Source organism: Alosa alosa, chromosome 10 (genome assembly GCF_017589495.1).
Source record: "Alosa alosa isolate M-15738 ecotype Scorff River chromosome 10, AALO_Geno_1.1, whole genome shotgun sequence".
Lineage (NCBI taxonomy): Eukaryota > Metazoa > Chordata > Actinopteri > Clupeiformes > Clupeidae > Alosa > Alosa alosa.
Window position 1 is genome coordinate 30683462 of NC_063198.1, and position 66435 is coordinate 30749896.

Here is a 66435-nt window from a genome sequence, read left to right on the forward strand (position 1 = left end):
GTATTTTTTTTTTTTATGTCCTGCAGTCCCTGTGAAGGAAATTCTGCAGGTAAAAAAACAAGACACATCTCAACTTGAAGTGATCTGCAATGAAGACACATTAGGAATAAGAAACTTTGGTGCATCCTAACAAGATGGCGAGGTTGCATTTCTTGTTGGATTCTTGTGTTTTTTTGTTGTGATTTCTTTTATTCACAGATTGAGAAATCCCTGTTGGGGAGTGACCAGAGAGGTGTTATGTCCCGCTGCCAGGGAAGTGGTTATTAATGTTAGTTAATTATCTTTTTGAACTTGAAAACATAAGAAGTAATGCAGCATTCAAGCTTTGTAAAAACCTTAATTTAGTTGTTTTAATGTTTATTTGCTGTAGGGGATCTGTTATTTTCTACAGGGATGCCCATTCTGTTGCACACAACATACATTGTGTACATCATACTGTAAGTGGATCAAATGGGCTCCGAATGAGGTGCCCGCACAGGTAAGTGTGTGAGTATAGGAAACATCAGAGCCTTAGAGAAGGCAGGCATTAAACACTGAGTCATATTTGAGTTTGGTAACTGCTGATTCATCGTTTCATCGGTTCGTTTGGGGGGGACTGCCCCCTTCAACCCCCTATTTGAAGCAAGTATACAAATGAGGGCTCTAGGTAGGTTTCATTCAGCCGTCGTCTGATTCATTCAGGTACAGCTGGGATGGGACATGCAGAGAAGCGTCTCTTGCAAAATGAGCAAGAGTGTGGGGCGGGGGATGGGGTGGGCGGTCGTAACTCAAAAGTCAACGATAATGTTGAATAGCTACAGTATTAGCTCTGGACGGACATTAGTGTACTAATGGATGTCTTTACCAGACACGGCTCCTGTATAATTCCATAAACAGTCAGAAAAAATTATTTACCGGTAATTCAGGAACTTTCACTGGCCTGCCCCCCACTTTGTGAATTGAAACATGCTGTAGGTTCACTTCTATACTCATCAGATAACAGGAACAGGAACTTCCAGTAATGCAGAATTGGCATTCCTCTGGCGTCACACTGTGGTTTTGTTTCACCATTAAACATCATTTCCTTTTGTAACTTTTACTCAAATCTATCTGTCTGTGACTCAAAAACATTTCAAATTCCACAGGAATTCCTTGTTGTAATTTCCACCTTAAAGACATTCTCATTCCCCAATATGCTTGCATTCTGAAGTAGACTTCATGCAAATTGCATGTTCAGAAAGTGTTGACAGTGCTGTCTTTATGAACATTGCAAGTCCAGCTCCTTTGGTCAATTTTCTGTTAAAAGATGTCCTTAAGCAGGGATGCGCTCAGCCAACAAGACTTTGCGAAACGTCTGTTTCAACAGAAACTGTGGTGCACTGAACCCTCTTTTGTTTCTCTGTTTCAGCTGAGAAGGCCGTTCTGTATACACATAGTGTCCGACACCTCTGGCTCGTCCATCAAACACCTCAAAGCAGATAAAAAGGAAACACTGGCGCACGTGGACGTTTAATTAAAAAGGTGCACTAGATGAAGATGTTATCGAACATCGAAACCTTGTCTTTATTCACCTTTTTAAATAAAGAATTTGTGCGCTTCAGTGTTTTTCTTTTCTTATACTGTACATGTCCAGTCCTGAGAAGCACCGGCTATTTCCCAGAGACACGGAGGAACCACTATCATAACCGATAGATAGATAGATAGATAGATACTTTATTGATCCCCAGGGGAAATTCAAGCCTCAAAGCCGTTTTGACCAAACTGGTCGTTCAACCCAGAAACTGTAGCAAAACGATGCAAAACATTTTGAGATTAAATGTACTCTAGGAAACTGAGTCTCAAGCCCCCATTGGCCTGTGGAGGGTTTTCCACAATTTCCATTGGCTAGAGGCAGGGTCTTACGCTGTTCCCATTGGCTAAAGGCAGGGTCTTGCACTGTCCCCATAGAGCTAGAGGTAGGATCCTGCACTCTTCCCATTGGTCAGTGGTAGAGTCATACAAGGTCACCTTTAGTTTTGGTATTATTATAGCCTTAAAGTTTCATAGGGCCAATGCTTAGGCCAGTATTGTGTGGTGGCTGAGAGTTGTAGACTGCCCGTGTAGGCGACACCAGTCCATCACAGGTAACCCAAAGGCCAAGTTGGCTTTGGTATCAGGGACCCATAAAAACACAACTCTTAAGGCCTTTGCACACCGAACCTGTGTTTTTTGTCCAAAATTATCACACAATTGAAACGTACTGACCTCACGCAGTATTAATCACATTTTTTTACACTGACTCAAAAATGAAGTCCAGTTTACATGCTGGTTGTTGGTGTTCCACACTTACTTTGAATAGGGAAAACGAACGCACACTGATAGTTGAGGTTTTCTTGAGGTGCTGGGGCCCGTTGCACAAAACTAGGATAAGGGATTAAGCCTGGATATCTTGGTTATCCTGGCTCAATATATCCGTGATCCAGCTGCACAAAAGCGGGATAGGGGGCAGCAGGATATGTTATGGTTTAAGTCACCATGGCGATTTATTCTGTGGAGTTAGCCTGCTCCAGACCAGGCTATGTTCCAGGATCTATTTAATCTCATCCCTTATCTCAGTCAGCAGTCACCACTAACGGAAACCAATAGTTATTCCACTGCCCACTACACATTGTTATCATATATAACTAGACCCACTGTCATTTTTTAAACATTTGTGATCATTAATTAACTTTTACATATCGCCATTACCGACCTGTCATGCGACAATGTGACATCACGGGAGCACCGTAACCATTTCGCCCATGGTGGTCGCGACACTCGTTGCAATATTCTCCTAAACGGAGGTGTTGAAGGTTGGGAAAAGGCTAACGCTACCTACTTTACACCGTAGAAGAAGCAATGATGCCGCTCTAGTTGCCATGGTGAATCTGTGATCGGTGTCGGGGTCTATTTGAGGGAGCCGTGAGCGCACACTTATCCAGGATAGGTTTCGCCTGGCTTGATGAATCCGTCTGCTCATCCTGGCTTGCTCGTTGTGAAACCAATTAAGCCTGTACGCTCTTGTTTTGGATTCATTGAGCGCAGCTCAGTAACTTATCCCGGATGTCTGAATTCTGCTTTTGTGCAATAGGCCCCAGGTTTCAAAATACTGGCTATTGTTGACATTACAAAAACTGCATAGACGTTCATGTTTCAGTTTTACAGGTATTTGCATGCAAAACATGCTCTATCCTCAGTTTTTTATTTAAATTTCTTGGTTGGGAACTGTGTGTCCACATGTAATGTTCACATTCAAAAGCATTCCAGAAAAAAGCAAATCAGTTTTTTCCCCCTTTACTGTTTACTACAGGAGGTACAGTAGAAATACTGCTTACAGTATGATAGAACAGAAAAAGTTTTACAGTATTGCTTACAGTGAACAAAATATCCATGAAACACACAAGAGCATTCTGAACAAAAAACAACAGCAAAAAGCCCAGATAAAAAGGGGGGGGGGACTAAAAAAAGCACAAAATTACTGTATCTAATCTCTGCGATCTTCAGAGTTAGGCCACATGTTTTCATCAACATCGCATCTGATATTATCCAAGGCGATGCACCTGAGATAAAACCATTTGGTAGCAGAAGCAGAGGTTTTGATAGTGTATCTAAGGATTGGAATATTGTGTTTGCTATTGTGGGATGTTGTGTGTTAACATTCGTAAATACCACAAAAGCAATCCATAGTTTTGTTGGGAGGTGTAGCTTGTCTGTAAAGAAAATGTAAGCATTGCGGAAATGTGTTCACTGACTGCATATTGTGTGAAAATGTGACACTGAAAATGTGACAACTGGTTAGACAAACGCTTGTTAGCAACTGAAAAAAACTGTAAACTATGGCATATGAGCAGCTAGAGTGTGTGGTCTCCTTCTGTTCATGACGTTACACACTTACTTAACATATATGGCTGTTGCTCATACCTGTGTTCAATGGCAGGGAGCATGCAAGCAGTCTGGCAGACAAGCAAGATGGTAGGCAGGCAGGAGGTCAGGAAGGGCAGGAAGGCAGGCAAGCAGGTGGCACGCAGTGATGTAAATTCAGTGTTGGTAATCCAAAGGGAAAAGGGGTTTACAGGTATTCTAAAGGGGTTTTAAATCAAATGTTCTGAATGTTGAAAGGTGGTAAAAAAGCGGTTTAAAACTATTTGTTTGTTGACCATTGTTTTAATAAGACTGCGTATACCCCGGCAGGCCTTGATGCACGGTTCCATTGTTGGCTATGTCACGTAAATGACAAAACGTAAAAGATTGTGGGCATTTTCAACAAAAATGACAGGGAACATCCGATCTACCCATCTAAATTGCAGTTGAATTGGCACATATCCAATTCATATCTGAATTATTTCTACATATGAATGAGGCCTGAAACCGATCTGGAAATAAGTGTAGAAAAAAATAAATCCGAGGCACTTTTCTTCAAAATTATTTTAAAAGCCTTAATCTGGAAATATCAGAATCCATGCGCTTTTTTCCTGTTTACGCAACCATGCTGCACATCAGAATTGGGCCACATATGACCAAAAGAAATCGGAATTGTGTCACATTTAACTGACAGTGTAAACGTAGCCCGAGACTGCCAAAACCCAAGGGGGCAGTTTCAGTTCTACTGAAACAGCGCAACAATGTTCTTTGTATTATTTAAAGGAGAAATTTGCTGATTTTTCACAGTGCTCCATTTCTCGAGGTCCATGAGCCCTATGTTCATGCCCTAGTGTAGCGCTGTAACTGCCTAGCTACTTTATCTGTTGGAACTAGCAACTCGAGTTGGGTAAAACTGATTGTTCCTGTTTTTTTCCCGCCCTACCGACAGTACTCGGCGACCTTGAGAAACGGAGATCTATGTGAAAAATGGTCGGATTTCTCCTCAATTCAATTCCTTTGCCATTTACTCAGTTAAATCACTGTGGATGTGATTGATTGTTTTCATGGAAGCACCACAACAGGGAGATGGAGGACTGTAGAATCCACCGGTTGCGTAAGTGGGGCTTGTGGTGTCTCTGCGTCGCCTCGGCTCTCTTCTGATCCAGCACCTGTCTTCTGTAGTGTCACAAGATGATGCGTCAGGTTAGTCAGGAAATCGCTTATCTGACAATAACTTCATTTCACTTCAGGGGCAGCCGTGGGCCACTGGTTAGCACTCTGGACTTGTAACCGGAGGGTTGCCGGTTCGAGCCCCGACCAGTGGGCCGCGGCTGAAGTGCCCTTGAGCAAGGCACCTAACCCCTCACTGCTCCCCGCGAAAAGCCGTTGAAGCAGGCAGCTCACTGCGCGGGATTAGTGTGTGCTTCACCTCACTGTGTTCACTGTGTGCTGAGTGTGTTTCACTAATTCACCGATTGGGTTAAATGCAGAGACCAAATTTCCCTCACGGGATCAAAAAAGTATATATACTTATACTTATACTTATTTCATCTGATGAAAAATTATTTCCAGAGAACACAGTGGTGTCTCTGTTGTGTCTCCCTCTACACTTACTTACATTGTTAGATCTCAAGCTTGGCTGCAGCTTTGTTTAAAACACTTGCCACATCGCCACTTCAATGGGGATAAACATACAAAGCTTGATGAAGTAATTTATATTTTGATCAATCTATGTTCATGTAATGTGCATTGTATGTTCATGAACCTAGCTGTGTGTCACCTCTCTTTACTCTTATCATTGTACTCAGGTATTTTTGTGAAATATTTTTATGTCATTCTATATCTACATATATATAAAAAATATTTTCCTCTGCATCAGTTAAATAAATCAAAATAGAACTTTACCTGTTTTCGGTAGGCATTTACCGCAGTGTGCGTGTGCATGTGCATGCGTCTGCATCCTTGCAAGAAAGGGTATTTCAAAAAATAGGTCTCTCACTAGAATAAGTTCTAGAGACCTCACCAGCCTAGTCAAAAGAAAGTCAAACACATGGCCCCATTTCTTCAAAAATCCCATGCCAGCGTAGCCCATGGACTGGAGTTTACAAACTGTACAGGCTCTCCATAGGCACGTGTCAGAGTGCGAGTCCAAATTGACTACTACGTTTCCTCAGTTCCGCTGAGTAATCAGGGCATCCTCCTGTTCGGTTCACCAAAATCCCAGGAACCCACAACTGCTTATCCAGCATGGGGCGGGCTAAACTCTGACTCGATTTTGTACACAACCAATGAGTACGCTGATAGCGTCACTATTACACAACTTGGACGTGAAGTTCTTTTGAAATTGAGTGAACAACTGCATTTAAAAACCTTAAAATGTTTTTTAACTGTATTTCTGAAAGGATTCGGTTGGTGTTTAATGCACCATCCGAAGTTAAATTTGACTGCTGTTTACGGTCCTTGGAAATTGAGTATGAGCTGCCAATTCTCAGTTGCAAATTGCTTTGGTGACAGTTATGCATTATGTTCAAAATATTTTATAAAAAGACCAGATGACGCTGACAGCAGTGGTTTCTTGTGGGTTCTTAGATTGTCTGCAGGCCTTGAGCAGTGCAATACAGAGGTCAGTGCTGCGTGGTCATGCAGTCAAACGATGTTGCATCAACAGATAGGAAGCGGCGCACGGTTCAGAGGAAACCGAGACGAGAGTGTGGCCACCTCAGTGGTGCAATCCCTCGGACAGGAGGAAGATGTGGGTAATGGGGGTGGGCTGGGTGCGTGGGTATCTTTAGTGAAAAAAAAAGTGCAGAGGTCAGTACTGCACAGGGGTGTCTAGGGGGAGGCCCTGCCCCCCCTGAGAAATTATCTGCAACGGGCGAAAAAATGCAAAATGCACACCCATTCTTCGCTGTTGGATTGCTCGCAAAGTCAGAGCCGGACAGTAACGGAGTACATTTACTTGAGTACAGCACTTGAGTACAGTTTTGAGGGATCTGTACTTTAGTCTAGGTCAATTTTTAAAAGAAATTAACCCTGAAGGCAAATCATGTTAATTTTTGGCATACAACATTTTTACGGGTTTTGAAGGGTGCTGAATTCAAATCTTCTGTATGCCAGGCTCAAAAATGTCCCATAATGCCTCAAAATGGAGAAATCCAATATGGTCGCCGCCGCCAGGTCAAAATCTAATTAATCACTTATCTTTTGGAATGTAAAGACCTGAATGTAATGTGCTTTTATAGGTTTTCACATATAGGGAATTCAATGACATGCTCAGATTTAAAATAAAGGACAAGACTAAAGGAAATGCTTGAAAGTAATGTACATGGTTAAAATTGCTGTCTCGGATAATGAATAATTCATGAAAAAAGAGGACCATAAAACAGGTTGATGGCTTTCTGAAGAATTTACTTGAAACATGTTTAGAAACAAAGTTGATTACCATATTTTAACTATCTATTTATATTATTTATCTGTATTTATCTATTTGTCTGTATTTTAACTATTTATTTAATAATGCATCTTTTCCTATTTATTTAGTAATTAATCCATTCTATTCTATTCAATTCTTGAAACTTCTTGGTATGAAGAGGTAGGCTACACACTTAGGCTATCCTAATCATCCTCATCCTCCTCCTCTCCAGCAGTGTTCTGACAGGTGCTGCTGCAGCTGCATGACTCCATGACTAACATGCCACTTTTCCTGCAACTGCAGCACAGGTTTAGACATCCCTTGAAGCAACCACAGGAGGTGATCTCCTTACAAGCTTTTGGAATTGGTGAGAGATAGTAGCTGTGGCACTAACTGATCATCCACATTTGGATGGCCATGATAAGTGTGTGTTGTGTTTGGGCCACCAACCCCCCCCCAGTCGTGCATGAATTGTTTTATTATGCCTATATACCCTTTCAACAATAAACAAATAAAAACAAAAACAATGCTTGAACGTTCTATTTGGGCCCCAATCTACTTCCTCTGCATTAAGATAACATATGGAATGTTAAAAAGGAAGTCTTGTGGGGCCAACTATGATGCTGATAATGGAACTCTCTTGAAAGGGTCCATATACACAAGGGAAGCCCGCTGTCGTTTTTTCTCTGGTAAACGTGTGGGTTCTCCTGTTTCCGAGGGGCCGTCAAGAAAGATGGCAAGAGTAGCCAGGGGGCTTGGGGAGTCCTCAGCAGCCTCACTGTTTTCTCTTAGCACAAGGCCTGCAGTTCCCCACCTGCTCCTCCTACCAGTCCGCGTGAGCTGGAGGAGGAAGATGAGGAGGCCATAGTGGACATTGAGACTGTTCTCTCGTCTGAGGGAGAGGAGTTACCTTGTGCACAGCCCTGTGCAGCCAGCCCAGTGGGAGGCGAGCTGGCCCGTCTGTTTGAGGAGGTCGTTGGCAGGGCATCCAGGGCTTTTGATATTCCCCTTCCAGAGAAGCCCATTGCCTCTGCGTCTAGGTTCCACACAGACATGACTGAGCGCCCAGTGGCGGCGCTCATTCCCCTCCTACCAGACTTTAGTGACTTGGTCTGTCGCCAGACTTCCTCCCCAACTACTTTTCGTAGCTGGTCTGGCCAGACTAAGGTGCTTTCCAACATGTACGGCGAAGGACTGATTGGTTGTGGCTCGCTCCTCCCAGTGGATCCAGCTTTGGAGCCCCTCTTCTCCTCCCCCAACTCCCTCTTTGGTGGTCCCTCCTGCCTCAGTGCCAATGGCAGGATTATGGAGGCTCTGCTGGGTAAGCTGCATAGGCCCCTTGCGATGCAAGTCCGCCTGGCTAACACAGCGGCCATTCTGTCCCTGTATGTTCAACACCTCTCTGGTCTCTTGCAAAGCAGTGCCGGTGATCCCGCTCTTTTGAGAGAGCTCCAGCCAGCCTCTGTGTGCCTCGCTGCAGTGTCTAAGGAGCAGGTAGTGGCATCAGGCCGCTCCTTGGCTCAGTTCTGGGTAGCTAGACGCCATCTCTGGCTGTCTCAATCTCAGCCCCAGCAGGCAGTCAGAGAGCGAGCGTCTTTTGAGAGTGCCGGTGGAGCCTGGGTCCATGTTCGGCCCACAGGCAACCACCCTGTTGCAGCAGGCGCGTGACAGCTGCCGCTGTGCAGAAGAGGTGTCAGTGTCTCTTGGCAGGCGTGCCAGGGGTGCTAGGCGCTCTAGGGCATTCACGCCTCAGCCAACACTTACCTTGGGACATCCGTCTTGGGGGCCGACTGATCTCAGGCAGCGGCTTCAGGCACCCCAGGGGCAGGGTACCTGCCCCCGGGGGGCCAGCGTGCTAGTGGCCGTGGCCCCTCCAGGCGCCCTCATCGTTCCTGACAATCTCCGGGCCAGCCAGCCTCGCCTCTCAGCTCGATGCAGGAAGGCTTGGCTGGCCTTAGGAGCGGATCCATGGGTGCTCTCCACCATGACCCATGGGTACCACCCACAGTTCCGGAGCAGGATGCTTAATTTCAGATACCCATCTGGCCGGGGCATTGGCGGTTCCTAAGGTTTACGTTCGAGGGTCAGGTCTTCGAGTTCCAAGTCCTCCAATTTGGAATCTCTCTGGCCCCACGAACCTTCACCAGGTGCATGGATGCAGTTCTTGCACCCATGAGGCAGCGGGGGCTCAGAATATTAAACTATCTAGACGACTGGCTCATCTGTGCAACCTCAGAAGTGCAATGCCGACTACACGTGGCCTTGCTGTTGAAGCACACTCAGGACTTGGACTTGCACCCCAAGAAAAGCAGGCTCCAGCCTTCCCAGGTCACCACCTTCTTGGGCATGGTCCTGGACTCCAGGAGGGCATCCGTGACTCTCTCACCGGTGAGACAGCAGTCTGTCGCTTCATGTTGCACACCCAGGTGGAGTGGAAACTCTGCCTTCGCCTCTTGGGCCTTATGGTAGCAATGGTGCAGGTAGTCCCCCTTGCCCTCCTTCACATGCGCCCAGTCCAGAGGTGCCTATTAACCCTTAGAACCCGATTGACGCAAAGTGCGTCAAAAAACACACCCTTTCTTCTCTGTTACATTGCTCCGCGACTGTTCATCGCAACGAGATAAAACCTTTATTGCATGACAGAGAAGAAGTGGGGCTTTCCAAAGAGACTACGCACTTGTCTGTACGATCAAGTATGAAAATAAAAAAAAATCATGAAATTAAATCAAATTGCATCATATTTACAGTCTATACTTCTCTGCGTTCACCTGCGCACCCATTACTCTCGTTTGAATTACTCGCGAACCCGTGATAGATATGGTAAGCATATCAGATGAAAGAGGAGAATCAGGGCTATCCATTGGTACCATGGATATCGATCTTTCTGGCTTATAAAAACAGACGAAGTGACTGCAAAATATTAACGTCATGTACACAAACCAACGCTGCACACCCATTACTCTCGGAGTAATTACTCGCGGACCCGTGATCGGATATATATGCCACGCATGTTAGATGAAAGAGGAGACACAGAGCTATCATTTGATACCAAATACATCCTTCTGGGTTATAAAACAGACGAAGTGACAGCAAAATAATAACTTCATATTGCTGGACTTACCCCACGTTTTTGTCTGTTTTTGTGGCAAAGCATGCTTTATAATCCAACGCTATCGTGTGTTAGTCTCTATGGCAAAACATGTTCATAATCCGGTTTTGAGATCCTAGCAAATTCCTGCATGGCATCCAATTCAAGGCTCACACTGCATCCCAATTTGTTCAACAAAGAAACACCTTTTTTGCCTTTACTTTGTTCATGGCAATGCAGTAAAAAGTTGAGAATCATCATGAGTGCATACACCATAGTCACACATGCTAACAGGCAAACTGGGGTCAAGTCAGTTCGTGTCACAGATATGGAGTGCAGAATGGTCATTTTTCATCGCTAAATAAAAAATGGCATTTATTTCCGTAAATCACACACCACATATTTCTGTAAATTGCTCAGCCCCAGAGTATCCCTCCAACATGGCAATTATATTGCCCGTTTCAGGACAGTCAGCCCTACACACACATGAAATGCATGTAGAGCTATGAGCTTGCTGTGGTGAGATACAGGTCAAAATATAAGAATTTTTATAATATGATTTTTATATTTTAATTCTTTAAAAATCAAAATAAAATCAATGCTAGTACTAATACATGAAATGATCTGGATAATGATCTCGCCAGACAATTTCAATAGTCTGGCGAGACTATTTCAAGTTTATGATAGTTTTCGCTTCAAGTGTTTCAATTACAAAATAGTGTTTTGTATTTGAAATACGTATTTTAAATACATGTATTAGAAATACTGCCCATTCCTGGCAACATGGTAAAAAGATGAAAATTAACCTGATTTTACTTTCAATTCCCTTTACATTCTCCAAGGTATTAACATTAACATTTTTCATAACTCCATGTAGGACGTTTCTGTACATAAATGTAAGCACTGTGGCAGTAATGCAATATTTACTCTTGTACTCTTGATACTCAAGTACTTTTAAAAACAAGTACTTCAGTACTTTTACTTAAGTAGACATCTGACTATTGTACTTTTACTTGTACTTGAGTAAAATTTACTTTATTTATAATCTGTACTTTTACTCAAGTAATGAAGCTGTGTACTCTGTCCACCTCTGGTCCTAATCACACTGATATCACATGCCACCTGACAGAGCATGATCTGAGCTTCCCGATGGTATTAGATACTAGTTGCTTTGATAAACGGTTCGCAAGAACATCAGTGTGAATTTACTCTACATGAAATGTAATCATATTTACATTCCATCTCTTCATCTCTTACTCTCGGTGGAATAGGCCTATCTCACAAGCTCAGTCTTCACTGAACACATGGCAAACCATACATCAAAATAAACGGCAGACCTTACGGAATACTTAAGCAATATAGCACGAGTGAGAGTGGGGTTGGTCGGCCTCCGGCCTCCGGCCTCGTGGCTACGGCCGAACAACACCCGTGGGAATATCCATGACCAATCCCACGATCACGAGTGCTATATTGCTTTTATACAACAATTCTACCACAAATTAAATAATCTGAAAACACCCCATTATTGTAAAAAAATGTTAATTTCGACATCGTTCTTACGCATCAAAAAATAGTTCCCTTTTCAATAGACAGCGTCTTGGTTGCTAGGTAACCAACATTCCAGACCCCTCGTTACGGGTCTTTGTGGTTTACATGTCTTCTTGAAAGAAATGTGGAAATCACATTCATATCTAGGTGTGCTGCATGCATGTTACAAGGACACTGGGCCATGTCATGTAAGGGACATGGTACTGCAAAAAAACGGAAACATAATCTACATTGCAGAACCACTCAACTTTATTAATGTATAGTGAATAAATGTTACACTACTGTGCACAGCCTGACGTGACGATGCTAAGCACGTTAGCAGCGGTTAGCTAATTATGCTAACGTTATCTACAAGTCTCCTCCAAGTGACAATCATATTATACACAATGCTGGCAATGCTGAGAACAATTAACATCCTCGTTTATCTTACTTACATTGAGTTGACTGTGTGGCTTAATCCACAGATGTGGTGAAGCACTGTTTCGTTATGGTTTGCTAAGGAGTAACCCATTGCTTGAAATAGTGGAGAGCTGGGTGTCAAATCTTCACATTGTGTCACGGAGTGATTTATTATTAGCTGTGCTGAGTCTGAGTTGAAATGTCCAGGGATATTCCAACTCATGGAACGTCTCTCGGCCAATCAGAAACAAATAAATAGTTCCATAGAACCCAATTGTTGTATAAAAGCATATAAGCATTAATTTGTAGACTACAATAAGCCATGCCCGAGTAATCCAGTTTTAAATTGCAGCACAATTCTACTTGGTCTCCAACTTTGGGCTGTGATTCTAATGTAATAGCACCCCAAAATAATGAACTACTGCTTAAATATTATGTTCTTCCACTTGTTTGGTTTTCGAACATTTATTTAAACTAATTACATAAATCAATGAAATGCATCCACATATTCACATGCATTATGCCTATTTCCCACTAGCCTAAAACCATGACTGAAGCCTTATTACTCTCAAGTTCTTAAAGTGAAAGGCACTCAATTTGACCTACACACTATAGCATACAGTGTACTGACATTAAAGATAAATGTAAGTCAATGACAATCGTGTAAAATGTAAGTCAATATGATCAAAAATGAATATGAAATACTGATTACTATGTATTTAGCTGATAATTACGCAGCTCATAAATAATATGAACTTAGGCTAATATGAATTTCAAAATGTATGAAATACAAACATATGATATGAAGCCACCTTTTTACTGAGTGTGTAATGTGTATGATCTCCACTGGTGTGGTGGGGGGCTCCCAAATCAAATCCCAAACATTCTTGACTTATTGTATTATCAATATCAAAACAATTGTGGCAAACTAAATTTAGATAGATAGATAGATAGATAGATAGATAGATAGATAGCCTACAGAACGTCTATGATTCTGTAAATAACTATTATTGTATTGGATTTGAGTTGTATCGCATCACTACAAATGGCACTGGGAAACCCATACTGTATACCCATATTTTTTTCACCTGGTTTAACAACTACCATATGTTTATATAGCCTATAGTCTAGGGCCTAGGTTATGGGCCCTGTGTGTCTGCCAAGGGACCTGCGCTAAAGAATTGTGCTGATACCTTTTGCGCCCATTTTTGTTGCCCCCCCAAAGATGACATCCTGGTAGCCCCTCTGGTACTGAATGGCCATACAGTCGAACGATGCTGCATCATTAATTTCTGACGTGTTAAGAGCAGAGAAAATGACAGGAAGCGGTGGACAGTTCAGAGGTAGACTGGAACTGCTCCGTCAACCCCAGACGTTTGGTTATCTTGCAAAGTGAAGCCTGTGCGAGGGTGTGGGCCTCCTCAGTGGTGCAATCCCTCGGACAGGAGGAAGATGTGGTGGTGGGGGCGGGCTGGGTGTGTGGGTATCTTTAGTGAATGGAAAAAAAAAACGTTTCATTGTTTTTTTCTTTCTTTTGCTCGCTTGTCATGTACTGTTTTGTGCGCGGAAACAAGTTCAACCCACCATCAACCACATGTGCATCCTAATTCTGCTTTGGCGTTTGATGTGGGGGGCGTCGAGGATGACACTTCACCGGGGCTCTGATTTCTCCTCAACGCACACGGCTATCTAGAACTTTTAGCCCCACCGTTTTGTCTTTGATAAATTTCATTCTGCTGACGTTTGCTTCACCAGTTCGTATAGTGGGAAAACAAACAGCATGAATGATTTATTCTGCACCACACACAGTTTACAGCATACTAAGTAATATCAGGAGCATATAGCACATGAATGAGTTAGTATTCTACGCTGTGGTGGTAATTGCTCTAGTGACACATTTTGTGCACACACATATTATCAGTCAGTAGGCCTAGGCACCTTATGATGCCTTATAAACAGCCTGAATGAGCATTTCCTTGACAACGTGTCAATTGTGTTCATTTTGCAGACATTTTTTATCCAAAGTGACTTACAGAAGAGAATAACATTGAAGCTACAGTGCAGAGGAGACCTTAGGTTGGAATTGCTACTGCATCAGTCAATACTATTACTAGAGGAAAAGAATGTCTACATTAGAAGTACTGGTCAAGTGTGATTGGAGGAGAAAGTGGTAGAAGGAAGAGGGAAGTGCATGGCAGTGTGTGTTATTACATTACATTACATTACATTTGGCTGACGCTTTTTTAACCAAAGCGACTGTTATGCATGGTAGTGTGTGTTATGCATGGTAGTGTGTGTTATGCATGGCAAGTGTGTGTTAGGCATGGCAAGTGTGTGTTATGCATGGTAGTGTGTGTTATGCATGGCGAGTGTGTGTTAGGCATTGTAGTGTGTGTTAGGCATGGTACTGTAAGTGTGTAAGGCATGGTAATAGGCATGGTGTTTGTTGTTATGCATGGTAAGTGTGTGTTAGGCATGGCAAGTGTTTGTTAGGCATGGTAAGTGTGTGTTAGCCATGGTAAATGTTTGTTATGCGTGGTAATTGTGAGTTAGGCATGGTAAGTGTGTTGGCTTTCAGCTTTAGTTAGCTAGTCGAGTACAAGATAAGGAGCTGCTGATTAACCCTTCCTGCCAGTCAATGCAACACGTTCTGCAGCTTGAAATATGCCATCTCGTCTGCAGGGCCAGTGGCGGAGTGAGAAAGCCCAACTTGTCCACAAAGCATGTTGTATTGTGACAGTAACCAGAAAAACAAACTGCAGCTGTGGTTTCTTTTGCTAAGTACAATATTGCCTGGGTGTGGTTGTCTTTACTGTAAATTGGAGAGGATTGATGTGCTGGTAAGTGCTCTATTTAGGTCAGTTTGAGGCCTGCATAGTCAGCATTTGCCAATCTTTTGTGAGATTGCATCACACCAGCTTGAACAACCCAAACAAAAAACAAATGTAGTACAAAAATAATTTATTATAAAACAACATTTATTTAACTTAACTTATTTTTCTTAAATTAAATTTCAATAAATTAGAACTTTTACTCACAATAGATAATAGCATGTCACAGTGTGACAAAAAGACTTTCAAGTAATGGATTGATACAACCCGGCCATGATAAGTTCAATACTAGTTGGCTTACAATACAGAACACCCTTAAATAAATAAACAAACACATTCAATAAAAGTCCAGAGAAAGGAAATCTCATAGTGTGGGGGGTTTGGAAAGAAGAGTAGATCCATGAGGGTGAGGGTCTGAGACGAGTCCTCAGGGAATAGGAAAGTGTAGATGTAGGCAACTCCTTCACAGTAGCCTAGCCTCAGTTGGTAGATCCTTCAAGACACTCCCGCCATTCAAAGTTACTTCAGGTCATCAACATCAATTGAGATGGCCATCAAGGTTTCCTTCTCTTTGACACCAGATAATCTTCAATGTAGTTGAACAGCACATCAAGCTCTCCCATAGCTTTGTACATGCCTCTCTTTTCCATCTGGAGAGAACAGTTTCATTAATTAACTCCTGATGCCATAATTGATACTTCAATCAATTCAATCTACTGTGATCAATTCAATGTTTGGATGTTTTTTTTCTTTGTGGTGTTACCTACCCCATTGTAAGATGTCACAATGTCTTTGATGTCAAATCGCTTCTTGCATGAGAAGTAGTTTTTCTGTTGAAGATTTAAAAAAAAAATTGATCTAGGCTACTTTCTGACAGATCGTTGGAGTTGAGCATCAGTTGCACAGTGGAGCATCAGCATCAGCAGCACAGTGGATTACACATAAGAATTTGACGTCTAACATGTAGCTCAGCTCATAGACTAACTAGGCTACCCTTCAATGACTCAATGTTGGAATATTCTCCAACACGTATGGACACAAAGAATGGCAAGAAGTTTAGGCTACTTCGTTTTTCTAGGCTATGGTTTGATTAGGAGTGGCTGACTGATGACACAAACAGAACACTTTTGACTGCAATAGCCTACATAGGCTAATTAGTAGCCTACTGTATATATAGCCCATTTTCAATGGTTATAGTACAAATAGGAACAATTACAACATTTAGCCTAATTGTATCCATGGTATGTGTAGCCTATGATAAAATGATCCATGAACTTAAAACAAACTACTTACGCAAGTGAGAATTTCTCGTATTAGACCTCTGAATGTCTGTCCAATATTGTCGATGGATGATTTGAACTGCTCGTGTTTCGTGTCATTCATCGCTGCTGGCAGGACGGTGTCCTGGTAGAATCGCAGGACATCGTTGACAGCGTGGCATCCGTAAACGCTCTGCAGAGAGAGTGAGAAAATGATGAGTGTGTAGGCTACAATCAGCAGGTGCCCGAAAGTTCACCCGAGCCCACACACGTCTTCAATTTCAGAACTGGAAATGAAGCATTACGGAGGCGATGAGAGCCTCCTCTGTTCAACGTCGAGAACACAGCGTAGCCTATCTTCAATGACAGGCGAAAATCGAGACGGGAAACTTGAGACAGGACTGGTTTATCGAGGCTACAACTCACCTTGAAGTTATGTTCTACTTCGTCATCCAGTAGCACGGAATTCAGATCATCATTGTCTTCCTGAAAAGAACATGAAAACGATGGTTGGTTTTTGCATATTGCCACCGAAACATTCGCGATTTGCTTTTCAGAAATGTCTTCGCAACAAATGCAAATGACCGGCAATATTTCGCACTCTTGCGCCTCTCGGAAGTACTTACATAATATGATTTGATCCCTTGAAATGATGCTCGAAGGCTCTTTAATTTAACCGGAACGTTCTCCACAAAAAGACAGCATCTGTCCGTGCAGTCCGCCCTCCTACTAACCGTAGAACCACAGAGCACGAGCAGCAGAAGAGAGCCAAGGGCTAGGTTTGTGCTCAACATTGTAGAAGTTTGTCTTGTCTTCAGGTGCGTTGTTGAAGATCTCTTAATTCTGCTTGATAAGCTAATTATGATCTGTTGATTGAAAGTCTCAGGACACTGACTTTTCATGGGGCAGTGGGACTTGTTTTTATAGCCTGGCTAGTCGAAAGAAACGGGGTGGGGTGTTCCTGGCATTCTTGGGGTTCATGATGATGAAAGTGGAATTTTCTTGAATAGATAAATATAGCCAAATAAACACAACGACATACATCCATATACTTTTAATCAATATCAGCCAATTTCCCAAGTGATTTCAGCCATATTTTAAATCAATATTCAGCCAATTTCTCAAGTGATTTCAGCCATATTTTAAATCAATATCAGTCATTTCTCAAGTAATTTTGCAGTTAGTTTAGGCCTACAGTTCAGCGACACCACTCATGTTACAAATGCTCCAAGGACAAATCAGAACTATTGACAGAAATTCACCATTCTGTATTTTCATATTTGAGTGGCATTTCACTTTTTTTTAATACTGATGGGGAGTTATAGCAGTACATGTCACAGCCTCACACACAATTGTCATTGTAGTTGAGGACATTGTGGCATTATTTTATGTATTTATTTATTTTTACCAAAAAAGCCCTGTACAAATCCTATAATTCCTTTGGCAAGTAGACGTGATAATTATCTTCATGTTATGAGGCTGACAAAGTATTGGTTACCAAAGGACTTTAGGTAGGCCTAGGTCTGTTTTTATTCAGTGGATATATGCTCTGCCTTTAGAATGTCAAATCAGCACTCTGGCCTCACAGACAGACATTCTTAGGGTCTCTTTGGTGAATGAGGACCCTATGTGGTGTGTGTGCACGTGTATGTCTGTTTGTTTCCGGTGTGTTTTCTTGCCAAGAGATTGCTTCAGGGAAGGAGCCCTCTGGTGTCAGAGGTGTTTGAGGGAGTTTTATCTCGAACACAATCTAATGTTTGCACGCTGAGGTTAGAACAGCAACTCCACACTCAGTTAATTCAGCTGTTCACACTCAGCTTCTCATAAACTCGCCGCAGGGCCTGACAGGACGACTCCGGCTCCACCTGCTCTCTGTGATGTGGAGACAGCACTTGTGGCGGGGTGGCAGACACTTGTCATACCACTTGAGAGAGCTGCACTTCGCTAATTGCATGTGCTATGCTACAGGTAGTATAGACCAAACTCTGGCAGATTCCTCAGGTTTATTTACCGAGAGGAGGGCAGGTTTACAGGCACATATCAGCCAATTTCCCAAGTGATTTCAGCCATATTTTAAATCAATATTCAGCCAATTTCTCAAGTGATTTCAGCCATATTTTAAATCAATATCAGTCATTTCTCAAGTAATTTTGCAGTTAGTTTAGGCCTACAGTTCAGCGACACCACTCATGTTACAAATGCTCCAAGGACAAATCAGAACTATTGACAGAAATTCACCATTCTGTATTTTCATATTTGAGTGGCATTTCACTTTTTTTTAATACTGATGGGGAGTTATAGCAGTACATGTCACAGCCTCACACACAATTGTCATTGTAGTTGAGGACATTGTGGCATTATTTTATGTATTTATTTATTTTTACCAAAAAAGCCCTGTACAAATCCTATAATTCCTTTGGCAAGTAGACGTGATAATTATCTTCATGTTATGAGGCTGACAAAGTATTGGTTACCAAAGGACTTTAGGTAGGCCTAGGTCTGTTTTTATTCAGTGGATATATGCTCTGCCTTTAGAATGTCAAATCAGCACTCTGGCCTCACAGACAGACATTCTTAGGGTCTCTTTGGTGAATGAGGACCCTATGTGGTGTGTGTGCACGTGTATGTCTGTCTGTGTGTGTGTGTGCATGCATTCAGAAAGCAGGTATGTATACCAGTCTGTTTCATCACCAGCAAAGCATCCTCAGTTCAGTCAGAGATGCAGTCACCAGTCGGCCGGCGCCTCAGCGCCGTGCTGTGCAATATCGATAATGAAACATGTGGTTTAGACGCACAGGCCCCCGGTGACACTCAACTCATGTGGGAACTTCTGCCTCTTTCCCCTCTTTGGGTATTTATTGTAAAACTTGTTTGTTTGTATTCAACACACAACACATGTGTCTGCCAACCTCAAAAATGGACAACATTTTGCATCATTTGGGCCTCGTGATCATCCCTGAGTCAGCTCTTGTGCGTGTTCCAGTTGTTGTATTTGGAAAGTTGAATGACTGACATCACTATTAGTGTGATCAGTACAGGCTAATGGTTACTTTGACACAGAACCATGTGGGTGAAACTGTGGTTATGTGAACACTGCACAGCAGTTTCCAAGAAATAGTTATATAATTAGTTTTAGTGTAATTTAGAGGATTTCATCAGCTTTTCTGCTAGGCTATGTTTGTTATGCTTTTAATAGCTTTGTTCAAGTTTATCTTATTTCTGAACAGTTTGTTGTAGTTTATGTGGCCAAAATTGCAACACAATAGCAGTTGAACCATTAATTTATGCAATATCAACATGGAAATTCTATGATATGCAGATGGTTTGAATGCTTATTCTGCAGTGTTTCAAATAGACTTTTCCTTTTCTGGACCTAATGGAAATTCCATGCAGTAATTAATATTTTATTTTACAGTGTAGAAGCCGTGCCATTGAAAAGCAAGCGCAGAGAGGTTTGTTGTGTGTTGCCATTGCACTGAGGCCCAAGGGATTGTGGGTGTTTTAGGACTCGGACTTGGCAGGATCTCTCCTGCCCGTGGTCTGCAGGTAAGCTCTCCGACATCTTTTCTTATACACTTGATTTGGCAAATATGCCGTCACATGGGAACGGGAGAATTGGGTTTAGAGAGATTTAACATGTTATCTGATTGGCCCTGGTTTTGGTTGTGACTGGATATTATTCTATTTTTGTACCATGACTCGGAGGATGAATCAATCCTCACTTCAAATTCATTGAATTATATCTAATAATTCGCTGATTCTTCACATTCTGTGTAAAAATACGTCACATGAGTATCTGTCAGTTAATCATCTTTGAGGTGGCTTAATATGGACTAAGAGTAGGTGGTGGAAATTGGGGTTGGGAGGCGACCACTTCCTCTTAACTGTCATGCCACTTTACGTAACTGGAACGTCTCCTAAGGGATCCAGACCAGAGCTGAGTCAGAAACACACGTATGTCACATACTCACCTGTTCAACATCACATACTCATCTGATAAATGCCACATCCACACCTGTTCAACATCACATGCTCACCTGTTCAACATCACATACTCATCTGATATCTGCCACATACTCACCTGTTCATCATCACATACTCACCTGTTCAACATCACATACTCATCTGATATATGCCACATCCACACCTGTTCAACATCACATGCTCACCTGTTCAACATCACATACTCATCTGATATCTGCCACATACTCACCTGTTCATCATCACATACTCACCTGTTCAACATCACATACTCATCTGATATATGCCACATCCACACCTGTTCAACATCACAAACTCACCTGTTCTAAATCACAATCATATCCACACCTGGTCGATATCACATCCATACCTGATGTACATCACACCTGTACCTGATCTATGCCACATCCACCCCTGACCTGCACCAGATGAGGCCCATGGTCCAGACTGACGTGTAGAGGTCGCTTTCCCCCAACACAAGTGGACCCCATGCTCAGTGTGAGCGGCATTCAACTCTGTCCTTTCAGGGCAAAGCTCTGAGCCCCTGCGCTTCTGTGAATTGGTTTTCAGTCGAAAGTGCCTGGCTCAATACAGAGTAAAACACATTCTCCTCCGCAGTTTCAGGCCTCACCTCACCACGTCTTGGCCAGTGTTGCCTAGTCATGTGTGAGACGAGATGAGTAGAGCTGTTTTGAAGCTGATTTACCTTTATACAGTCCTGCCAGTCACTCCGAAATCTAGCTTTGATTGTCGCTAGGCCCGAGTGCCCGTCGGTAGTTTTTCCCTTTTGTGGCATATTGGTTTTGGCACACTGCTTGTTCACACACTAGCGCAGAGCATTGTGTGTTAACACACTGAGCCAGACAGGTCTCCGACCTCATTTCTCATCAGAGACGTTGCAAGGGTTTCGCAGCTCATTGTGGTGCAAACACACAGTAGCTAGAAACAGTTTACACTGCCACATGTGTGAGCGCAGACTTTCATTTGCTCTGGCTGAGCTTTGCTGATGTAGGCTGCAATATCAGTAAGATCTCTCTATCTCTATCTCTCTTTCTTTCCTGATTCATTCATTCTTTCATTCATTCATTGTTTTTTGTTTGTTTCCGGTGTGTTTTCTTGCCAAGAGATTGCTTCAGGGAAGGAGCCCTCTGGTGTCAGAGGTGTTTGAGGGAGTTTTATCTCGAAAACAATCTAATGTTTGCACGCTGAGGTTAGAACAGCAACTCCACACTCAGTTAATTCAGCTGTTCACACTCAGCTTCTCATAAACTCGCCGCAGGGCCTGACAGGACGACTCCGGCTCCACCTGCTCTCTGTGATGTGGAGACAGCACTTGTGGCGGGGTGGCAGACACTTGTCATACCACTTGAGAGAGCTGCACTTCGCTAATTGCATGTGCTATGCTACAGGTAGTATAGACCAAACTCTGGCAGATTCCTCAGGTTTATTTACCGAGAGGAGGGCAGGTTTACAGGCACATAACTGATGCACTTCCACTATAAAATGGAAATGCTGCACCAGATGTAAAAGTGCCGCGTATATTTGGGGGACAAAAACAGACCAGTCATCTAAAATAGTTTTACGGTCCACTGAAGCCTCACACGCAGCCATACAAAGAGTTGCGACCACGCGATCAAAAGTTCCAAAACACCTGTGCTGGATGGCTGAATTTCTGGATGCTGGAGAGCGTAATCTAGTAACTCATTGACTACTGACCAAGTGATTGGCTGTGTTCAGTTTCAAAACTCCCATAACCCGGAAACTGGCATGGAAAATCTTTATCTGTTATGGGAGTGTCACCACTCTGTTTGCTTTACCGTTCTGGCCTCACAGGATACAAGTACCACCGTCGAGGCCCAACCACATCTTCAGCAGCTGCCAACATTAAGCTAAAGGCTACTTCAAAGTGCTCTCTAACATGCAGTGCAACAGGAAAGCTCAGACCCTTTCACGTTTTCCACACTGGAATGTTGAATGGATGTTTCAGACGCATCTTAAAATGGATTCATTCAATTCATTTTTTCCCCCTCATCAACCTATGCACAATAGTGTTGAGTGTTTTGTAAATTTATGAAAAATGACTGAAATCACATTTGCAAGTATTCAAACCCTTTGCTACTGTATTTGCTGCCCTTGTAATTGAGCCCTGGTGCATCCTACTTCTATCAATGGTCCTTCAGATGCTTCTACAACTTCATTGGAGTCCCCTGTGCCTAAATTAATTCATTGGACATTATTGGGAGAGGCACACATCTGTCTATTAAAGGTCTCACAGTTGATGGTGTATGTCAGAGTGAAAACTAAGCCACGAGGTCGAGAGAATTGTCCGTAGACCTGCGAGACATCACAAAATATGGAAAATTTGAAAGGATATGAAAACTTTCTGGTTACAATCTACATGCATTGCCATAACTTTATTTGTTTATTATTTATGTATTTATTTTCATTTAATGTGTGGCAAATTTATGGTAAAGTCATAATAAACCTTTGGAAAAAGTTTGTTTGATCACCCACCAATATCTTCATTCATAAAATCTATACTGTGTCGGTTGGCTTGCAACTTGCAAATCTTACCTGTAGCCTATAACTTCAAGACGCGATCTTCTCAGTTTTTCAATTGGAAAAGTTGGCAATGGAGAAGATGCACTTTGATGAACTCTACATCCTTTTCTCAAATGCCCGTATTAATCACATATTAGCACAGTTGGGGAAACCCGGGCATCCTCTTTAGTTTAGGCTATCTATCAGAAGCACTAGACACATACTAACGCTAGTCAGCAGTTTCATCAGTGCAGCCAGAAGGTGAACTTCTCTTAACTATTGAAAAACTTGGTCATTTTGTGGTTAAGCAGCCAAACCCACTCAAAGCAGTATTGGGTAAAGTGTGTCTGTGTGTGTGTGCATGTGTGCATGCGATTTTTATCGCAGTCATCCAGTAATCAAGGATATGGGGTCTGTGAGGGAAACACATACACACACATTTTGCTTTTGCTGTCTGGAAGGAAGAGCTCCTCTGACCCACTTTCACACAAACTCTCTTATCTTTATTGACACCTGAGCCAGGCTATTCCTGTCAGTGGAGAAATGCTTGTTTTTCATTTCATTGGAGTAGGCAATTCCGCTTATATTCACTCGCACAGTCTGATTGACTGCTGTACTGTATATGGGCATCTGCATTGAATAACAGGAGACATTTTTATAGCTTCAGGTGTTTCTGTGATGATTTAAACGGGAAACTGAGTAAACTACAATTTACTGACTTAAGAAAGACAGGAAGGAAGGAAGCACTTATAAAATCAGAGTATTGCACTATAATTTCTGAAGCTGAAGTCTCAAATGTGTCTGCCAAAGGTTTCGGTTGTGCAACCTGTTGAGTTTTGATGGGAGGTACGTTTCATCCATCTTGTGGTCAATGAGTGGCGCAATGTGACAAGACACTTATAGGTCAACCACTTTCTGTCTCTCAAATCTCAAATGATCATTTTTGGCTGAAATCCAGTATTGTCAGTGATCCGAGATAAACAGTAGATTTGATAACTAAACTAACCCAACTTTGTTTACAGTGAAGGTCATGAGTTCAACTGCCATGTAGCGCTTGTGTGTGTGTGTGTGCAATGCATGCATGTCCATGTTCATATGTGAGTGCTTTCATGTGTGACTTCATGTGTGACACACTAATCCTGGTGCAGTGAGCTGCCTGCAACAACAGCGGCGCTCGGGGAGCAGTCAGGGGTTAGGTGCCTTGCTCAAGGGCACTTCAGCCGTGGTCAGGGTTCGAACTGGCAACCCTCCGGTTACAAGTCCGAAGCGCTAACCAGTAGGCCACGGCTGCCCTTTTTTTTTTATATATATATACTATAGTATAGTATATACATCAAAACACATACCTCCCATACCCTTTTGACCCCGTGAGGAATGTGAGTGTGTGCAGACTCTCACTTTGACACACACCACACACCAGCACCAGTGGGAATTCCAGGCTTGCCCAGGGACAGGACACGTCCTTTTTGCAGGGACTGAACGAACGGACAACCGAGACGTCCACCCTAGGAAGCGGAAACACTGTGCACTCCTTTTTTCCGCGAATGTGAAAGTGATCTGGTTTTGTGAATGTATTGCCTAAGAGGGGACATATTCGAAGTCAACGCTGCACATCAAGTTCAGCTCTCTCTTTAACCTAATGTAGCCCACAGCTGAGCGGTCTCATGTGGCTGTACAGCGGTGTTGCAGAGCATACAGTACAGTATAGACACGATCTCTAAGACTAACATGCTCAAGCCATTACATGCATTGACAATTAGGCACCAAGTTTCTTTTACTTGCTCCAAATGTTTGAAGTCATTCTCATGAAGTCATTTTTTTTATCTTAGCAAAGCTTCATATATTGTTTGTTACTACATGCATTTCCTTATTTCCTTGAAAATCGCCTGATTTTCATGGAAACAAGCAGCTCAGTCTGAGGATGTGGATGAAACAACATCCCTCTAAGGGATGTTGTTTCATCCACATCCTCAGACTGAGCTGCTTGTTTCCATGTTTATATTTCCACTGTATTGTGTGGTAGGAGCATACTGAAAAAGGCGCTACGCCGAAACATGTCTGTGCAATAAAAACTTTTGTATGCAAGGTGTGGCATTTTTTCTCGTTTATATTTCTACCGTGGTGCTTTAAAGCAGTGCTATGCAAGTTTTTTTACCTTAATATACCATTTTGATGGTAAACACACTTGTAATAGAGAATCATTCACCTAGCATAGCCATAGCGCATAGCTGGTAGCGTTCACTACAAAGTCATAGAGCATAGGTGGAATCGTTCACTTAGCATAGCTATAGAGCATAGCTGGAATCGTTCACCTAGCATAGTCATATGGAGCATAGCTGGAATCGTTCACCTAGCATAGCCATAGCGCATAGCTGGAATCGTTCACCTAGCATAGCCATAGAGCATAGCTGGTAGCGTTGACTTTGCATAGTCATACATGTAGAGCATAGCTGGAATCGTTCACCTAGCATAGCCATAGAGCATAGCTGGTAGCGTTTACCTAGCATAGCCATATAGCATAGCTGGTAGCGTTCACCTAGCATAGCCATAGAGCATAGCTGTAGCGTTCTCTTAGCATAGCCATAGAGCATAGCTGGTAGCGTTCACCTAGCATAGCCATAGAGCATAGCTGGTAGCGTTCACCTAGCTTAGCCATAGAGCATAGCTGGTAGCGTTCACCTAGCATGACCATAAAGCATAGCTGGTAGCGTTCACCTAGCATAGAGTCGCCAAAGTACCCGAAACTACAATGGATACCTTTAAAGCAGGGGTGGGCAAACTGCGGCCCGCGGGCCGGATCCGGCCCGCCAAGCACTTTCATCCGGCCCGCCGAGCATTTCATTTAGTTATCAGGCTGCTCGCTATTTTTTTCCTGCGATAGAGACGACATTGGTTTAGGTTAGCTTTACTGCAAACTGCTTTTCACTCTCCTTAGATAACGTTTACAATGTCAATGTCAAAACATCATGTTAAACTAAGTTAACTCTTAGTTATCTCCTTTGCAGCAGATCTAACGTGAACATTATGTAATCCATTGTCTGCACTCATAAGAGGGAGAGAGAGCCGCAGGTTCCAGCTGGCTTGTGATTGTTGATAATTGATATCTCCTTCAGAAAGTTTTAAAAGGAAATCATGAAATCATGAACAGTAGTTCCCACTAGTTTATGATTCTCTCAGCAACATATCAAAAATATAGAAAATGACATGTCATAAGACTGGCAGCCCTAACCCTCTTACCCCCCACAAGCACGCCATATGGCAACTGTGGCAAGGAAAAACTCCCATATTCCAGGAAGAAACCTTGAGCAGAACCTGACTTAATAGGGGGAGCCCATCTGCTTCTGGCTGGCTGCGCCCTCCAATAGCAGCAGATGTAGAATAATCTGAAAAAGTAGTCTACAGGATAAGAGGAGTTAACTAAAAGCTTTCCTGTACAGATATGTTTTCAGATCTTTGGTCATTGTCTGCAGAGTGTAACTCTGGGAGATCATTAACCCCAGCTCAGGTTTGAGCTGAGGTTGCTCCAGCATCCCTGCAGTGTCCTGCATTGACTGGTTTGGTTAGAGTAGACAAAGGCAGGATTGGAGCCTCGGACAAATAACCTTGATCCAACTCTAGTTGTTTGAGTGACAGGTTTGAGATGTGAGACTGTCCAGTGCGGTATGTCAACTCTGTGTGTAGATTTGGGGTGGTGGTTGTCGTGCTTGGCACCTTGGAGATGTAGCCCATTGATGTGGTTGTGTGCAGAACTTTCATTGGGCTTGTTCCTCCTACATGTTGGAGCAGGTGTTGTAACACCTACATACTGAAGCAGGTGTAACACTTCATGCCTGAAGTTACACAGGTGGAAGCAGTCTCTTGTGTGTGTGTGTGTGTGTGTATGTATGCGGTCATGCCGAAACACGCCGAAGTCATGGGATGAGAGATACAGTATATCTGGTGTGCCACGTAATTGCGGAGGCGGTGGTGACACACCGTGATGCTTGGCTTTGGTTTCGGAGAGGCGCCGGCGTACGTGTCGACTCACCTCTCGTCCTCATGCAGCTTTGAAACGTGACGGGGCGATGTGCCAGGGCATCACGTCACACAGTGCCATCGCTCCCAACACGCGCATCACACACTGTGCGTAGGGCACCAAAGGACAGAGGGAGCATCACAATGTAGCCATTTAGTAGCTTCACTTTAAACTGTGTTTCACTCTTCCTTTTATTTTTATTTTTTTTATTACTTTATTTAAATGTAGTGCTTTCATTTACAATCAAATCATTATGACAGGTCTTCTACTGCACTACTATTTAACATTTTTACATTTTGTCCTTCAAAAAATAAACAATCACCAACAGAAACAAAACACAAAAAACATAACATTGACAATCATTGACAGACATTACATTGACAGAAAAAAAAAGGAACATCATGTTTCACTCTTCCTTGGGAACATTTACAATGTCAAAATGCACCAACACCATGCACGAACAACAGGATGCAAAGATGATACTTTTTGGGTCCTCTCAATCTCCACCACGTAGCAGATCTAACTTTACTTACTCAACTGAATTGGGAACACATCTTACACGCGCAGGAGAGAGACAAAGAGAGTGGCAGATTCCAGCTGGCTTGTCATTGTCTATCTCCTTTTTAATATAAGAAACTTTTAAAAGGAAATCATGAAGGCAACAAAGACGAGGCTACAGGAGGTTGAGACTTGTGAGGTTATCCAGTTCCCACTACTGACCATTTTAAACTCAGATTGGTGAGAGGCCTCTTTAACATATAGGATGCAATCAATGTGATTTGGAACATAAATATAAATAGAACACAAAGACTAGTTTACTACTTTGACTTTGTAGAATGGAATTGGTGAGTTCAATTATTAATTTTCCAAGCATTTTCTTTTTACTTTCTTTCTTTTAAATACTCTTTTGATCCCTTGAGGGAAATTTGGTCTCATTTATCCCAATCCGTGAATTGGTGAAACACACTCAGCACACAGTAAACACACAGTGAGGTGAAGCACACACTAATCCCGGCGCAGTGAGCTGCCTGCATCAACAGCGGCGCTCAGGGAGCAGTGAGGGGTTAGGTGCCTTGCTCAAGAGCACTTCACTGGTCGGGGTTCGAACCGGCAACCCTCCGGTTACAGGTCAGAAGTGCTAACCAGTAGGCCACTTACATGAAGCACATGATATGCCGAGCTGACTGAAACACATTCCATCCAGATAGCTAGTAAGTGGTTACCAGGCTCTTAATTCACTTTTAATTGCAAATGCAAAGAAATGTGATGCAACATGTCATTACATACTTCCATTTCCAAAGCAATGAAGGTTGCTTCTGGCAAATGAATATTGTGCAAATATTGTTGATATTGTGCTATCAATATGGCTCAAACAAACAAGGCTTGTAAACAAGAACTGGCAAAAGGGCATTATGATAATGTAAAGACTGAATGCTCTTCAAGTGACAATGCACCATTTATAAATCAGCATTTCTTCAGAATGCCACCTCTTGCCGGCCACGACTCAGGATCGGGAGGACCTGGGCTGCTGTTTGGAAGTTCCTAGCACACACTCATAGCCCACACACCACATGGGGACATATGGGGAAGGAAGTCTGACAACTTGGCAATGTGACCGCGTGCATGCGTCCATGCGTCCGTGCATTGCGTGTGTGTAAATCTGATATGGATCCAGTCCTAATATGGATTAGATTCTGACCTGGATCCAGTTCTGATGTGCATATGGTTGTAATGTGGGTTCGGTTATCATCTGTTTTGGGTCTGGTGTATATCTGGTTTGGATCAGGGGGTCAGATTCGTCTGGATTTGGGAGTTTTTGTTCTTCTGCATCTTGTGTCTCTGAATCAACCTAAATTTCCAGATGAGTGTGTCTATCTCATGGGTCTCCTGACCCTCGGTGTTGACCCTTAACAAAAGTACCTATTTTCTCTCCTCTTGTAAACAGGTGAGTAGTCATATACTCAGTGTCTACACAAACAAGGGTGTGTGTGTTCACTCTTTAATACCATTTCTAAATGATTCTAAACTTAAAAACTACAAACTTTACACTATACTATAAACCTCAGACCACATCAGTTTTAGTTTTACTGTAGATCAAAAGTCATATCATTGACCTTTCATTGACCTTGAACCGAAATGCATATTTTTCTGCAATGACATAACTTGATGGTTACCTGTTAACAGGTGGTGTAGGTGTAGCGAATAGTGATTATGAAGAGGTATGCCTCTCGGAAAAACTTGTCAGTGCTTTCTATGGGGTGATCAATATTGTGTACCAGCTGACATTGAAGGAAACACAGTTCCACTGATGAGTGAGTGACTAACTACTCTGAGAGAGACTGAATCTACGTCCTGTTGAATGACAGGCTTGCCGTGATGAAAGCTGTTACATCATCACTAGAAACAGCTCGATTCCTGATTAGACTAGCCATGACACAGGGGATGGACCTGTATGTAACTTTACTTTCTGAAGTCAGAACAGAGATTTGGTGACTCCAGTCAAAGTGTGATTTGTGTAACTGGAAACATTTATACATATGGATAACTAATAAAAATAGATGAGTAATAAATAGTTCCTGTCGTCCTTGTCTGAGGGCAGATGCTTATAAAAAGCTTATAAAGCTTACTAATATAAAGCTTATCAATTTCAGTGCACAAGTCACTTTATTTTTCATAGCACATTTAAAAAAAGATAAAACATATCTCTAAACATCTAATTTTTGTCTTTGTATCTATCTCTATATCTATCAATCCATTTGTCTGTCTTGCATTGCAGAATGCACAGACTAAGTTCACTTTCTTAATTGTATGGCCTCTAATATTCCCTTGCAAAAGGAGAAGTGCAAGACACTCCCGAAGTTACACATATACTGTAAGTATTTAATGTGACAACGTTGTCACATTAAATACTTATATGTGTAACTCGAGTGTATGCACTTCTCTCCTTTTGCAAGTGTTTTGGTTGCCAGCACCTCCTTTTCTGGTGTGCGTTTTGCACCTACATTCACTCTAATATTCCACTACCATCACATACTGCTCTTATAAGCTGCAGTAATGCCGCAGTCCAGAATGCCCTTAGACTGGTCAGATCTTAGTCCAGCCTGCCCTACCCTAAGACTGGTCAGATCCTAGTCCAGCCTGCCCTGCCATATGGCAGTTCAGTCGATTCTTGGAGGTCTCAACAGAGCAGTCAGACATCACCAGAGAAGAAAAAATTATGGGAAATGTTTACATGAGAAGTGTAGTGCAAATTAACTGTGAAAACGACTTAGTTAACAGTTACTGAACAATCAAGAGTTATTTAACTGCTACTAGAGGAACATATAGAGTCTTATGTTCTCCCAAGTTCAGGATCACATTTAGCAAAAAGGCATCTGAACTTGAAAGTCAATGACTTGACTTAACCTCTGCTCTCCTTGCAGAGGAAGACAAGTTAAGCAATACTGATTTCTCAGTACCCAGCTACTGAGCTTTTTACTTTTTTTGTTGTACTACTTTCACACACTCCATCAAAGGCAAACTCCTGCCCCCCAAACACACACACACACACACTCAACAAATCCACCCGATGTTCTCATGCCACTGCAGAATATCATGTGAGATTTTTCTGCAGATTTTTATGAAAAAAAAAAAAGTCGTAGGTATCTATGACTCATTAAAGGCATACAGATTTGGTGAAGTGGAAACTGCCAACTTTCATAATTTCTACCGGAACTCTTCGAGCTCAGAGTGTTCTCTTCCTTTCCCTTAGAGTATTACAGGTGTCATCATTCTTCAGTTTTCATTTTTCCTCTGTCAGAAGTGAAAACCAAAGACATGTAGGCAAGTCAGTTACAGGGCAAACGGAACACAATGCTTCAAGGTGCTGAGTTGGCTATCTCCTAGCACTCATTCATGCATGCTCTGTTGTTTCAGTGGCTTTGATAAAGAGTTCACTTCCTCTGTCCACCCTCTGTCCACGCTGAGACCAATAACTATATGACTTTGATGATGCCCGATTTAACATAATTGCATAATTACCTCATATAACCATCGTGTGGCGTGTCAGAAGAGGTGTCATCGTGTGGCGTGTCAGATGAGGTGTGTTCCTGAATGTCCCAATGAGTCCAAATGACATGACATCCTCTTGTGATGATGTGTCTGCTGTTCGGTTCAGTAGATGACCTCTCTCGATAAATGTTGGTCTTAAGGGGCCATGTCAACCCATCCCATTTCCACTTATTTCATGTATAGCGCCACCTAGTTAAAAATTAAAAAGCAAAAAATCTTCTCTGGCTGACATGGTCAAAACTGCACGAAATTGAAAGTGTAGGATCATTATGACACCCTCCGAATGCCAAGTTTCGTGAACTTTCGTTCATGGGGGGCCATACAATAAAATTAGACAGTAGACATATGTACGCATGCATGCACATGCACACACACAGGCACATACGCAGGCACACACACAAGCACATGCACGCACACACATACACACACACACACATGCACACAATTCAAGAATTTCTCAGAATTATGAACAGGCAAAATGGGGGTGGGGTTGTATAAAATGTATTTTACATGTGAAATTTATGAACTAATCATGTTTTGGTACTTGTTGTCTAGCAGATACCAATGAGAATTGAGTGTGCATAATGCCATTCAGTGAGACAGTTAGAATCATATATGCCTTTCAGCGTGACTTATTTTTGTGGAAAAAATGTGCTGGACTGGACGGCGGTCATATTTTGTACCGCTCTGCAGTACATCTAGTTTCAAGAATATGTGCCTGTGTTCCGGTGATTGGAAGTTGTCCCAGCCAATAGAGGCTGACAGGCCCTGTGTTTATGTCCAGTGTGGTGCTAGGTGGATGTGTTTAGTTAGGCCAGTCTTCCATGAGCCAGCTCCTCGTAGAGACACTCACTCAATTGAGCTGTCATCAACTTTAGATTGTAACACTGTTGCCGTTTCATCTAGCTCATCACAATAGTTGTATGACATGTTCAATGAACAAGTCCAACCACGTGGTTTTGTTTTCATGACGAAATAATGGCTTTTCCCCTCCATAATGGCATTTAGGAGGCATACAGATCACAAGAATGCAATTACTCCCATTAACCACTAGAGGTCAGTTCAAAAGCAGTTTGAATGCTTGCCAACTCACAGCCACTTCTTCTCTGTCATATCACTCAAGGTGTTTCTTTTAAGCAAATCTAAATTGAATCACAGGGTAGGTGGTCTTGTCTGGTGTTGTAGCCCCCCAACTATGGAATGAGTCAGCTTGGGTTGTGAGGATGGACTCCATGCTGCCTGTTATTTAACCTCGTTTCAAAATATATATATTATTTCCTGGCTCAAGATGTCAGTTGTTTTTTCTCCTTCATAGGCCTTATTTCTTTTATTTGTTGTCTTTTAAACTAAATTGGTCTCAGGTGTTTATTGTTGTGGATTTTCTACAGCACTTGATATTGTTTTGACCGTACTTGATACAGACACAGACTCTCTCATTTAATTGCATAATAGCTCTCTGAAGATGTCATGAGAATGCTTTCTGAGGAGGTTGCTTTGGCCCTTTACAAGATAGATTAGGATTTCAAAATACAGCAGAGAACAGCACACACACAGAAGACCATCTATTTATCTCAAACACTTAGAGCTTTATTGTAAAACAATATAATCAACATCTGTACAAAAACATCTTACAAAGGTCATTTAATGTCCAGTATAGCATCATTGCTAACATGAAAGCACCATAAGTTAAAACAACTGAAAAAAATTATGTTTTACTGACAATAAATTAACGGAAGTTTCAAGACTGTGACAAGTCATTCTCACTGTCAGTGCACAGCAACAACAGCAGGACATTGAAATAATGAACTCATTTGGTCAATTCTGACATTCTATAAAATTTTTATGAACAGGGCTTTGTATATATTCATTAATTAAATGAAAGCATTCTTTAAAACATTGAAATAATGATTTAATTTAGCAAATTAAGTATGTGACACTGAAATAACAAGTCCATTCAATAAATTGAATGAGTCTATGATAATAAACACATAATAAATTAATCGTTTTATGAATTCACTCTATAAATTAGGAGACTGTATAAAAAGGCGCAAGACGAGGACATTGAAATGAGGTGTGGTGTAGCGTGGCGTGGCGTGGGGTGGTGTAGCGTGGTGTGGTGTAGCGTGGCGTGGCGTGGGGTGGTGTGGTGTAGCGTGGTGTAGCGTGGTGTAGCGTGGCGTGGTGTAGCGTGGGGTGGTGTAGCATGGTGTGGTGTGGTGTAGCGTGGTGTGGTGTAGCGTGGCGTGGCGTGGGGTGGTGTAGCATGGCGTGGTGTGGTGTAGCGTGGTGTGGTGTAGCGTGGCGTGGCGTGGCGTGGTGTGGTGTAGCATGGCGTGGTGTGGTGTAGCGTGGTGTGGTGTAGCGTGGCGTGGCGTGGCGTGGTGTGGCGTGACATTGGGACTGGTCCTAGCCGTGCATGGCCTCCAAGGGAGCGTCTCTGCTGGTGTGGAAGGATTCCAGCCACTCCAACACCGCACCCAGCTCTCCCACCGCCTTCACTGCAGCAGCCTGGGGCTCCAACTGGAGGAAGGAGGGAGAGAGGGAGGGAGAGAGAGAGGGAGAGAGATGGACGGACGGTTAGACAGTTAGAGAGAGATGGGTAAGAGAGGAGAGAGGAGTCTGCTGTGTGTGTGTCTGTGTGTGTGTGTGTGTGCGTGCGTGTGTGTGTGTGTGTGTGCGTTTGTATGTGTATACCTTGTCAAAACTGGCGAGGATGGCCTCCATCTTTAATCTGCTCTGCTCTCCACACTGGCAGTGCATCTGATCATGCTGTCCAATAGAGAGTCAAGTCAAGTTTATTTATATAGCGCATTTCATACACAGAGGTCATTCAATGTGCTTTACATAAACAAAACCAAACAATGATAACAAATAAAAGCATAGAAGGGCAATATAGTCAAAGAATAGAGAGTTAAAAGGTAAAGATCATAATAAAAAGAAAACACAATGTAAACTCATTTAAAAATAAAGAATAATTAGTAAGCAAAAACAAAGGCAAAAGTAGTAAAAAAAAGTAATAAAAGACAAGGTAGAATAATTATCAAGGCAGATTCAGAATTTGTAACTCGGCACAGTTAGCAGAAAGCATCTGAGAACAGTGTGGTCTTAAGTCTGAGAACAGTGTGGTCTTAAGTCTGAGAACAGTGTGGTCTTAAGTCTGAGAACAGTGTGGTCTTAAGTCTGAGAACAGTGTGGTCTTAAGTCTGAGAACAGTGTGGTCTTAAGTCTGAGAACAGTGTGGTCTTAAGTCTGAGAACAGTGTGGTCTTAAGTCTGAGAACAGTGTGGTCTTAAGTCTGAGAACAGTGTGGTCTTAAGTCTGAGAACAGTGTGGTCTTAAGTCTGAGAACAGTGTGGTCTTAAGTCTGAGAACAGTGTGGTCTTAAGTCTGAGAACAGTGTGGTCTTAAGTCTGAGAACAGTGTGGTCTTAAGTCTGAGAACAGTGTGGTCTTAAGTCTGAGAACAGTGTGGTCTTAAGTCTGAGAACAGTGTGGTCTTAAGTCTGAGAACAGTGTGGTCTTAAGTCTGAGAACAGTGTGGTCTTAAGTCTGAGAACAGTGTGGTCTTAAGTCTGAGAACAGTGTGGTCTTAAGTCTGAGAACAGTGTGGTCTTAAGTCTGAGAACAGTGTGGTCTTAAGTCTGAGAGAACAGTGTGGTCTTAAGTCTGAGAACAGTGTGGTCTTAAGTCTGAGAACAGTGTGGTCTTAAGTCTGAGAACAGTGTGGTCTTAAGTCTGAGAACAGTGTGGTCTTAAGTCTGAGAACAGTGTGGTCTTAAGTCTGAGAACAGTGTGGTCTTAAGTCTGAGTCTGAGAACAGTGTGGTCTTAAGTCTGAGAACAGTGTGGTCTTAAGTCTGAGAACAGTGTGGTCTTAAGTCTGAGAACAGTGTGGTCTTAAGTCTGAGAACAGTGTGGTCTTAAGTCTGAGAACAGTGTGGTCTTAAGTCTGAGAACAGTGTGGTCTTAAGTCTGAGAACAGTGTGGTCTTAAGTCTGAGAACAGTGTGGTCTTAAGTCTGAGAACAGTGTGGTCTTAAGTCTGAGAACAGTGTGGTCTTAAGTCTGAGAACAGTGTGGTCTTAAGTCTGAGAACAGTGTGGTCTTAAGTCTGAGAACAGTGTGGTCTTAAGTCTGAGAACAGTGTGGTCTTAAGTCTGAGAACAGTGTGGTCTTAAGTCTGAGAACAGTGTGGTCTTAAGTCTGAGAACAGTGTGGTCTTAAGTCTGGATTTCAAACTGGCTACAGAGAGGGCACAAAGAGTTAGTGAAGTCAGGAATGTGGTGTGTGTGTGTGTGTGTGTGTGTGTGTGTGTGTGTGTGTGTGTGTGTGTGTGTGTGTGTGTGTGTGTGTGTGTGTGTGTGTGTGTGTGTGTGTGTGTGTGTGTGTGTGTGTGTGTGTGTGTGTGTGTGTGTGTTACAGATGTTAGAGTATGTGTTTGTATTGTGGGTCTTTATTAGCGGTTTGTTTGTGTGTGTGTGTGTCTTGGTATGTGCGTTGTGAATACTGTGGGTGTGTGTTGGTGGCGTGTTAGTATGTGTGGTGAGAGTGCTGTGTGTGTGTGTGTGTGTGTGTGTGTGTGTGTGTGTGTGTGTGTGTGTGTGCTGGTGGTGGTAGTGGTTAAACTCACACACTGGCGCAGGTCCTTCTTGATGCTGAGGAAGGCGTTGGCCAGCACCCCTGTGCTCCTCTGCTGCAGCATGTGGCTGGCGGAGGGGCTCCCAAACACGCGCTCCACGTAGAAACGCAGCAGGTGGCGCAGGAAACAGCAGCTCTGGGACACCTGTGAGGAGAACAGCGCCGCCCCGTCAGTCACGCAACGCTCTCACCACCATTACACTTTACGCTGACCCCTAACCCCTAACCCTAACCCTAACTCAAACCTAACCCTAACTCAAAACCTAACCCCAACCCCTAACCCTAACTCAAAACCTAACCCTAACCCCTAACCCCTAACTCAAACCTAAACCCTAACTCAAACCTAACCCTAACCTTAACCCCTAACTCAACCCTAACCCCTAACCCTAACCCCTAACCTTAACCCCTAACCCCTAACCCTAGCTCTGGGACACCTGTGAGGAGAACGCAACGGAATGCTCTCACCACAATTACGCAACGCTACATGACTCGGCAGAATACTACATTCTAATTGCTTGATTTGTGTTTTGGCAGGTTGGTTGTTTGTCTGTTAGACTGGATTATTGACAGCTGATGCAGCCAATCAGTGTTTGCCAAATTGCTAACTGTGGATCAGCTGCAGGTTACTTAACACTGAAAGAGTCATAACATGGTTTGCTGTGTAACCTCTCTAGGATCATGCAGAGTGACCAATCGATTTTAAAAACCAGTTAGCTGAGCGTTAATGCATAATTTATTACTGTATATTCATGATAACGTAGTAATTACTAAATCTCTGTCATAGAACACATGCTATTATGACCTTATCACGTGCACACCTCATGTGCAGCTGAAGGGTTGGACTAAAAGCCGTGGCCTACTGGTTAGCACTTCGGACCTGTAACCGGAGGGTTGCCGGTTCGAACCCCGACCAGTAGGCATGGCTGAAGTGCCCTTGAGCAAGGCACCTAACCCCTCACTGCTCCCCGAGCGCCGTTGTTGTTGCAGGCAGCTCACTGCACCGGGATTAGTGTGTGCTTCCTCACTGTGTGTTCACTGTGTGCTGTGTGTGTTTCACTAATTCACGGATTGGGATAAATGCAGAGACCAAATTTCCCTCACGGGATCAAAAGAGTATATATACTTATACTTATACTTAAATGCCCTATTCAGCATGGGACACCAGAAGACTTCACTCTTACGCTGTCTTAATAGAGTATAAGACATTGCGTCAAAAACACTGATACAAATACACTGTTTTTACTCCGGGTCTTTTTTCATGTTCTTTGTTCATTCCTTTTTGTTTGTTTAGAATTATGTCCTTTTAATTATACCTTATGTTCCCCATTCCCTATATATAATGTCAAAAGCATTTGAGTTGCCTTTGTGAATAAAATGTGCTGCATACATGAACTTGCCTTGCCTTGTTAAAGATTCAGACGAGGGATTCTAGTATCTAGTATGCAGACACAAGAGAAAATAAAAGGTTTGTACCTGAACATCCTTCAAAATGTCACTCTTCATCAGCCTGATGCCAATCTGTGTGTCTTGGGCGACCTTTGGAGAAATATCACAGCTGTGCATTAGTGGTTCGCCACGCACAAAACCATCTGTAAGCCTCTAATCCTGTAGTGTGTGTGAGACGAAGAACTCCTGGACTGAGTGTGTACTTTCCCAGATCCCTTCTAGACACCCATCACTCTACGTCACCTCCGTCCCATAAAAAAACAGGTTCGAACCAGTTAGGCCGGATTCTGGAGTGGTGACATATAGCCAGAGACAGTGGCTGTGTCAGGAAACGCTTCAGTAAGTCGCAAGCACCTTTCTCTTACTGTAATCCTTCATTAAGCCCTTTTGCCTGACGCAGCAACGAATGGAAACGAGTAAAATGACACGGCCCTGACATGCCATATCCACTGCATGGCTGAATATGGGAAGTGATGTGTGTATATGAGCTATATCATCCCAGCAATACAGAGCTTTTGTAATGGTCAGGAGGGACCAACAGGTAGAGGAAACGGGCAGTATGCCTGCGGCTATGTGTATCTGTATAGCTGTATGTTCAGAATGAAGTGACAATCTGGGCATTCTTTAAAAAGAGGGAAGTGGAGACAATGTTTAGGGCCCCAGGTTGCATGTGTGTGTGTGTAGATGCGTGTGTGTGTGTGTGTGCATGTGTGTGTGTGTGTGTGTGTGTGTGTGTGTGTGTGTGTGTAGATGCGTGTGTGTGTGTGTGTGCATGTGTGTGTGTGTGCGTGCGTGTGTGTGTATGCATGTGTTCTCACCACACTCTGGCGGATGGAGAGGAAGTGGTGACGCAGCTCGTGTGTGTGGACATTGACGGTGCAGCTGCCCAGTTGGAGTCTCCGTGCTGACATCACGGGACACACACACAGCAGCAGGAGACACACCTTCATCATCATGGTCGTCATCTTCATCATCATCATTCTTAGAGATTTTTTCTTCTTCTCCTCAACACTGGGTAACACAACAAGATTGTACATACATATTCACACATGGATACCTTTGATGACAAATCTACTTTGTTATAATCTGTCAAATATACAATTACATTCACGGCAAATTGTTGTTGGATTTTTTTTTTTTGGTACAAACAAACATGGCCATGAATTCATGAACTGCCCATTGAGTTAGCAGCTACATGTCACAGATAGGCGCTGATGCACTGAAACATATAATACACAATGCTAATGCAGCGCAGTAAATAACACAATTTATTTGATCAGATGACCAGGTCAACTCAGCTCATATATGATTATTTTACAGTATCTGTGTTTTTGCACTAAAGACTTCAATTATTCTTTTCTATCTATTTCTTACTTACTCTGTGAAGTTCAGCAAGCTCTGAGTCTAAGAATTAGTGGTATTGACGTGACAATATGTGATCAAGTATATGACCATGACCTTGAACTTGAACTTGAACAGATCTGTAGCCTACAAGACTGTGCATAAAAACTGTCAAAATGATTCCCCTCCATAGGGTCTTACTACTGGTAGTTGAAGTAATAAAGTCCAACAGCCAACAGAACACTGAAGCCATAGCAAGACGCTGCAGGATGCTGTGGTTGGTTTGCGTTCTGTATCATGGGACCGCTCACTAATAAATGCATATTTTGCCGACAGATGAAGCGCCGCACACTCAATGCTTTTATGAAATCAATAATGTTAAGATCGCACCGTTATCGATTGAACAGAAGCACTGAAATGGAGACAGAGTGTGCGGCACTTCACTGCCTGTTCTGAGTGGATCATCGCCTCGCCAACAGACACTGGTGTGTGTTACACTTTACTTCAATGTAGCTGACAGATAGAACCAGTACCCAGATAAATCAGTGCACACATCAAAGAGAGTTATATATGAATATGATTCATATACAGTGGAGCCTGTGGCTGTGCTAATTTCTGCGTTACCTGTCGCTGGACTGTGCAGGTGTTCTCTGTCGCAGGTGTCCTGTCGCTGGACTGTGCAGGTGTTCTGTTGCTGGACAGTCGCAGGTGTTCTCTGTCGCAGGTGTTCTGTCGCTGGACTGTGCAGGTGTTCTCTGTCGCAGGTGTTCTGTCACTGGACTGTCGCTGGTGTTCTGTCGCAGGTGTTCTGTCGCTGGACTGTGCAGGTGTTCTCTGTCGCAGGTGTTCTGTCACTGGACTGTCGCTGGTGTTCTGTCGCTGGACTGTGCAGGTGTTCTGTCGCAGGTGTTCTCTGCTGGAGTGCAGGTGTTGTCTGCTGCGATGCTGCTGATGCTCTGCCATTCTGACGCTGAGCCCTTATATTGGCCAGGTGGGGACTTTCTCTCACCTGTGGGCTCTGCTAGGAAGGGGAAGAGGAAAGCTGCAAGTTACAATCAATCACTCACATGCTCACCCACCCAGGATTTTCTGCACACGGAATTCCATTTCCACATTTCCAGGATTGGGGCAGTGGCAGAATTGTTGTAGTTCTATAAATAGCCAAGGATTAAATATGGATGTTAAACTAATAATACCTGAAAGCAATTACGTAGTTTGGAATGAGGATTAGCTCACATCTTCACAGTCTCTCAGAGTCACTTAAAAGAATATATGATTCATTTCACCACTCCTTCCTAATCTGATTGTGGAGCTCCCACGTAGCTGTGTGGATGATGCCAAAGAGGCTTTTCTTTTCTTTTGATGTGGTGGCTTGTCCTGAGGATTCCCTTCATGCCGCTGAGCCATTCACAGAGTGCCATTCACTCGCCAGCTCAGACAGGTTGGTACTTGTAGTTACTGTAAGCGACGCATGGAGCTCTTACGAGGATGACACAGCTGTAGTGCACGACCTGGAAAAAAAAAATGAGATAATACTGCAACAACTTTATTTTTAGCTCCTTCTGAACTACAGTTTCATTTAATAAAAGACTGTGGGAAAGAAAGTGTAAAAATGAACATATATATTTTTTAAAACGGTTGCTTTAAAGTACTTCACCCATATCGACCTTAAAGTGATGAAAGTCTTTTGACTTGGTGACAGCAATGCTGTTTCCTGAAGACACACACACACACACACACACACACACACACACACACACACACACACACACACACGCACACATACAGTATTAGTCTGAGCATCTTGCGTCTTGATGACGAAGTTTCATAACTCAAAAAAGACATAATGAATCATTATATAAACAGGACCGAGTTTCAATCTGATAAGACACTAAATGATTTCCCTTCAAGGCTTGGCACCTCTTCAGACCACATCTGTCAGGACAGGGTCTCCAACTGGCTGAGGAGCCTGGTAGGAAACTGATAGGGAAAGTGCTAAAACCAGTACACACACACACACACATACACACACACACACACACACATTACTTTGTATATTACCTAAAGCTAACAATGACAATGATGTTTTGTCTATAATAACAAGTATAGCAGCATATCTTTTATCTTTTCAGCAGATATACAGTATGTTACATGCTGTATTGTAATTCTTGTTTGTTTAGCTGTTCTCTCACTCTCTCTCTCTCTCTCTCTCTCTCTCTCTCTCTCACTCTCTCTCTCAGAAAGTGATTCAGAAAAAGAGACAGCTATGGCATAGAGTTGGCATTTGACATGGTCTGCATGGGCATCAAATCAAGAGTTTTTCTGAGGAGAAGCATTTTCCCTCAGTAAGAGTGGCATGGCATGCTGCCAGCGTTTCCTCAATGGCCACCAGCCAGAAGACATGTTTCTTGTACATACTCCTCAACTCATTCACCTTCTCAGCAACACACACACACACACACACACACACACACACACACACACACACACACACACACACACACACACACACACACTCACTCACACACACACACACACACACACACACACATACACAAATACATGTTTCTTGTACATACTCCTCAACTCATTCACTTTCTCAGCAACACACACACACACACACACAAATACATGTTTCTTGTACATACTCCTCAACTCATTCACCTTCTCAGCAACACACACACACACACAAACACACACACACACATAAATACCAACACCATCCCCTCCTATAAGGAAGTAGCAGTGATGGATTTAACATGTCTTCTCATAAAGAGGAGAGGTTTTTTTTTATTGAAAATATAAACGTGAAACTGGATATAACATAAAGAATATTCCATAGTGTAGCAAGAGCAACTCTGAGAGCAGAAGAAAGACAAGAAATGCAAGTTTAGAAACTGTCTGTTCAAGGATTAATCATTTTGCATAATGTGTGTGTGTGTGTGTGTGAACCTATTTAACCTATTGTTCAAAGGGCATCCGTTTTTGGTGTTCATCATTAAAAACACTTAAAGGAAATTGTTCATGCGTGGTCCCCAGTCATTGTGGTAGTAGAGGCAGCCTTCTGAAGGTGCACTGCAGGTAAGAACAAAACCTCGCCAAATGCAGTGACCTAGAGGATGTCTGTTTATATACTGTATAGCGCTACAATACATAACATGCATTCTTCAAATGACTCGTCTTTCACATTGATTAATCTAGATTCATACCATTCTCTGAGACACCTTGGTAAAAGAGATCTGTTGTATAGAGCCGGAGTGTACATCATTCCCTTTTTAGACTTCCCTCTCTTAATAAAATTTCCCATTTTGTGAAAAAAAAATCTTACTGTCCCTTTTTTCACACTGTAAAATTAGCTGAGCAGGAGTTGTCTTTGTTTTAATTATGAATGAACTTTCGGTCCAGGGAGTTTATGACCCAGATGTTACATTTTACACTTCAACAATAAGAAAGTACATTGCATTGCAGCCTCTCATTAGTGACCAAAGGACTCAAATGGTTTCTGAAAACCCCCTATATGAAGTATTTCCTTGTGTTCTCTTTTCTCGGTTGAATCAGCAGCCTGGAGAAAAAATGGGCAGTGATATCTCACAAATGTTTTTTGATTCTTTGGTCTTTGATTCATGACAAGAGGGAAGTTTCATCAGGAAGAAAGTAGCTCTGTTATTGTAATTGTAACCTGGAGAGCATGCTGTGCCAAGTCAGCAAGTCAGCAAGTCATTTCCATCTTCCTTTACAAGAACAGCACAAGGAACCCTTCATTCTGACAACACTCTGGTCCAGGCTGTCCATTTAGCTCTAGTCTAAGGGTGGGGTTTGATTCAGATGAAAGGTAGATCGATTTAGTCTCATTGTAAGGGTGGGGTTTAATTCAGGTGAGAGTTGAGGTTTAGATCAGTATTCATGTCAACTGAGACTTCAGACAGCTGGTGGTCTAGGTATTTGAAAATATCATACATTTATATCAGTGCCATGAAACATAAAAATAATGACCTGTTTCTAAACTTGTCAGGTGACTATGACTTGACAAAACAACCAGTGTGTTGTTCATTGCTGCATGAATGTTAAATCTATCATGTTTTTACAGGGGATGCTCTTCTGCTCAGACTCACAGTGCTGGCGTTATGGCCCTAGGGCACAGGAAGTCCTCACCTAATCACAGGAAGTCCTCACCTAATCAACACAAATCAGAGAAAAAGTCCAAACACACTCAAAGCCTACAGATGTGTGTGTACACCCCTGAATAACAGGATGTGGTCTGTAACATATTAAAGAGTTGAGGACTGAACCAACTTGAGGTCTATTGTTTGATTTCCCCTCCTCTGTCATCATTAGTTAGCCTAGAAATTTAGACGCACCCAAATTTCATTTGCTGCCAGGGCTAGTCTAGCAACTCAAACTTCTATCAGGCCAATCAAATCGTGTATAGAGTCGTTAGGCGGGCTTAACATAGTGATTGATGGTTTGGCTTGAATTCCCTGCTACTTGAAAACAAATAAGATGGATGTTGCTGTTGGCGAACAGTGTTACACGAGTCAGCTTTTATTAAGTTGGCAAAAGTTTGAACTAACCAACTACAAAAAAACAAAAAAGGGAATTTGAAAGACAACCGATTATCCCGCCCTTCGGACTGAGCACTGCGAACGGTGAGTGCCCAGACCCTACATTTTAATGGCTTACTGGCTCGTCAGGCTAATCATTAGTATCATCCACTGGAAGACGCAGAGGTCTAAAGACGAAGCTGTGTTCATGTGTGTGTGTACTGTGGATGTGTGTGTGTGTCGACACCCCCTCCCCCTGTAAAACTGGCTGTATCTTGGAAAGTATTGATCTTACATAAGAGTAATTTTACAGTGTGTCTCCTGGGTAACATAGGTACACCTGGTAATTTTTTCAGAATTTTTGAGATTATTATTTCACCTAAGTGCGTGGGCCCTGGTTGAACTGACGTGGAATGACCCTTGTGTGTGTACTGTGGATGTGTGTGTTGTGTGGATGTACTCTGGATGTGTGTGTTGTGTGTGTACTGGCGAACTTTTAAAAAAAAACCTCTTCCCTCCTCCCTCCTACATACCGTCCACAGCTTCTTTACATGCATTCATGTTTCCATTAAAATCAGCTCAGTGTTTGGTGGTTACTTGGTCAAATGTGTGAAATGTGAAATTCTCCATACAGGTCTCCATTCATCGCTCACATTTGCATGTAAACTATTTACCTATTACTATAATAACTACTTTTCAGTTTTATAAGACGTTTATTTCTATTACTTATGTTTCACTTTATTTTGTAATATGTGAATCTGTATTGTAACTTGTAATTGTCAATGGTTTCCCTCTGCGTGATGCTGCTGTCGTCTCTGTGATGAATGATTTCCTCTCTCTCTTGGCTACCTGGCTCTGTTTGTCCTGCAGGCTGCCTCGGTGTGTGATGTCACCGCCCTGCATCCAATCCGGTGCTCCGGTCTGCTTCGCATTAGTCTGGGTGCGCCGCGCCCATGCGCAGTGGTGTCACGTGACAGCCAACAGGGTTTAGACAGCAGAGGACAGTGGGATGGATCGGCTACAGATCAAAGCCAGATATGAGCCAGATCAAAGCCAGATCAGAGCCAAATCAAAGCCAGATCAAAGCCAGATCAGAGCCAGATCAAAGCCAAATCAAAGCCAGATCATAGCCAGATCAGGGCTAGAACAAAGCCGTGTCTGTCTCATAGTCATCCCTTCGCTGACAACTTAAGCCAAAGAGGCAATTATTGAAGAACTTCTCGTAAAACTAAAATGTACAGTACAATTAGCAGGGAGTATCTTTGCAAACTGCTTAACTTAATTATGTTTCTGCTCATAGCTCATAGTATACTTTTGTCCAAAAAGACTTACAATGACATTATAATTATTTTCACCACATAATGCATACTTATTTCCCAAATACATTGTCTGTTGGTAACCATAGCCAATGCTCTTATAAGAACTAAGTATAAAAACATTCCTTTTTTCCCGGAACAGCATGAATCAATCAGACACGGCTAACACACAGTGCCACTGAGATAGAAGAAGAAATGTATTTATTTGATTTTATTTTACAGAACTGATTTATACAAAATACATATATATGAAAGATCTCCCGACAAACAGCACCCTTCAGACCGCCAGCGCATCAAGGACATGTTCAACTACATGGTAGTCACGTGATTCACACAAGCGTCTTGTCTCGTTTGCTCTTGTTGTCAGCGCGAGCCGAACCTTTCTGAGAACTCTCTCCAGCCACATCTCTCCTGCCCGGTCCATAGATGCAACTACTCTGCAGCCACATCTCTCCTGCCCGGTCCATAGATGAAACTACTCTGCAGCCACATCTCTCCTGCCCGGTCCATAGATGCAACTCTCTCCAGCCACATCTCTCCTGCCCGGTCCATAGATGCAACTACTCTGCAGTCACCTGCTGCGTGCCACCTAATGCACCTTAAAGGTGTCGTCCGTGATTCTGCACAAAGGTTGTGAATATTCATTATCATCCGGCTTCCTGATGCAAGACACTATAGACCCTTTCAAGAGAGTTCCATTATCAGCATCATAGTTGGCCCCACAAGGCTTCCGTTTTAACATTCCATATGTTATCTTAATGCAGAGGAAGTAGATTGGGAACCAAATAGAACGTTCAAGCATTTTTTTGTTTTTATTGTTGAAAGGGTCTATATTTGTCTACCATTTACAGAGCCAAGACAGTGTACGAATGCTTTTCTGATTTTACGGTTCAACTTTTTTTGTCTGACCACACAGACAAAATGGATAACTAGAACTTAACAAAATCTGTTTGGTATGAGAATCACAGACTCACCTCTGATCTTCAGGTCTGAATTATTGCAAGTTATGAGCTGGTATTGATGCGCCAGCTCTGAAAACAACATACTCTATTGTCATGACATGAGAAGACAGTCAAAAACCTCCTCCCAGAGAGCCAGAGGCTCTGTGCTGGATGAGGGCCAGAACAGTGCCGCATCTGAGCCGGATCCCAGAGAGATCTGGGCCATAGTCGGCAGCAATTTGGTTTCCTTCCTCCCTCAATAAATACACATTTCGTTGAAATGACGCTGGGTTGTACAGTAAAACATGTCCTCAAGTTTGCAAAGATCTCTCTCCTTTTTTCATTTAGAAACAATAATAATAATAATGAAAACATTCAGACATTCAAACTTATTTTCAGTTTCAACCAAGTACTATCAAGAAGTCAGGAATACCAAAAGTAGAGTGTGTATGTGTATGAGTGTGTACTATGTGTGTGTGTGTGTGTGTGTGTGTGTGTGTGCTTGTGAGTGTATGTCTATGTTCTATATGCACACTATGAGTGTGTGTGTGTGTGTGTGTGTCTGTGTAAATTTTGTGTGTGTCCTTCTGTTCCCGTGTGTATGTGTGCATAATATATGTATTTGTTTGTATTGTGTGTGTGTGTGTGTGTGTGTGTGTGTGTGTTTTTCTTGCTAGCGACTCTAGATGACGATGGAGTGGAGGTGTCTGAAGCATGTGATGACGTCCATGGGGATGGGTGGACTCAGGTGATTCCCGTCCAGGCGTAGGTACCTCAGTCTGGGCACTGCACCACTGTCCTCCGGGTTCGCCAACGCACTATGAGGACAGATCTCTGTGCCGTTTAAATCTAAAGAGACAACAACAACAATATACATAATCAATTACACAACAGTTACATCTGTTCAACGGATAGGAGGAATTCCATTAGTAAGGATATCCTGACACGAACCATACACTGTGTCTGTGTCTGTGTGTGTCTGTGTGTATGTATGTGTGTGTGTTGGCGACTCACGCTCGATCTGGTTGTCGTTGAGGTGCAGGTGTTCCAGGCGGCCGTTGAAGTGCGGCACCACGCTGAGCTTGTTGTGCGCCAGATGCAAGTCCATCAGGCTGCTGATGTTGAACACCATCTTGGGCAGGCCCTTGTCGTTCAGCTGGTTGTAGTTGAGCCTGATGAAGGCCAGGTTGTTGAAGTCCTTGAAGTAGTCCTGCGGGATGTCCTCGATGTTGTTCCGGTCCAGGAACAGCTGGAAGATGCCAGTGGGGACGTTGCTAGGCATTTTGCGCAGGATGTTGTGCGCCAGGTTGAGCTGCATGAGGTTCTTCAGGTCCTTGAAGACGTTCTTGCCCAGGTTGCTGTCGCTGATGCGGTTGTGGTGGAGGTCCAACAGCACCAGGTGCTCCAGCTTGTTGAAGGCGCCGGCCGGGATCTTGGAGATCTGGTTCCGACTGAGACGGAGCTGTTCTAGGCTCTCGGGCAGGTCGGTGGGGATTTCCTTCATTTGGTTCCGTTCCATGTACAGATAGAGAAGGTTCGGGATCTTCTTGAAGACCTCGCGGTCGACCCGTCGCACGCGATTGTTGGCCAGGTCGACCCACTTGAGGTCAGTGGCGTTCTTGAAGGCGTCGGCGGTCACCTCGTCGATGTAGTTGTTCCTCAGATAGAGGTAGTAGATGTCGGGAGGGATCTGGGGGACCCGGCGGAGGTTGCGGTTCTCGCAGTAGAGGGTGTGGGGGTAGATGGGGTTGCAGCTGCACTCCCGTGGGCAGTTGTCGTACGGCGAGGGGGGGTTCAGGATGGGGGGGGGGAAGTCGGTGGGCTCGGCCGGCTCCATTGCCTCTGGCGCCGCGGGGGCCGCGGGCACCGGTGGTTTCCGGGTGACGGCGGGGCGTGGTGGCTTCTTGGGTCGTCGCTGGGGACTCCGTTGGCCCAACAGGACGGGACACAGCAGGAGGAGCAGGAGAGAATACGATCCGAACCCAGCCCTCATGGTCCTGCAGAGACACAGAGAGAGACAGCACACATAGTTAACGTATGATCCAAACCCAGCCCTCATTCAGGGAGACACAACACATATTTAACGTATGATCCAAACCCAGCCCTCATTTAGGGAGACATAACACATAGTTAACGTATGATCCAAACCCAGCCCTCATTCAGGGAGACACAACACATATTTAACGTATGATCCAAACCCAGCCCTCATTTAGGGAGACATAACACATAGTTAACATATGATCCAAACCCAGCCCTCATTCAGGGAGACACAACACATAGTTAACGTATGATCCTGAATTAAATTATTGGACGAAACAACACTGTTCAAGAAAATAGTAGTACAGATGGTCTGTTGTGTCCTTCTTAGAAGTCTGCTCGACATTGTTGATTCATGAAGCTCATGAACCCCCCTTTGAGCCAGACACACGTCACCTGGTAGCTGCACCACCACTCACACACTCACACACACACACACACACACACACACACACACACACACACACACACACACATTCTCACACTGGCTTGAGTCCACAAGGAAGAGGTACGCCAAACCCACATTACATCATCTCAAAGTATGCTGCATGTGTTGACAGAGGGATGACAAGTTGCAGTTGCAGTTATTCTTTTCACTTTTTCCTGAATTCATTTAAAATTCAAAATTCCTGAATCATTTTATAAGCTTTGCCAGTGACCATTATTCCAGAGTTGAGTACAGAAGGTACATGCTGTGTTACTTTTGCAAACACCAACCAAACACCACCCGAACACTTGCAAAAATGTGTATCTTAGAAACCATGAAGAATTGAGGGAGAAAATTTACTTGGTTATGTAATATCACTAAAGTCATTTCCTGCACAAATCACATGCCTGACGTCCAGACACACACACATGCCACATGCACATACACCTACACCTACACACACACACACACACACACGCACACACATGCACACACACCTACACCTACACACACACACACACACACACACACACGCACACAGACACACGAGAAAGAGTAAGTGATCCCCAGGTTCTGCCACAGTCTGAGCTCCCAGACATTTCCTCTCTTTCTCTCCCTCTCATTTTCTCTTTCCCTCTCTCACTCCCCTCTCTAACTACCCCCCCAAACACTTTCTCTTTCCCTCTCTCACTCCCCTCTCTAACTACCCGCCCAAACACTTTCTCTTTCCCTCTCTCACTCCCCTCTCTAACTACCCCCAAACACTTTCCCTTTTTGTACTTTTCTCTTGCCATGTCTCTCTTAACCGCTCACTATCCCCCCCTCTCTCTCTCTCTATCTCTCACTATTCCTCTCTCTTTCTTTCCCTTCTCCAGGTCTGGCTGTACCATTACCTCTTTTATAGACCTTAGAAAAACAGGGCACCTGGCCTTTAGAACTCCCCAGATATCCCACCTCCTCCACCTCCTCCACCTCCCTCAGTAGCACCAGCAGGCTGGGCGGCAGGCGTGGGGTGTCTGGGCCCTGACAAAGCCCCTGTGGGAGTCCGACTCAATGAGAAGAACAGAACCATGTCGACTAGAACCAGTCCAAGAAGAATCCAGAAGAAACCAGAACCCGAAGGGGTCATGACAACTATGTACCACTGTCGACTATTCCAGCCAAACTTATCACGCTACTGTTGACTACTCCAGCTGAACTTATCACGCTACTGTCGACTATTCCAGCCTATCTTATCATGCTACTGTCGACTATTCCAGCCAAACCTATAATGCTACTGTCGACTATTCCAGCTGAACTTATCACGCTACTGTCGACTATTCCAGCCTATCTGGCCTATAAATAATACTAAGTTTAACACCGAGGTATCAACACAACGCAACGCACAATAGAAATATCACTACTTTTCACACACTTGTTCGTCCATCACAGGTGATGAGTCTACACAAGACACACATCTGGACCTGATGCAGCAGACAGACAGACAGACAGACAGACAGACAGACAGACAGACAGACAGACAGACGGACAGATGGAAGAAGAGGGGCTCCCAGCATCTCATCTGGTCCCTTTCATCATACTGACAGCATCCTCTTATCCCATTCGCTTAGTAGGGATGTGTACCAGGTGTGTCAGACAACAGGTGAGTTTCATATGTTTTAAGACTGATGCAGATCCGTGGCTAGACAACAGGTGAGCTTCACATGTTTTAGGACTGATGCAGATCCGTGGTTAGACAACAGGTGAGCTTCACATGTGTCAGGACAGGAGGGATAAGACATGTCAGGTGATCGGGGCCCGATACGCATCGGAATCCGTTGCCATGGAGGGAGTCCAACTGATCCAGACTGCTGACCGAGACCATAGCAAATAATGAAAGCAGGACTGCTCAATTCCCCATAAAGCGAGAAGGCCAGTTTGGGTTTAAAGGTGTCTGGAGTTGCAGGCCCACATGTTCACCCTTATTCTCAATGCAGAACGACAATAACGTTAAATAAGAACATTTTCAAATTGCTACTCAGGATCGTTCAAAAATGTGTTGTAGGGTTCATCCATAAATCAGTAAGCCTTAAAATGATCCATGTAAGCCTTACATCATTTTAGATAGCAAACCAAGATCTCAGACAAACTTCAGTGGGGTTTCTGTATAGAATACATACAAAATCTCCCACTGAAAACACACCAAAGAGCCCAGGACTAGTATCAGTGACATCCTGAGTGTTGAGGCCTTTAATGTTGATGTTTGGTTTGTGTAGAGTGATGGAGCTTGTCTGGCCCGTGACATGCGGAGAGGGCTTAAGTCCTGGAGTCTCGTGTTCTTCACACACTCCGTGTTTACCTCAGAGTGAAACATGAGAGGACAACAGCTGTGGCATGCCTTCTTTTTCATTTCATTTATTTACTTAAAGGACAGTGCACATTAATCAACGTTGCACAAAAAAAAACATTGCACCATTACAGTCTGAAAAAGCTATTTGTGTGCCCTGCTGTTTCCCGGGTTCAGTCATCTGAGGCCCAGGCCTGTGTGTGTGTGTGTGTATAGAGGGTGAATATGTATGTATGTGCTCGAGAGGGACTTTACACCCCAAAATCTGCCTCGGCAACACTGGCCACACAGTTGTGTCATCAGATAAGAGGTCAGTGATGAAGTCACAGAATAGATGTGTTTCTGAGGTAGATGTCAAACTATGGTTAAGCCCTTCGACACATCTTACTCTCTCAGCCTCACTGTCCAGTTCTCTGACCAGGTGTTACATTAATCACTCAGCATCAATTAGCACAAGGACTCTCGGTGGGTTAAACAGCAACATGAACTACAGGCTGAACTGAGGAACACTGCTCTTCATCAGCCAGAGTAATATCAGCAGACTTAGATGCCTTAAACACAAACACACACTCACAGACACACACACGCACACGCACATACACACATGCACATGCACACAAACACACACACACTTTGACACACCACACACACACACACATGCACATACATATACACATACACACACACACACTCACACACACACACACACACACACATACACACACACACACACACACACACACACACACACACACACACACACACACACACACACACACAGATGCACTTGGATGAAGCTGTGGAGGAATAGGAGGCTTCAGCAGCTACTAATGACCTACAGATGTTTGGCATTGGTCCCCTGGCTGACAAATAGCTGCCTCTCCATGGCGATAGGGCGGGACCTTCTCCAGAGACGGAGAGTGGATGGGGAATAAGCCTTTGTTTATATATGCAGTGCATGCCTCTGCTAGTGGATCAAGAGATTGCAATGCATTCAGTAGAGTCCAATAAACAGCCACATCAGTGGAAATGAAGGGGAATTGTCTCCACCATAAGATGAACATAAGATGACACAGCTGTCCATTAAAGGTAATGGATTTTTTATTTTTTATTTTGAGAAGTCTGCTTTCACTGACACTAGAATCATAAATGTTGGAAAAGAGAAGATTGTATGTAAAGTTGTGTGAAATGTTTATTTTTCTGGTTTCCTTCACAGTTGTGACAGCAAATATTGAGCTTGGACAGGATATAGGGTCAGACTTGATAAACACACTATAGTGTGAGTCATCGAAAAATTACAAGGCAACAATTAAGTGTGTCCCGCCAAAAATAATAAATCTGAACCTTCCAAAACAGCAGCACAGCTCTGCAACGCCCCGGTCTCTCGGCTAAGAAAAACAATGCTGTCTCAGGCAAGCACGGAAAGTGGCACCAACACATTGTGAGGGGTCCCCGTGGACAAGGCAACCTGGCAGAGCGAGCAGGCCTGCGCTCCCTCACAAATCCTCCTGGCAGCGCTTCCACACAGACGGAATTCAGCAGGAGATTGGACGGAGCTTTTGACCTATTTTGATGGCCAAGTCCAAGCTGAGAAAAGCCAATCGGACTCATCAACAAGAGAGGACGAGGAAGAAAGAGAGAGAGAGAGAGAGAGAAGGAAAGGAGCAGAGAAAAAAAAAAGCCAAACCTGATCACATGACCCCCCAAAAAAGATTTGAGCCAGAGGAACGCTCACAACAGCGAATACGAATGTGCGTGCTGCCCAGTCATGCACAACAGCCTAAGAGTCCTAGCTCCTACAGCCTAAGAGTCTGGCTAGTTCCTCAGTCTGGAAATGGGCTTGTGCATGTCTACAAAACTCTAATGGGAGGACAAAGCAGACCAAAGAAGTTTTTGTTACTTTTTGCCCCCCCCCCTCCCAAACTTTAAAAGTGAAGGCTAATTTGGTTTCTTGCTCATAAACGTTCTTCATGCATAGGATATGTGCACCACAGACTCTAATGTTTATAAAAATGCCTTGCTTAGCACTCAGCTTCAACCACTGTAAGATCAAACTCAAAGAAACACAGGCAAACCTCAAGACATCAGATGCACATCAAAGCCACATCAGTTGCTGGGCAAGATTATAGCATGGACACAAAAATGTTGTGCCATGAATCTGATCCTATACACTGAACACAACAGCAGAACTGTGCTCCTCTGCTGCCTTTTGAACTGATGCCAGAATAAGCTAATAACTTTATTTTAAAATGCTGCTTATGATAATATAACTAAGAAAGTTTAACAGTCACTAGCAAAGTATCTTCTACTGTATAAACAACATATTATCAGCAGTCTCTGTTTGTTGTGTTTTTTCCCCTGCTAGGATTAGCCCGCGTAGCGGCTCACTCTGAAGTACCAGTGCGCACGCGGGCACAGGGTTTCTATAGAAACACTTGTGCTTATGTTCCAGAGCCCTCCCTTGCCAAGCTCCCAGAGCGGCGGGTGCCGCTGTGTTGACCGTGGTCAAAGCAACGGGGCTCCGTGCACAGACAGAGACCCAGCCCCCAAGCCCCCTGGCCTCAGGAGAAAAGGAAGCGACAAGGAAAGAGAGAAGGATAGAGAAAAGGAAAGAGAGAAGGAAAGAGAGAAGGAAAGAGAGAAGGAAAGAAAGAAAGAGGGTCTTACCTGCACTCTGGTACCTGTCTCTTTCAGAAGCTGCTCTCTTCCTCTCTTTTCACGTTCAAATATGTTCTCCCCTCTTCCTCTGCTTCCACTCTCTCAATCCCTCCCTCTCTCTCTCTCCCTCTCTCTCTTTCTCTCTCTCGTGCTTTTACTCACACTCTCTCCTTACTTCCTTCCCTCCCTCCCTCTCTCTCTCTCTCCTTCGTGGAGCACTTTGACAAGGTCCCTCTCTCTCTCTCCACCCTTGGTTAAAAAAAAGTGCTCTAGATTTAATCTTCTCCCTCTTCCCTCTGCTTCCTCTCTCAATCCCTCCCTCTCTCTCTCTCCCTCTCTCTCTTTCTCTCTCTCGTGCTTTTACTCACACTCTCTCCTTACTTCCTTCCCTCCCTCCCTCTCTCTCTCTCTCCTTCGTGGAGCACTTTATTGCGTCCTCTCTCTCTCTCTCTCCACCCTTGGTTAAAGTGCTCTAGATTTAATCTAAATGCCCATCCCTCAAGTGGACTCTCATCATTAGGGCAGTGCTCTTTTTCTTTGTGTTTGTGTGTGTGTATTTGTGTGTGTGTGTGTGAGAGAGAGAGAGAGAGAGAGTCAGACAGTCAGGGAGGGGCAGTGTATTAGAAATATTTTGTTTCACATGCAATCTTTCCTCTCTCTCTCTCTCTCTCTCACACACACACACACACACACACACACACAGTACTATTTTCTCAGTCATGAGAATACTTGGCATTCATTGATCCCATTCATCTCCCGTGAACATGCACTTTTCCCTTAAACTAAACTAGACCCAAAGTCTGGTCCAGTCACAATACCACCTCAATACTTCTCTCTATCTGCCCCCCCTCTCTCCCCCCTCCTTCTCTCTCTCCCTCTCCCTCTTTCTCTCTCTCCCTCTCTCTCTCTCTCCATGGACAGTCCCATGTGCTCCTGGTTTTCATTAAAACCTGTGTGACATGTTGTGGTCTTTCAGAACCCTCTAAAATTGAGACCCAATTGCTGTGTGGTCGGAGCCTGTGGGTAGTCGGTCTGGGCCCAGCTGGGCCGGTTTTGTGTGCAGTTTCAGACAGGGTTCGGCAGAACCATTAGCAGCAAATTCCTTTGCCGGGCTCGACCCGACCCAGCCCAGGGAGGGAGAAATACGCACGTATTGCCTGGACCCTCAGCTCCCAGGCTGCACCAGTGTCCAGGGGATGACCTCACACGTGCATATGCACATTCTCACACACATACACCTAAAAACATGTGCAGTCACACACACACACACACACACACACACACACACACACACACACACACTTAAGCACACACACATGCACATGCCTCACTAGCAGGCAAGCAGTCTCTCTCCCAGGGGACCCCAAACACATGTTTGGAACAAGCTGATTACAACGGAATACAGTGGGGCCACCAGAGTGACCAGTGTGTGCGTGTGTGTGTGTGTGTGTGTGTGTGTGTGTGTGTGTGTGTGTGCGTATGAGTGTGGGTGTGTGACAGTGTGTATGTACACATAACTTTTCATATTACTGTTCATTCTTATTTTCTCAATGCTTTGGCAACAATGTGTCTAAACAGTAATGCTCGTGAAGCAGCTTGACATTAAGGAAAAGTGAGAGTGAGAGGGAGAGAGAGAGAAAGAAAGAGGGAGAGAGAGAGAAAGAAAGAGGGAGAGAGAGAGAGAGAAAGAGGGAAAGAGAGAGTGTGAGAGGCCAGACCAGCGAGAGGTTACGATGACACTGGCATGGACGTCAGTTGGTTCATGCTCAAAGATGACCACACCAGTTTGTGTGAAGCTTACTTTAATGGGTTGTGAAGCAGTGCTTGGGGAAACCTCTGTGTATGTATATGTTTCACTCTTATTACTGAAACTGTAAATCTGTCTGCAGATCGGGGCTGGACAGAGATCACAAAGCCAGAACTCAAAGCGTTCAGATCACATCCCAAAGGAGACAGATGACCTTTGGAAACAAACAAGCAAATGTGGTAAATGTATTGTGGATTAAAGGATGGAAATGTTTAAGGACAATAGTTCCTTGTCTGTTTTTCTACTCTCTCAGACTCAGTCTTAGATATACAGATAGACAGACAGACAGAGAGAAAGACAGACATTCAGAATGACAGACAGATAGACAGACAGACAGAAACAGACAGACATCTGGTCCAGATCTGGCATGAAGCTGGTGTAGAAGTGTTAGGCAGTCAGCAGCAGCTCCAATCTTCCATTCTTAACATCATCAGTCCAACCAGCACCATACTGCCAGAGCTTTGGGCTGCCATCTGCTATTAATGACACTCATGGCTTTGATGAGTCGAGGAAACAGTGGGCCACAGCACCAGAGCAGTCTGACCAGCAGCACAGCCTGAGCCTTGGGCTGATCTACTGTGTGAGTCTGCAGGTTTTGATGAGGGGAGGGACGACCTGGACCTTGCCGTCAGTTTGCTAAGATGTTAGATGAGAGAATGAGGTAAGAACCACATATAGACATTAGATATCAGAATAAAATGAAAACCATATAGATGCCATATAACTTGCCCAGATTGGTGTCCTATCAGGACGGGATCAGTACTCTGTAGTGGACACTTGGGCAGTTCCGCCACTGATGCAATGAACTGCACAGGCCAGGGCCCACATGGTCAGTAATGTCTCGCACAGAAGGTCCACATGTCCTTCAAACAGAAGACGCCAGAATTAAGACACAAGGTTGGTGCTGCTCTAGTCAGCCTGACTCATAATGAAGGGAAAGCCATGACAGTTGCAACTAACTGAGTGTTTCTAAGGATTTGCAAGGACACGTTGCAGTGAATAATTAAATGCCAAGGTTATGACGCATGGAATGGCTTTGTTTGTCTTGGTTTTCTAAAACTGGACTCGCTGGCATGATGCACTGGCACTCTTTCAGTGATGCTGTACAACTTCGCTAAAAGGGAACAGCCATGGTTGCTCTAAGTGCTCCATTTGCAGGCTGTGTTGGAAAGAAACATGGTGATGGTGATTGCTCTTTCAGTCTATTGTGTTGGTGTTTGTTATAAGGAGTTTGAGTTTGATGTGCCCAAAAGTCATTTTTTTCCATAACTGTCTCGGCAATGTGGAGCTGGAGGTTGGTTTTCTGAACATTTTAAAGACTTCATCCATCAGAATGTTGGGGTTTGTTAGCCATTGCCTGGGTAACTTTAGAATGATGGGTTTTGTTGGGCATTGTCTAGGCAACTTTAGAATGTTGGCATTTGTAGGGCATTGTCTGGACAACTTTAGAATGTTGAGGCTTGTTGGGCATTGTCTGGGCAAAAAAAGCACAGTAGTTGCAGTCTGTTGCAGGCCTTCAACAGCCTTCACTCATTGATGCATATTGTCCTTAAATGGAACAGCCATGGCAGCTCTAAGAGCTAAAGTTACAGGCTGTTGGAAAGTCATTGCACTCCTAAGTGTATTGTCACCTCGTGCGTCCCTCACCTCAGATGGAGATCTGCAGCTCAGGGTGAAGAAAGCACACTGGCTTCATTGAGAAACTTGCCCCACCTTGACGCCCTGTAAGTTGATTTAGATCAGACGATCATGTGATCTTTCCTTTGGGTGCAGCTGCAGAGGAGCACTGGGCCGAACACCACCGTGCCTCTCAAACAGAGCAATTTCCTCCAGCACTCAGCAGCCCTGAGCCTGGCTGAGACGGAGAGAAGGAGATGGAGAGAATGTGAATCTGGGAGGGAAAGGACACCAGAGCCTCTGGAGTGGAGCACTTGGATGGGTTTCACACATACTGAAATCATAAAGCATGAATAGGCCATTTATAAAACTGCTGTACTATGTGACTGTGACAGTAAATGATAGTTGATTTATGCATCTGAGACAACAACCAGAAATAAGACCTGTGTGTATCTGCATAGGATCCGAAACCAAATATAAACAGAAACAAGACACAACAGTGTCTGCAAACAAGAAGTACAGAGCACTTATCACTTGGATCTCACTTCTTGCCACTATGATTTGTTTTTGACTGAGTTTTTTTTTATGTGTAACTGTGTGACTCAGGCGTGGATGCTGTCAGTGATTTACCGAGTAACTAGCTGACTCCAGAGAACTCTTAGACTCAAACAGCTCCAGGGTGGGAGGCCCTCAGCAAGCACACACTTACTTACTTAATCCTCTTTGTGCAATTTTGCACATAAGACCAACCCTCAGCAAGCACAGGGGGACGGAATGCCATGACTACACAATTGCACAATGACTTATGTTAATATTTGGAAAAATAGTTTATAACTGTAACCGCGTCATAAGCAGCATGATAACGGTCATGATGATTTGAAGAGTAACAGCACATTTTTTACAATTTAAAAAACACAGAGGGCCAGATGTATTAATGCTTTTGCACCCACTTCAGGCGTATTTGTTTCACAACGTGCGCGTAAAATCATGGCGAGAATGTAAAAACAGGCCGCACTGAGGTCAAACCGCAGACTGCCTGTCGCGAGATGGGAGGGGAAGAGTAAAGAGCGCATAATTATGTTTATGTATTCCACGGTATATATGTACAAAAACTGCCTGTGAAAGCGCACGTCTATTCTGTGCCTAAATGTTTCCGCCTTGTAAAAGCAGGTGTTAATCCAAATTGCATCAATAAGAGAACCTTTCAAAGACAACAGAATTCCTATTTAGAGCACCTGTTTTGCATCTTATATCAAAAGCAACAGTGACCTTTCGAATGCCTTACTTTCACTTTCATGTCATCCACTTACTGTAAACTTTCCTACTTGCTAGATTTGACCAATCTTCCATAGCCACAACGTGCACAAGTAGTATGAGTAGAACTACTGATCTTCATTATCTCCCTGCTTGTTGACATCTCATCATGTATTGTATTATTTCATGATCTCTAAACATTTGATTTTTTTTAAAGTTGTCATCAGTTAACTTCATTCAATTGCGCTTGTATGTAGGCCTATGCCGTTCAGTTGTGGACGTTCGTAAATTGCGGTAGGGGGTGGAGAAAGATGCAAATTAATTGATGAAGTGAAAGTCTGATAAATACCACGTATCACAGCGTTCGCTATTTTTGTGTTGTCCATGGCGCTGATAACCCTATGTTCGCAAATGTACGTACATCTGGCCCACCATCTCTCAGTCTGTCTCTCAGTTGATTCAGCCAAATCAGCATCCCACTCGGTACAGTAGGTGTGTTGCAGAGGTCCCAACTGAGGGCAGTGTCCAAAGTGAAGTTGTTCGGATATGCAATGTTAAAAAAACATGTACATTGACATCTTCAACATGGTGGTGACCGATGCTGTATACAGTGGGCCTGTAGACATGTTTTGCTTTGGCATTGCAAGGATGCTGCCGTACTGTTTGTCGCATGATCACTTCCTCTTGTGAAATATTGAATAATTTCCGCAGCCAACCACTGCCAGGGAGGTCAAGCTCTCCATGAACCTGATGGAGGTTTGGAGCACGGTCCAAGGCAGAGCCTGTGGAAGCTTTTGGAGAGGACCCAAGGGAAAGTTTATTTTCAGTTTCTGTAATATTATGAAATTTAGCCTTGATAGTGGTCTGCATCCTCCCAGCTATTTAATTCATTACAGTCACTATTATTCTTATTTTGTCAGTAGCAACCTGAATAGCATGTTAGGGTTGCTGCCGTGTTGTGTGTGTGTGTGTGTGTGTGTGTGCCGTGGATAGCATCCACCTGCTGCCTCTGAAGTACGTCGATTCAGTGAAATACTACTGTATCAGTGCCCTGTGCATGAGGTGTGTGTGTGTGTGTGTGTGTGTGAGTATGGTGTATGGTATGTGTGTGTGCGAGTATGGTGTATCCCAGATAGCAAAAATACACTGGGACGGAACTGGGCCACACCTACCACAACGTCCGGCACGGATCTGCATAATGGACCTGATCCGGCGTCCAAACGCACATCGGTCCAAAATTGATTGGTCTGGATCCGTTTGATGGATCTGGTGCCAATAAGAGCTAAGACTGGCCCAGTTCGTTATGATAGTCTGTGTTACTGTGTTCCAGTCTGTGTTACTGTGTTCCAGATCTGCTTATCATATGCAATACGGGTCCGCTTATTGTGTGTGGTACGGACCCGTTTATCAGATATCAGCTGGCTTTATTTGACACGTGAAATGTGATTGGTAATTAATTATCCTGAAAAATCTGTTTGCTACACATTTGCTAACAGGTTCGTTATAGGTTCACCCAGGCTAAAGTTCGTAACATTTTCCCAACAGCTCAACTAACTAGATGTACCGCATCTGTTAGCATTATCACTGTTCTTTTTTTCCAAAAGAGGCTAGTTATTGTGATGGCTGATTTGCTCAAGCTAAGCTAGTAGCCTATATTGCTGGAAAATAAAAGTATAACCTTACAGCAAAGTTATCAATCGCTCTGCTGCTTGTTGTTGTCTCTGAATAAACCAACAGAGATAAAAAGCAAAAAGAAGCCTACCTTGAAAAGTTGGGCTGTGTCCTAGTCCAACCCCAGGCTGGGCAAATCATGTCAAAAGATTGACAGTGAGCAAACCAAAGATCCTTGATTAACGTTACTGCTTGGACTTCTGCATGCGTGGCAAGAATATGGGGTTGTCTCATAGCACTGTTAGATCTGACACAAACAACAATTGACTACTTTTACCACTGCTAGGTAATAAATAAAATAATGAAACGAGAATATGATCAATATTGAGCCAACTATATCTTCTTTTCCAGCCTTACTGTAGAAATGAAGTGGCCATGGGAACATAGTGCACCCCCATGGTTTCTAAATGTGTGCCATTCCAAAATACCTTTTTTTTTTTCTTTAGCAGCCAGTTGACAATGAAGTAGGGAAAGGACAGTCAATTTAGCAGAATCAGCACCTTAATTAATGTCATTACATACTGTACCACCTGGGTCTGCTGTGAAAAAATGGTCCTTCGGCTCATATCCGTATCACAGGTTTGGGCCAAATCAGTGTTTTGTATTTTAAACACATTTCCTGGCTTCCAGTTGAGTTGTGGAAATCGGACCTGGGACAAATCTTTAAACCGGTGATAAAACAGCATTGCTAGCAGAGCTGAAACCTCTATCAGGAGCAGATCTGGCCCACAGTCAGATACTGCATGTCCGCTACAGGCCGATCTAAAGGCTTTTATGCGGATCCGGCCCAAAGGAAATTGCTATCTGGGATGGTATGTGTGTGGTGTGTGTGTGTGGTGTGTGTGTGTGTGTGGTATGTGTGTGTGCGAGTATGGTGTATGGTATGTGTGTATGAGTGTGGTGTGTGTGTGAGTGTGGTGTGGTGTGTGTGTGTGTGTGTGTGTGTGTGTGTGTGTGTGTGTGTGTGTGTGTGCGAGTATGGTGTATGGTATGTGTGTGTGAGTGTGGTGTGTGTGTGTGTGGTGTATGGTGTGTGTGTGTGAGTGTGGTGTGTGTGTGTGGTGTATGGTGTGTGTGTGAGTGTGGTGTGTGTGGTGTGTGTGTGTGTGTGTGGTGTGTGTGTGTGCGAGTATGGTGTATGGTATGTGTGTGTGAGTGTGGTGTGTGTGTGGTGTATGGTGTGTGTGTGTGTGTGTGTGTGTGTGTGTGTGTGCGTGATGGACGATCTGTTTTTCTCTGAAGGCTCTCATGTGACTCTGGATGCTTCCAACCCTGAGCTGAACTGCGCTCCTCTCGAAACTCTGACCGCACAGCTGAGGAATCCTGCTGTCTCTCGCTCTCTTAGGTAGTCTGGTGCGTCTGTCTGTCTGTCTGTCTGTCGACTGTGTCTAGCTCCTGATTTCTCAAGTACTCTGAATGCCCAGGAGAGAAGCTGCCAGACGGAAGGACCACAGTGGGGTGATTTAGTGAGCAGCCTCGCTACTTTACATAGGCTTTCTCTTCACAGCAGCAGAGCAAAGACTGTCTGAACAAAATAATTGTGAGAAAAACTGAGTCAAGGAATGATTCAGCTGCTCAGGATTCTGGGAGGTTTTGACCGTCGCGTGTCACAACAACACACACACATACACGCACTCATACACACTCACACATTAAGAACCACTCTCTCCAGTAGAGCTGGTGGTGTGTAATGAATGGGTCTCCTCTACACTGTTTTTTTCTCACTACACTGACAAACTTATGGGCCCATTCAATTATATTTCTTCTCATTTGCTGCTGGGCAGAAATGAGGGTGATTGAAGGGGAGGGTATAGATGGAGGGGAGGGTATGGATGGAGGGTATAGATGAGGGGAGGGTATAGATAGAGGGGAGGGTATAGATGGAGGGTATAGATGGAGGGGAGGGTATGGATGGAGGGGAGGGTATGGATGGAGGGTATAGATGGAGGGGAGGGTATGGATGGAGGGTATAGATGGAGGGTATAGATGGAGGGGAGGGTATAGATGGAGGGGAGGGTATAGATGGAGGGGAGGGTATGGATGGAGGGGAGGGTATAGATGGAGGGTATAGATGGAGGGAGGGTATAGATGGAGGGGAGGGTATGGATGGAGGGTATAGATGGAGGGGAGGGTATAGATCAGGGGTGGGGAAACTTTTTGGCTCAAAAATTGGCCGGTGGGCTGCACAACAACCAGACCCCCCCCCCCCCCACACACACACACACACACACACACCCCCAACGACACACACATACAAAAAAAAAAATTGTAGCCTATAATTTAGTATTAAAAGTATTTGTTGCCTAAAAATACTGCTAATTTGATGCTGTTGAACAAATGTATAAATTGTGCACTGTCGCTTTAACGTTTTTAAATTCACGTTTATTTCTCAATTGATCTTCTGCCTGCTCCGCTATGGCTAGTGCTGTACCTACGGCTGTGCCCTAGCCTGGGTGTTCCCATGCTGCCTTGCGCGCGACTTGATTCACGCTGCTAAGGCAGCCTGGAGACCATGGAGCAAATTTTCGCCTGAGATAGGGAACCAATCACAGAACAGGTGGGAAAGCAAGACGATGATGAGCTATGCACAGACGCATTAGATAGACATCCGTGGCACCCAATAAACGGATCTGGGCATTTTTTTCAAATACGAGAAAATGAACGTTTGGTTCCCAGACCACGTCTCATTGAGAAGTGGTGGCGCTAGCCAGGCTAGCTGTGCCCACTCACAGTTTTTAAATGGTCAGTAGTGGGAACTACTGTTGCCTTCATTATTTCCTTTTAAAAGTTTCTTATAAGAAGGAGATATCAATTATCAACAATGACAAGCCAGCTGGAACTCGTTGCTCTCTCTCCCTCTCGTGAGCGCAGACGCGTTCCCAATTAAATGGATCGCATAACGTTCACGTTAGATCTGCTGCAAAGGAGATAACTAAGAGTAGGCCTATCTCTATTTAACATGATGTTTTGACACTGACATTGTAAAAGTTCTGTAAGGAGAGTGAAAAGCAGTTTGCAGTAAAGCTAACCAACGTCGTCTCTATCGCAGGAAAAAAAATAGCGAGCAGCTTGATAACCAAATTAAATGCTCGGCGGGCTGGATGAAAGTGCTTGGCGGGCCGGATTCGGCCCGCGGGCCGCAGTTTGCCCACCCCTGGTATAGATGGAGGGTATAGATGGAGGGGTGGGTATGGATGGAGGAGAGGGTATAGATGGAGGGTATAGATGGAGGGGAGGGTATAGATCAGGGGTGGGGAAACTTTTTGGCTTTTCCAAGATTAGATTAGATAGATAGATTTTCCAAGATGGCGGCGCGTACACATGCAGCGACCTCTCTCTGTCCCAACCGTACGGTGTTTTGTTCGTTTAAAAAGTGTTTGTCCGAAAGTTTTCGTGTTCGTCTCATCTTACTACAAGTACAGCAGGCAGTTTTTAATTGACATCTGCAAAAGCAAGTTTTGCAGCGTTCTGGACTTTGCAACAGAGACGCTTAAAGGAACTCGGACTACTCCCGCCTGCAACAACACCGGACTCGCCTGCTACTCCTCCCCGAAAGAAAGCGCGGGCGGTGTGTGCGAGGAAGCAGAAGAGGGCAAGCGAGGCGCGTCCGGGCCAGGCTAGCGGCCAGCCCAACTTCGCCCAGCCATACCATCCATTCTCCTGGCAAATGTACGATCACTGGACAACAAAATGGATCACATACGACTGCTGAGATCAACGAACCGACAGTAAGTAACTGCTGTGTGCTCGTCTTCACTGAGACTTGGTTAAATGACAACATTTCGACTCTGCTGTACAACTGGAGCAGCTAGCATGCTATCGAAAGCAGACAGGGCCATTGTAAAGGGAGGTAAATCACGAGGAGGAGGAATCTGTGTTTACATCCGTGGACGAATGGTGCCGGACACTGTAGTAGTATGCAAACACTGCTCACCACTGGCAGAGTTTATGATCATAAAGTGCGTCCTTTTTACCTGCCAAGGGAAATTACTGCGATTCTGCTAGTCGCAGTATACATCCCGCCTACCAACAACAACAGTGATAAGAACGCTGCTCTTAGTGAACTGTACCAGGCTGTCAGTGAACAACAGACGGCACACCCAGACGGTTTCACCATCTTCACTGGAGATTTTAACCATGCTGATCTCAAAACTGTACTTCCAAAGCTACACCAGCATGTTGATTTTCCAACAAGAGGAGATAACATCCTGGACCTGGTCTACACTACACACAAAGGAGCATACAAAGCCGCCCCCCCCCCCACATTGGACTTTCAGACCATATCACTGTTATGCTAATGCCCGCATACAGACAAAGGGTAAAAGCGAACAAACCGGTTCGTAAGCAGGTAAAAGTGTGGCCTGAGGGAGCCTCCGATGCTCTTCAAGACTGCTTTGACACAACAGACTGGGAAATGTTTAAGCAGGCAGCCACTTACAACCACCGGACAGACATAGGAGAGTAGAGGAGTATACAGACACTGTAACCTCTTACATCACCAAATGCATCGATGATGTGACCCACACAAAAGACATCATCACTCGGGCTAACTGGAAGCCATGGCTGACAGGGGATGTCCTCAGGCTGCTGAGGGCCAGAGACAAAGCCTACAGAGCTGGGGATGAAGCTGGCATGAAAACAGCGAGAGCCAACCTGTCCCGTGGCATCAAGGAAGCAACAAAAGGAATACACTCACAAGATAACCACCCACTTCAAAGACAGCAGGAACGCACAAAGCCTATGGCAGGGCATTCAGGTCCTCACGGACTACAAGCCCGAGCCACAGAGCTGTGAGAGCAACATCCCTCTGCTCAACAACCTGAACCGTTTCTTTGCTCGCTTTGAAGCACAAAACAGCACCTGCCCACAGAAGACACATCCCCCTCTACATGAGCAGCCCCTGTGCCTCTCTGCCGACAGCGTGAAGAGGACACTTGCTGCTATCAACACCCGTAAGGCAACAGGTCCAGACAACATCCCAGGTCGTGATGCTGAAGGACTGCGCGGGGAGCTTAAGGATGTCTTCACAGACATCTTTAACACTTCCCTGAAGCAAGCCATCGTCCCATCATGTTTCAAAGCTGCCACCATCATACCTGTGCCGAAGAAAACTGCTCCATCCTGCTTCAATGACTACCGCCCTGTGGCACTGACACCCATCATCATGAAGTGCTTCGAGCGGCTTGTCATGTCACATATCAAAGCCATTCTCCCCCCCACCCTGGACCCCTTCCAGTTTGCATACCGAGCCAAGCGGTCTACAGAGGATGCAATCTGCTCTGCCCTCCACCCAGCCCTCACCCACCTGGAAAAAAAGAGACTCATATGTGAGATTGATGTTTATAGACTTCAGTTCTGCATTCAACACCATAATACCACAACAACTCATCTGCAAACTTGACAAACTGGGACTCAGTACCTACCTCTGCAACTGGCTACTGGACTTCCTCTGTCAGAGGCCCCAAGTAGTAATGCGTGTTGGCAACAATACCTCAAGCAGCATCACACTGAGCACAGGGGCCCCAAGGCTGCGTGCTCAGTCGCTGCTCTTCACCCTGCTGGACGATGACTGCACTGCAACCTACAGCAACAATCACATAGTGAAATTTGCTGACGACACAACTCTGGTGGGTCTCATCACCAAGGGCGACGAGACTCAATACAGGTTGGAGGTCGACCATCTGACCACGTGGTGCAGGGACAACAACCTCCTGCTGAACGTCAGCAAGACCAAAGAGATTGTTGTTGACTTCCGGAGAGGTCACACCCAACACCTGCCACTGACCATCGACGGTGCTGTGGTGGAGAGAGCGAGCAGCACCAAATTCCTGGGGGTGCACATCAGTGAAGACCTCTCCTGGACCACCAACACTGCATCACTGGCGAAGAGAGCTCAGCGCCGCCTGTACTTCCTGCGAAAACTCAGGCGAGCAAGTGCTCCACCAGCCATCATGACCACATTCATTCTACCGAGGCACCATTGAGAGCATCCTCTCCAGCTGTATCGCTGTGTGGGGGAAGCTGCACTGAATACAACAGGAAAGCCCTGCAGCGCATAGTGAACACAGCTGGAAGGATTATTGGTGCTTCACTCCCCTCCCTGAAGGACATTTACACCACCCACCTCACCCGCAAGGCTACCAAAATTGTGAGTGATGCAAGTCACCCCGCTCACAATCTGTTTGATCTACTGCCCTCTGGGAAGAGGTACAGAAGCCTGCGCTCCCGCACTACCAGACTCACCAACAGCTTCATACACCAAGCTGTAAGGATGCTGAACTCTCTCCCTCCTCCCCCCTCCACCCTCAGCTACATAACATCCTGGACATTGGACCCAAAATGGCCGCCTGCACTACTCCACTTGCACACTTGCACACTTGTACACTTTACAACTTGGTGTTGTTGTCCTGAAAACACAACACTTCTGCTGCTCTTACATAACTTGCACCACTATGCCACTTTCTTTCTTACTTAGGTCAAACAGAACTACCCAAGCCTTTTATTGGCCTGACTTTGCACTAGTATTTTATTGACTGTCTATGCACAATTTCAACCAAATTTTGCTGCTCTTATTTTTTCATTATTATATGTGCCCTCTTATTTACTTATTTACTTACTTTTTTGTTTACTTGAATGTTATGTTTGTCTGTGGACCTAAATTGGCAAAATATGTCTTGTCTTCACCGTGGGATAGTGAGAAACGTAATTTCGATCTCTTTGTATGTCTGGAACATGTGAAGAAATTGACAATAAAGCTGACTTTGACTTTGACTTTGACTTTGATGGAGGGGAGGGTATGGATGGAGGGTATAGATGGAGGGGAGGGTATAGATAGAGGGGAGGGTATAGATGGAGGGTATAGATGGAGGGGAGGGTATAGATAGAGGGGAGGGTATAGATAGAGAGGAGGGTATAGATGGAGGGTATAGATAGAGGGGAGGGTATAGATGGACTGGCATCTGTGGGTGGGGGAGTGATTAAACAGCGCTCTCCCACATCCACGGATGAGGTGCCCTTGAGCAAGGCACCTAACCCCCACCTGCTCCCCGGGCGCCTGATTAAGGACCGCTCACTGCTCCAGGTGTGTGTGTGTGCTCCTAGTGTGTGTGTGCTCCTAGTGAGCTCACTGCTCTGAGTGTGTGTATGAATGTGTGTACACTACCTACGGATGGGTAAAATGCAGAGAACAAATTTCCAATAGGAACTTCCTACAGGACTATACAGTATAACTTAACTTAACTTAGATGGAGGGTATACAGTAGATAGAGCGGTGGGTATGGATGTAGGAGAGGGTAAGGATTGAAAGCCTCTGCCTGCAGATAGGAAGGAACATTCCAGAACATTCCATAGTTCTGAGTCTGAATGAAGTCTCATCAGTACTACTGTTTGTCTTTCATTTCACAAGACGCCAAAGAGCTTCACTGGGCATGTGCAGC

The 66435-nt window shown here is 44.1% G+C and overlaps 3 protein-coding genes and 1 long non-coding RNA gene across 4 annotated transcripts; 1 reads left to right on the forward strand and 3 right to left on the reverse strand.

Annotated features, from left to right (window-relative positions):
* Positions 1 to 15350: 15350 nt before the first annotated feature.
* On the reverse strand, positions 15351 to 17245 carry il10 (interleukin 10). The gene is made up of 5 exons (XM_048255294.1): positions 17022 to 17245; positions 16822 to 16881; positions 16430 to 16588; positions 15904 to 15966; positions 15351 to 15786 (listed from the first exon to the last, which is right to left on the reverse strand). Exons 1-5 carry the CDS (start codon positions 17187 to 17189, stop codon positions 15691 to 15693), a joined length of 546 nt encoding a protein of 181 aa, XP_048111251.1. The 5' UTR covers positions 17190 to 17245; the 3' UTR covers positions 15351 to 15690.
* Positions 17246 to 33317: 16072 nt separating this feature from the next.
* il19l (interleukin 19 like) lies at positions 33318 to 37204 on the reverse strand. The gene is made up of 4 exons (XM_048255485.1): positions 37091 to 37204; positions 35610 to 35762; positions 33677 to 33751; positions 33318 to 33502 (listed from the first exon to the last, which is right to left on the reverse strand). Exons 1-4 carry the CDS (start codon positions 37178 to 37180, stop codon positions 33389 to 33391), a joined length of 432 nt encoding a protein of 143 aa, XP_048111442.1. The 5' UTR covers positions 37181 to 37204; the 3' UTR covers positions 33318 to 33388.
* Positions 37205 to 45819: 8615 nt separating this feature from the next.
* On the reverse strand, positions 45820 to 52763 carry LOC125302135 (proline/arginine-rich end leucine-rich repeat protein). The gene is made up of 3 exons (XM_048255157.1): positions 52660 to 52763; positions 46217 to 47199; positions 45820 to 46051 (listed from the first exon to the last, which is right to left on the reverse strand). The coding sequence occupies exons 2-3, from the start codon at positions 47193 to 47195 to the stop codon at positions 45885 to 45887; spliced, it is 1146 nt and encodes a 381-aa protein (XP_048111114.1). The 5' UTR covers positions 47196 to 47199; positions 52660 to 52763; the 3' UTR covers positions 45820 to 45884.
* Positions 52764 to 55943: 3180 nt separating this feature from the next.
* On the forward strand, positions 55944 to 56457 carry LOC125302595. The gene is made up of 2 exons (XR_007194933.1): positions 55944 to 56129; positions 56231 to 56457. It is a non-coding gene; the product is annotated as an uncharacterized LOC125302595 (long non-coding RNA).
* The last annotated feature ends 9978 nt before the right edge of the window (positions 56458 to 66435 follow it).

Excerpts from the sequence above, each read along its gene's own strand:
- LOC125302135 (XM_048255157.1), bottom strand. The coding sequence starts at position 47,195 with ATGAGGGCTGGGTTCGGATCGTATTCTCTCCTGCTCCTCCTGCTGTGT. Across the intron at positions 46,052-46,216 it reads CAACGACAACCAGATCGAGC|ATTTAAACGGCACAGAGATC; the intron begins GTGAGTCGCCAA and ends TTGTCTCTTTAG.
- il19l (XM_048255485.1), bottom strand. The coding sequence starts at position 37,180 with ATGCACAGCTGTGATATTTCTCCAAAGGTCGCCCAAGACACACAGATT. Across the intron at positions 33,752-35,609 it reads AGAAGGACCTGCGCCAGTGT|CATGATCAGATGCACTGCCA; the intron begins GTGAGTTTAACC and ends TCTATTGGACAG. Across the intron at positions 33,503-33,676 it reads TCCTCGCCAGTTTTGACAAG|TTGGAGCCCCAGGCTGCTGC; the intron begins GTATACACATAC and ends TCCTTCCTCCAG.
- il10 (XM_048255294.1), bottom strand. The coding sequence starts at position 17,189 with ATGTTGAGCACAAACCTAGCCCTTGGCTCTCTTCTGCTGCTCGTGCTC. Across the intron at positions 15,967-16,429 it reads TACGAGAAATTCTCACTTGC|AAAAACTACTTCTCATGCAA; the intron begins GTAAGTAGTTTG and ends AATCTTCAACAG. Across the intron at positions 15,787-15,903 it reads TTGTGACATCTTACAATGGG|ATGGAAAAGAGAGGCATGTA; the intron begins GTAGGTAACACC and ends TGTTCTCTCCAG.